The 72,089-nt window shown below is 40.5% G+C and overlaps 1 pseudogene; it reads right to left on the reverse strand.

Moving 5' to 3' along the window:
- Positions 1-27,054: 27,054 nt before the first annotated feature.
- LOC145824343 (secreted RxLR effector protein 161 pseudogene) lies at positions 27,055-27,753 on the reverse strand (annotated as a pseudogene).
- Positions 27,754-72,089: the final 44,336 nt, after the last annotated feature.

Here is a 72,089-nt window from a genome sequence, read left to right on the forward strand (position 1 = left end):
AGAAATAAATAAATAAATAAAACGGGCTGGTGATGGTGGTGGAATGATAGTAGTGGTTGTGACAACAGTAACAATAATTATGCATATGAAGAGTTGTAGTGGTTGTTGTAACAATGGTAGTAGTGGCGACTGTGGTAATGATATGGTGACGAAGATGATGGTAGTAATAATGGCAGTGGTGGCAATAATTGTAAGTTGTATGTCAATATATATATATATATATATTTGAATATGTCAATATTTTATGTTTAATATTTATAAATCGGGTAAATTATACTTTGCACACTTGTACTTTGTACCAAATTTTACTTTGCCCCTACACATGAAATTATAACAGTCAACTCCTTGCACTTCTGGTCAAATTTCACTTTGGTCCCTACATATGAAATCGTGACAGTCAATCCCTTGTACCTTTACTCAAATCCCACTTTGGTCCCTACACAAGTGTTAATGTCCCTCTTCTGTTACTTTATTTTTAAATCTTTAACAAAATCAAATCATGTGACAAAAATCTGACTACGAAATGAGAGTAAAAGAGAAAAATCATTCACATTTTCCACTAATATACTTTGTCTTACATGATAAGCATATGAGCGTTATATAATACAATATATGTTCGTATGGTAAAATTTGGATGAAAATGCAAGTAGAGTTTTTGAAATTAAAAAAAAAAAAATGCGACAAAGAAATCAAAGAGAAAGAAAGATGAATAGACAGAAGACTATATTATGGTGAAAAACAGAGTTTCGTGATTTCAATTTATGTAAAACCTTAGTTCATCTTCTTAATTGTTCACAATATGTATTTTGTTTTAGCCTAATACAATCAGATTTTAATGTAAATTTTGAGATAAAGTTTGTATTGGCTGAAAATGTAAATGATTTTCCTTTCTTACTCTCATGTCGTAGTCATGTTTTTATCACATGACTAGATTCTGTTGAAAATTTAAACAATTAAGTAATAGAAATAGGACATTGACACTTGTATAGGAACCAAAGTGAGATTTGACCAAAAATATAAGTGGTTGGCTATCACAATTTCATGTGCGGAGATTAAAGTGGGATTTGACCAGACGTGTAGGGGATTAATTGTCATGATTTCATGTGTAGGGGTCAAAGTGATATTTGGTGTAAAGTACAGAGGTGCAATGTGCAATTTATCATTTATAAATTCAGTTATAATTAAATGAGTTTCATATCACTTAAAATTTAATTAGCTTTTAGGTTGCAATTTAAGAGGCACTTAAGTTTTTAAGGGATATCAATTGTAATTATCAAACAAACTTAATTGATTTTCACTTAATATATTCAGTTTAAGTGTTGAATTAGATAATCAAACACCACTTTATTGTCATTTTTAAGTGTAAAATCTAAAAGAGCAATATTAGAGATTTCAAAAAAAAGTATCAAATTTTCTATACAATCTTAACATGGATATAATTTTCTAACAATTTTTTAATTTAAAATAACATTCAGTCAATCCTAAGAAAAATTTGTTCTTAATAAATATATGTTTTATACCGTGCATAACACGGATATACTGTTATTATTAAAATATCTCAATATTGCCTAAAGTGCTTGATAATATGATTTAGCACTTAAAATTGAATATATTAAGTGATATTTAATTAAGTCTGTTTGATAACTACAATTAATATCACTTAAAAATTTAAGCACCTCTTAGAATGTAAGTTAAAACTTAAGAAAAATTTAAGTCATGTAAAATTTACTTAATTTTGAATGAATTTATAAATATAAAATATAAGTATCAGTATATACTATTATAAGCTCATTGCCACCGCCACCGCCACCGCCACCGCGCCACTCCACTATAGCCACCACCACCAATACTACTATCACCACCACTGCTATTGCTACCACCATCATCATCACAATATAAGAATTAAAATATATAATTTGAAAATAATAAATTTTAAATTTAATTTTATATATATTAAATAATTTATTTTTAGTTTAGCACTTAAATTTTTATCAAATAACTTTTTAACTTATTAAATTTAGTATTCAATTTTCAGTCTTCAGATTTCAGTCTTCAGCTTTATCAAACAGCACCTAAGTCTTAAAAAGGGTTTGGATTCTTTCAAGTTAGTCATCTCAACTTCATTGAGTGTTTGGGCGTAGTGGACCCATTTTGGGGCAGAACTTAGTGATGCGAATCGTTCACTTTTTTATATTCGTTGAGTAAAATATTTATACAAAAAATTAAAATAATCAAATATCGATAGGTATATGTTTGAATCACATTTGTATTACAAAAAATGAAAGACTATTTTTGAAATTATAATTGTCATCTGTTTAAAAAAAAAACGCATTTCAAACATATAGCTATCAATATTAGATTATTTTAAATTTTTTTTATAAATATTCAACTCAATAAATTTTAGAAAGTAAATATTTTAGATCACTATAATCGACCCCAATATAAATCCACCAAATTTAAACACTCTCTCAAATTAAATGATCAATTTACAAAAAAGTCCAATCTCTCTTAAAAAAAAATAGTTGGGTTGCCCTGTTCGAATTGAGTGTGTGAAGTGAAAGAATTGACAAGTTGTTGGATTCCACGAGAACTTTGAATGGAGTTTTGAGGAAATTTTGTTGAATGGTTGAAAGTTTTTGCCAAAAATAACTTATTCAATGCAAAAGTCAAAGGCACTATTTAGTAATTCTATCTCTCCGAAATGGTTGATGTTATAGCCATGTTTGTTTCGCCGTTTCGTCGAGGGAATTTGACTAACAATTCGTGAGATTATTAAAACCATGTTTAGTTATGTTAAAATGTTATAGGACTATAATGGAACTACCATTTTCATTGGAAAATTGAGATTGTTAATTCAATTCCTTTATCCTCTTTTCACATAAAATAAGAAGTCACCTTTATTTAATAATTTGTTTTTACATAATTTTATAAATTTAATCTTAACTAACTAATATTATCATACTATTGTACAAATAAACACACTTCATTATATATCTCCAATCTATTACCACCACACTATTAACACCCATCACTCAATTGGACCGTACTTATAATCTCACTCAATCTAATATAACAAACATAACCATAGTAACTGTACGGGGAGCAAATATTCTGCCGTGCTCGTACTCCTTTCGTCCAAACTCCTCGTCTATCCGATCGACCTGGGAACACAACGGCGGTGAGTTAATCGGCAGTATGTGGCCGGAAAACCCTTTCGACGGTCAAGTTAGCACACACTCAGGGATAGAGAGAAAGAGGAGAGACTTGAGTGTTTAGGTTTTTCTCACCAAATTATATTTTTTTTCACTTAGCATGGGGGGCGCAGTCTTACTTATATACTTTCTGCGCTCAAATCTATTCCCATTGGTCTCTTGACACGTAGAGCTGCTTTCCCATCTGTCAGCACAAATTCAACAATCACCACCTAACCATACCACCACACTACATTAGCGGGAGCTCGGCATCCCGGTGGCATCACCTCGGCTTCCCATGACTGTGCTGCGTAACGTGCCTGAGTGCTCCGCTCGCCGAGCTCCATAACAGCCAAGCTCGGAAGCATTTCGGCAGAGCTGAGTTCAAGATAGGTCGGCCGGTGAACAGAAGACATTTCCCGCCGAGCTACGCGTGCGACCCATGGAACCTGGGTTAGCAGGAGGTTATCTCGGCCAAGTAAGCTCGGTTCAAACATTGGACCTGGACCTCGGGCCTAAGCCTCGACTGAACAAGATCAACTCCAGGGAGGCCTCAGTCAGCTCGGCCTAAACATGGGACCCGAGCCTCAACTGGGCAAAATCCACTCTGGACTGGCCCAAATTAGCTCGGCCCAACATGCTCGGTCCTATTTGTCCAGCTTCTACCACGGCCCAAAGCCAGATTATAAATCTCCCTCACAATTGCCCCTTAATTCCGTTCGCGCAAGCGTGACCGGGATTAAATGATCTGACTGGGGTAGATCCTGCCTCAATTCTTAGTTCGCAAGACGTAAACCGCACAAATCCCAATGCTCGATTTCTAAGCTTGCTTGATTGACGCCTCATCTCGCTACCTGTCTCTTCAATACTGACGCCGCCGTCAATGGGGACGCGCGTCGACCATTTATTGGCCTCGAGAAGCCAACCCAGCCGTCTCTTCAGAATCAAATTTAGGCGGTTCTTTTCTCCTATAAACACGGCACATCTCTCTTCAGTTTCTTCCTACTGTCTCTCTTTCATTCCTGTCGTCCCAAAGCTGCAGTGCCAACCTCCCAACTCAAACACCATTCCTGCTCTCGCCTGGGTTCGTGCTCGAAGATTGGACTCTCGCCCTCATTTTGGTTAGTTTTTCGAGCCCCTTCATTGCTTTTTCTTTTGGTATTTCACATCTTAAGGCAGAAAAGTAATAGGTTTTAGGATATAGCTCCCAAAAACCTCCCATGCCCCCTGTTCTCCTTGCTGTTCTTCAGCTCCAGTGATGAACGCATGAAGATCTGGGGCGGACCGGGCTCCAGGTCTTCTTTTGATCCCAAAAAACATCTAAACCGAGCAAATTGCGAGTTTGTAAAAAAACCTCCTGTAGGAACCGAGGTAGGTAGAGGGTTTGACCGCGTGACCGGGCTAACATCTAGTCCACTTGAGCGGCCGAGCTTCTGGATTTACCTTCATGACCGGGGTGGTTTGGCACTCCACCTGACCGAGCTAAAGTCAAGCTCGTTTTGCGCGACCGCGCTCCTACTTACACTTACCCTCCTTTTCCTGCAGAGTCCAAGGGGACCATGCACCAACACTGAGTCTCTCAAAGACCGAGCAGCCGCCAAATAAGAGTTTGTGCCAAACCAACACAGCCGTGCTAAAACCAACCGGCTACACATGGGGCGCTACCGCTTCCTGGTCGACACGCCGGTCGCTCTAGCTGCGTTCCGAGAAGAATACGGTATCCCAGCCGATGTACATCTCGATCTCGGTGCCGAGGAAACAACCCCCTGGGGCAGACTAGACCAGTGCCCTTTCACTGTGTTCGCCATAATAGAAGGTGGCCTCCGCTTCTCGGTCAACCCCTTATTGTGCGAGTTCTTGCGACGCACCGGGCTAGCACCAACCCAAGTCTCAACCAACACTTACAGGATAATTAACAGGATCCACGAACTGAACAACCGGCTAGGAACCAACCTAGGATTAGCCGAAATACTTCGCCAGTATACCCTCGGGCATACGGGCGACGGCCTTGCCTATTATTTAAAGATCAGACCGGGCAAGGAGAAGATAGTGACCGGCACCCCGGACAAAGACATGCACGACGACGGCTTTTTCTGGGTGTCTGGTAATTATGAATCGGCTGACGTGCCGGGCTGGTATATAAGCAAAAACTTCGGTGAAACATGTAAGCCGTGCTAACTACTCGGTCAAATTTCTTCCTTTCTAAATTCTGTACTTAATATCTTTTCTTCTTTTGTAACAATTGAGGCTTTGCAAGCCAACTACCATTATCCCAATGAAGCAGCCATCAGAACCATGCTGCGGTATCGAAACTGAGATTGTCACGAACTTCTCGGCTACGTACCGACCTACCAATACTCCGCTCCACGCCGGAGTAGAGTAATAGACTTCCTTCGAGCTTCGTCGCCACTTCCTGACCCCACATTACTCGACATGCCCCTCATCCGGCAGACCGAGGCAGAGGAGATGGCCAAACAAAGCCGCATCAAAAATCTCATCACCGCCACATCCACCGAGATACCGAGCATCCCCTCCCGTATAGTTGCTGCCGGTCAATCGAGCGGGACCGTGGTCGCACTGGCGTCACCAGCCGCCGTGCAGACAAGCAAAGATAACCGCCGGGCTGGAAAAAGGCCTCGCACTGCCAATCCCTCTGCCGAGCTAGTTGTGGAGTTGAACACCGAGCAACCGGCGGTCACAATTGACCCAACACCACCATGGAAGCCCCAACTGAAGCATCGGGGAAAAGAGATCCCGGCCAGTGCATCGATCAAAGGGGACAAGGAGCATCTACTCGCCTTTGACCTAACCAAAGCCTTGCTGCTGCCGAGCGATGTGGTCGGTAGTGACCACGTGCCTGACACCCGGCTGGTGAAGTCCTCGGTCAAGTCTATGACCCGGGTAAGAATCTTGAACTTTTTATTCAATTTTTTCCAAGTGTTTGCTCGGTTTCCTTTCTTTAATCAAAACTCTTCTTTGCAGGCCATCCAGAAACAACATCTGGTTATGGAGCGGATTCATAGACTTTGGCAAAAGGCAACCGATGCTGCCAGCCAAGTTGAGCACCTTCAAACCTAGCTGGGGCGATCAAAAGCTTCTTTGGAGATCGCGAACTCCGACAACTCCAGATTGCTCGGCCAGTTTGGAGCCTCCGAGCAAGAGAGGGACGCTCTCTGGGCCGAGCTGGAGGTGTTGAAACAATCAAGGAAGGATGAGCTGGATGAGGCGAACAACGAAGGTTTCAAGGAGGCCGAGGAAAACTACACGAAGCAAGTCCATGCCACCCAAGACATTTTCTTCAAGTTAGGCTGGAAGGCTGCTTGCGAACAACTCGGCCAAGGATCTGGAACTAACGTGTTCGCCTCTCTCCCAATTGCCTTTCTGCTGGCGTACATGGTGCCTTATGCCAATGATGTCTTCAGCACGTTGCAGGCTGAGGTTGAGAAAGAAGCAGTGGACAATACCGAGGAAAATTGTCACGACCCAAACCCGCCCCTATGGGTTTAACATCGTAACCGGCCAGTAATCCGAGATTACTGAAGGCCTACTTAACAGTAATAATAGTAATACAGAGTACAGGGGTTGGCAGAAGCCAAAACAGTAATTAAAAGATGTCCAATAAGCTGTGACAGTCTGTATGCAAAAAGACTTTTCATATATATTCACATTCAGAAACAAAACAGTATATACATATATACATACATCATTTACAGGCATTCAGGTTAGGGACCAAATCCCTACCATAACAGTACAGTACGGGTACACATGCTAGTTTATACAGTGTTACAAAACCAAATATAAAAAGGGGAAAAACTAAAACACCCCAAAAAGCCCTAGCTTGAAGGACTTGGAACCTCGCGGTGAGGCACGGTGGTTGGCTTTGACAAAACGGGAGCTTAGCCCGACGCTCCTAGCAACGGTCTGGTGCCCGTATACCTACATATATATATATATATATATAAGCAGTGAGCTAAAACCCAATGAATAACATATGCGTAAAGAGGTTAAGAATGAATGTGCCTTCAGTATTGAAAACAGTCATTTATCAGTATATCAGTCGTTCAGTTTGTGACTCATAATTTGTGCCATAACAATCATTCAAAAAATATAATAGTCATATGTGGTACATCCAATAGCAAAACAATACAGTAGGTCTTAACAGACTGAGCAGTCAATGATGGCTATCAGTAATGGTTCCAAACATGGGAACCGACGGAGATCTCTGTAACAGTAGCAGTAACAGTTCAGTAACAGTAAATTGTTATGGATGCCACGAATACAGTTCACAAATAGGACAAACTTTCATTCAGTAAACAGTGTCATTTCATAAAGTAGTGCAGTCATTGTTCAGAAAATAATCTCAATTGAACATATCTGTACAACATTGTTACTCACAGAGTTCTGGGCTATAGATAAGCTAGTACGCGTCCTCGGATGCCAACCCTACACAGTTACAGAGTGAACACACTAAGCTACACAGTTGGGAAATAATAACTTAATCCCTATCTTGACTCGGTGTGGTTCTACATCAATATCCTCATTAAGATGCCTTAAACTAGGCCTAGGAATGCCTAGGATGAAATGAGGATGCAAAGATGCACTTAAAACACTTTTAAGAATTTTCAAAAAATAGGGGTCTCGCTCGAGCATGGCTTTCTACGCTCGAGTGGACATGCAGACAAATGAGCTTCGCTCGAGCATAACTTCTGTCGCTCGAGCGTAACTTCCGTCGCTCGAGCGGACTACAAGCTACAGTAAAAGTACTGGATATACAAAAATCACGCTCGACGGGCGCTCGATACATACTCGAGCGTGAGACACATGTCCTCGCTCGAGCGTGAACTCTCTCACTCGAGCGGACTGTAAACACATGTAAAGTACTGGATACACGCATTTCACGCTCAAGCGCCACCTTCCTCGCTCGAGCAGACTGCATGAACACAAGGCTTACGCTCGAGCGTAGAACTCCTCGCTCGAGCGTGAGTCCAAAATTTGGAATTTCCAAATTTGAACCTCAAGCTCAAAACTCAATTCCAATGCATCAAATTCCATCCTTTTGGGCTAATTTTCTAGAAAACACTTGTAAACTCATAGTATAACATGTTTTGAAGATCAATTTGAGGAATCAAATCCCAAAGGTAGTTCAATTAAAACACAATTCCAACCCAAAATCCAATAACATGAAGATTGATGCAAAACTCATACATGCATGAGTTCTAATGAATTCAAAGCTTCTAAAACATGCTCCAAAGAGCCAATTCTTGCAAAAATATGGTGAATCCATGGATCAAGACCAAAAATATGAACATGCATGTAGCAATTTCCATGAAAACAACTCAAAACTCAACAATAGGACCATGCATGCATGAAATCTTACTCAATTCAACAATTTAAGCCATATTTTGGCTCTAGACTTCAAAATTAACATGGACCATGCAAGAAGTAATTCAAACTATGAACAAGAAGGTAAATTCTCTACCTTAGGTCTTGGATTACAAGTGTAGAGGCTCAATTACGCAAATAAACCTTCAATTTCTTCTAATTTCAAGCAAGAATTTTAGATGAACTCAATTTCTCCAACACTCGAGCTCTCTTACGTTTTGGTCTTAGAGGAAATGAGGGATGATGCAAGACTAAGCTTCAAATGGCCCACTAGATGACAAAAGGGTGAATAAAGCCAACTTATGTAGTTTAACATTATTAAATCTAGTTTAATCATACCAAATCACATTTCAATTAAATATACCATAAAATTACATAAATTCTAACGAGCATAAAACATTAAGCAATTTCGGATTCGGCTGCCGATAAGGCCTTCAATTAGCAGTTTAAACAAAAAACACGAATAGATAGTTCACTGACAAACAGATAGAAATGCATTCAAACTAATACGTTCAATCAATCAGTTCAGGATTTCAGTCAATCAGGCAGTTAACATGCATAATCATGGATTAGCACTAATCAGTGGTGAGGGTTGTCACAGTCTTCCCTCCTTATAAAGAGTTTGGCTCTCCAAACTCGAATTACCTATAATTTGGAAGAAAACAGGATTCAGTAGGAACAGTTTAGGATATCTCTTGATCATATCATCTTCCCTCTCCCAAGTGGCATACACGCCACCATGGTTTTGCTAGTCAACTTTCACTAATGGAATCTCTTTATTCCTCAACTTCTTGATCCGTCTGTTTACAATCTGTATAGGCCATTCTTCATAGGTGTAGTCATCACTTAGCATTACACAGGTAGGCTCAATCACATAGAAGGGATCCCAAAGGTATTCCCTCAACATTGAAATATGGAACACGTTATGCATGTGCTCCATTTCAGGAGGAAGCGCTACTTGATACGCCACCGGATTAATTTTCTCAATAATTTCATACGGTCCGACATATCTCGGTGCTAACTTGCCTTTAACCCCAAAACGGGTCTGGCCCTTCATCGGTGTCACTTTTACAAAAACATGATCACCCACTTCATATTCTCTATCTCGCCTTCGGACATCCACATAACTTTTCTATCGGCTCTGTGAGGTTTTCAATCTCTGTTGGATCAGTTTCACTTTTTTCGGTAGTTTCTTGTACAATCTCGGGCCCAAGCAAAGGCCCATCTCCAACTTCTGCCCAGCAGATTGGAGATCGACATTTCCTGCCATATAAAGTCTCGAAAGGCGCCACACCAATGCTCGAGTGAAAACTGTTGTTGTATGCGAATTCAGCCAAAGGTAGATGACTTTTCCAATTTCCCTGTAAATCAAGAACACACATCCGCAGTAAATCCTCCAGAGTCTGGATGGTTCTTTCTGACTGACCATCTGTCTGAGGATGGTATGCACTACTCAGTCTCAGTTCAGTACCCAAAGCTGTCTGTAGGCTTTGCCAGAATCTCGATGTAAACTTCGAGTCCCTATCAGAAACAATGGACATAGGCACTCCATGCAATCTTACAATTTCATCAATATAGAGATAGCCAATTTGTCTGCATTATAAATTGTTTTGACAGGTAAGAAGTGAGTAGATTTAGTCAATCTATCAACAATAACCCAAATTGAATCCATACCTTTACTGGAGCGGGGTAAACCAACGATAAAATCCATAGTGATATGTTCTCATTTCCACTCCGGTATCGGTAAGGGTTGCAGTAAACCTGCGGGTCGTTGATGTTCGGCTTTAACTTGTTGGCAATGAAGACACTTCGACACAAAATCAACAATCTCTTTCTTCATTCCCGGCCACTAGAAATTCAATTTCAAGTCTTGATACATTTTCGTATTTCCTGGGTGGATAGACAGTTTCGAATTGTGGCCCTCTTGCAGAATTCTTCTTTTCAGTTCAGGATCATTCGGTACACACAATTTTCCCTGAAATTTCAACACATTACCTTCAAATTTGAAATCCGGCTACGGTTTGAATTCCCGTTCTTCGATGATCTTCTTCAAGAATTCATCCTATTGCTGTTTCTCTTTAATCTCTTCAATCAGTGCCGGTTGAGTAGAAATAGTAGCTAAGGTTCCACGTTGTTCACGCAAAACGACCTCAACTTCAAATCTTTCAAGGTCACATAGCAACTCTTTTTGTCCGGTGAGTAAACAGGCTAAATTTCCAATCGATTTCCGACTCAATGCATCGGCAACGGTGTTGGCTTTTCTTGGGTGGTACAAAATTTGTAGGTCATAATCTTTTATCAGTTCTAACCATCTCCGCTGCCTCATGTTCAGTTCTTTCTGTGTGAAGAAGTACTCCAGACTCTTATGGTCTGTATACACCTCACATATTGCCCCATAAAGGTAGTGACGCCAGATTTTCAGTGTAAACACTACTGCAGCAAGTTCCAAATCATGGGTCGGGTAAGTTCTTTTTATGCGGTCTCAGTTGTCGGGAAGCATACGCAATCACTTTCCAATTCTGCATTAAAACACATCCCAAACCCTTATGAGAAGCATCACTATATACAGTATAACCATCTGTACCTGAGGGTAAGGTGATAATTGGTACAGTCACTAGGCGAGTTTTCATTTCTTGAAAAGCTGATTCCCTCTGATCGGTCCAGTCAAACGATATCCACTTCTGAGTCAGCTGTGTCAATGGTAGGGCAATTTTGGAGAAGTCTTTGACAAACCTTCTGTAATACCCGGCTAAGCCTAGAAAATTTCGGACTTCGGTAACATTTGTCGGTCTAGGCCAGTTCACTACTGCTTCAATTTTCTGTGGATCAACTGAAATTCCATCCTTACTGATCACATGCCCTAAAAACATCACACTGTCTAGCCAAAATTCACATTTAGTTAGTTTTGCATAAAGTTTCTGGTCCCTTAGGGTCTGTAGGGCAATTCTCAAATGATGTTCATCTTCCTCCGTGCTTTTGGAATAAATCAATATGTCATCTATGAGTACAACAATAAAGTCATCAAGGTATGGTTTGAAAATTTTGTTCATAAGGTCCATAAATGCAGCAGGTGCATTGGTAACTCCGAAAGGCATAACAAGAAATTCGTAATGTCCGTACCTTGTTCGAAAGGCAGTCTTTTCAATGTCTCATGTCTTGACTTTCAACTGGTGGTATCCAGATCTCAGATCAATTTTGGAGAACACTTGGGCACCCTATAACTGGTCAAATAAATCATCAATGCGAGGCAATGGATATTTATTTTTCACTGTTACCTTGTTCAGTTCTTGGTAGTCAATGCAGAGTCTCAGTGAGCCGTCTTTCTTCTTTACAAACAAAACTGGAGCACCCCACGGTGAAGTACTGGGCCTGATGAACTTCTTATCTAATAACTTTTGTAGCTGAACTTTCAGTTCTTTCAATTCAGTCGGTGCCATTCTGTAAGGAGCTTTAGATATCGGCTGCGTACCCGGAATCACATCATTGGTGAACTCAATCTCCCTATTAATCAAATCCCCTGGCAGATCATCTTGAAAAACCTCTGGGAATTTTCTGACTATAGGAATACTGTTCACATCAGTTTTATCATCAGTAGGTACAGTCAATACAGAACATAGATACCCTTCACACCCCTTTCTAATCAGTTTGAGAGCTTTCATGGATGAAATCAGATATGGGGGAGGTACTACTCCTACTTCGTTAAACACAAATTCAGGCAGTCCGGGTGGACAGAAAACAACTTGTTTTGTTACACAGTCTATGGTAGGATGATATTTTGTTAACCAATCTATTCCCAATATCACATCAAAATGGTCTATATTCAATGGCAGTAAATCAATATACAAATGTGCATCTCCAACAATAATTTCACATGCAGGGTACATATAAGCACAAGTCATGGATCCCCCAACAGGTGAAGATACAGCTAACAGATAGTTCATGGGTTCCAATGGTCTATTCAATTTTTACGAAAAAGCATACGATACATATGAATGCACAGACCCCGAATCAATCAAAACATACGCATTTTGAGCATAAATTGAGAGTATACCTGACACGATGGTCTCAGTATTTTGTACGTCTCCCGGTACGAGTGCGAACACTCGGCCTTGCCTCATAGGCTCTTTCCCAGTAGCTTTAGGGTTGGGTTTTGGTGCAGCAGTTGATGCTGCGGCGCTGGCTGCAGCTTTACTATTGCCCGGAGGAGTGGAAGGGCAATCTTTAACCATGTGGCCCACCTTGCCACACCTGTAACAAGCACCAGAGACTTTATAACAAACCTCCTTGTGTTTCTTACCATATTCAGAATAGGGTGGTATAAAACCACTTCCCTGACTGGAACTGGTTGCTGACCCTGTATTCTGCTTCTTATTCGATGAATTGTTTCTGCCTTTCTTGAATTTAAAATCCCGTCTCTTACCATGCCATTCAAACGCTGGTGTTTCAATCTATTTCAATACTTCAATGTTCGACTTAGCCATTATTGCTCGGTCAAGAACATCCACATACTTAAGCAGTTTCAAAACATTAATTCTGTCCAGTATTTCCATATTAAGGCCGCCTTCAAACTTTCTGGCCTTCTTGTAGTCAGTGTCAACCATGTGCGGTGCATATCTGGCGAGGTCAGTAAACTTTGACTTATACTCAGCCACGGACATGGTACCTTGTTTTAGTTGTTCAAATTCAGTCACCTTTCTGTCCCTGACACACTGTGGAAAGTATTTCTCAAAGAAGGCTTCTTTAAATTGAGCCCAAGTCATAACGGTGTCGGTGTCACGGACTAGCATCCACAACCTTCTGGCCTTTTCTTGTAAGGTAAAGGTAGCCAGTAGCACTTTGTGTGCTTCAGAACACGGAAAGACTTCAAATAACTTTTCTGTTTCAAGCACCCACGCTTCGGCCTTTAAGGGTTCAAGGCCTCCCTAAAAGGATGGCGGTTTCATCTTACTAAACTTTTGTGTCAGAGCTATTATATCATCATTAACAGGTGGCTCTGGTTGTGCTAGAGGAGGTGGGGGCTGTTGGTTCTGTTGTTGCAGCCTTAAGGCCTCAGTCACCATTTCCACTGTTCTCTCTAGCCTTGTCATTCTGGCCTCAGATGATTCAGATTCATCAGTAGTTCTTGCATTATCCATTTCACTATAGACAATTATGACAATTATAAACATAGGCAGTTGCATACTTAAACACATTAGCACATTAGCATAGATATTCATGTCTTGGCCACACACACTTATCAATGTTCATGCAATGCCCTATTTACTTTTCTAGGAAATCCTATAGCTCATTTAGACACGTGTGTGCGATATAACTCGTGGTTTAGTATCGCTCTGATACCACTCTGTCACGATCCAAACCCGTCCCTATGGGTTTAGCACTGTAACCAGCCAGTAATCCGAGATTACCGAAGGCCTGCTTAACAGTAATTACAGTAATACAGAGTACAGGGGCTGGCGGAAGCCAAAATAGTAATTAAAAGATGTCCAATAAGTTGTGACAGTTTGTATGCAAAAAGACTTTTCATATATATTCACATTCAGAAACAAAACAGTGTATACATATATACATACATCATTTACAGGTGTTCAGGTTAGGGACCAAATCCCTACCATAACAGTACAGTACGGGTACACATGTCAGTCTATACAGTGTTACAAAACCAGATACAAAAAGGGGGAAAACTAAAACACCCCAAAAAGCCCTAGCTTGAAGGACTTGGAACCTCACAGTGAGGCACGGTGGTTGGCTTTGACAAAACGGAAGCTTAGCCCGACGCTCCTAGCAACGGTCTGGTGCCTGTATACCTACATATATATATAAGCAGTGAGCTAAAACCCAGTGAATAACATATACGTAAAGAGGTTAAGAATGAATGTCCCTTCAGTATTGAAAACAGTCATTTATCAGTATATCAGTTGTTCAGTTTGTGGCTCATAATTTATGCCATAACAGTCATTTAGAAAATATAATAGTCATATATGGTACATTCGATAGCAAAATAGTACAGTAGATCTTAACAGACCGAGCAATTAATGATGGCCATCAGTAATGGTTCCAAACATGGGAACTGACAGAGATCTCTGTAACAGTAGCAGTAACAGTTCAGTAACAGTAAATTGCCATAGATGCCACGAATACAGTTCACAAATAGGACAAACATTCATTCAGTAAACAGTGTCATTTCATAAAGCCGTACAGTCATTGTTCAGAAAATAATCTCAATTGAACATATCTATACAACATTGTTACTCACAGAGTTCTGGGCTACAGATAAGCTAGTACGCGTTCTCGGATGCCAACCCTACACAGTTACAGAGTGAACACACTAAGCTACACAGTTGGAAAATAATAACTTAATCCCTATCTTGACTCGGTGTTGTTTTACATCAATATCCTCATTAAGATGCCTTAAACTAGGCCTAGGAATGCCTAGGATGAAATGAGGACGCAAAGATGCACTTTAAAACACTTTTAAGAATTTTCAGAAAGCAGGGGTCTCGCTCGAACGTGGTTTTCTACGCTCGAGCGAACATGCAGACAAATGAGCTTTGCTCGAGCGTAACTTCCGTCGCTCGAGCGGACTACAAGCTACAGTAAAAGTACTGGATATACAAAAATCACGCTCGACGGGCGCTCGATACATACTCGAGCGTGAGACACATGTCCTCGCTCGAGCGTGAACTCTCTCGCTCGAGCGAACTGTAAACACATGCAAAGTACTAGATACACACATTTCACGCTCGAGCGCCACTTTCCTTGCTCGAGCGGAGTGCATGAACACAAGGCTTACGCTCGAGCGTAGAACTCCCCGCTCGAGCGTGAGTCCAAAATCTGGAATTTCCAGATTTGAACCTCAAGCTCAAAACTCAATTCCAATGCATCAAATTCCATCCTTTTGGGCTAATTTTCTAGAAAACACTTGTAAACTCATAGTATAACATGTTTTGAAGATCAATTTGAGGAATCAAATCCCAAAGGTAGTTCAATTAAAACACAATTCCAATCCAAAATCCAATAACATGAAGATTGATGCAAAACTCATACATGCATGAGTTCTAATGAATTCAAAGCTTCTAAAACATGCTCCAAAGAGCCAATTCTTGCAAAAACATGGTGAATCCATGGATCAAGACCAAAAATATGGACATGCATGTAGTAATTTCCATGAAAACAACTCAAAACTTAACAATAGGACCATGCATGCATGAAATCTTACTCAATTCAACAATTTAAGCCATATTTTGGCTATAGCCTTCAAAATTAACATGGACCATGCAAGAAGTAATTCAAACTATGAACAAGAAGGTAAATTCTCTACCTGAGGTCTTGGATTACAAGTGTAGAGGCTCAATTATGCAAATAAACCTCAATTTCTTCTAATTTCAAGCAAGAATTTTAGATGAACTCAATTTCTGCAACACTCTAGCTCTCTTACGTTTTGGTCTTAGAGGAAATGAGAGATGATGCAAGACTAAGCTCCAAATGGCCCACTAGATGGCAAAAGGGTGATTAAAGCCAACTTATGTAGTTTAACATTATTAAATCTAGTTTAATCATACTAAATCACATTTCAATTAAATATACCATAAAATTACATAAATTCTAACGAGCATAAAACATTAAGCAATTTCGAATTCGGCTGCCGATAAGGCCTTCAATTAGCAGTTTAAACATAAAACACGAACATATAGTTCACTGACAAACAGATAAAAATGCATTCAAACTAATACGTTCAATCAATCAGTTTAGGATTTCAGTCAATCAGGCAGTTAACATGCTTAATCATTGATTAGCACTAATTAGTGGTGAGGGTTGTCACAAAAATGCTGAGGGAGAAAACCACCCGAAGTAGCCCGGCCAGGTGGAGACCGGCGTCCAAGACAAAACAACCACAGTCGATCTGGAGGCAACCACAACCGGGGATGACTTCACCGACCTGTCCCCCTTAGTGTAGTTTTCTGTATTTTCTTTTTTGTTTTAAAGAATGTAACCGGGTTGCCAGCCCCTCTGTATGTAATTTTGTTTTACATCAATGAAATGTTTTGATTTCGCTAAGTGTTGCATTGTGTTTGAACTAAACAACTTCAGCCGGGATAAAGTATCTTGGCTTGAGCAAATTATCTCGGTTGAAACCACTCATCCTTGAGCAAATTATCAACTTATACAGCCGAGATAAACCATCTTGGAAAAAGCCTTAAGGATATCATAAACTCATCGAATCGGAGTAAAACATCTCAGTTGAAATCACAGAGTTGAGCAAATCGTCAACTCATTGAACCAGAGTAAAACATCTTGGTTGAGATCATAGAGTTGAGCAAACCATCAACTCATTGAACCGGAGTAAAATATCTTGGTTGAAATCACAGAGTTGAGAAAATCACCAACTCATTGAATCAGAGTAAAACATCTCGGTTGAAATCACAAAGTTGAGCAAATCGTCAACTCATTGAACCGGAGTAAAACATCTCGGTTGAGATAACAGAGTTGAGCAAACCATCAGCTCATTCAACCGGAATAAAACATCTCGGTTGAAATCACTAAGTTGAGTAAATCATCAACTTGTTCAACCGGAGTAAAACATCTCGGTTGAAATCACAAAGTCGAGTAAAATCATTAACTCGTTCAATTGGAGTAAAACATCTCGGTTGAAATCACAAAGTCGAGTAAAATTATTAACTCGTTCAATCAGAGTAAAACATCTCGGTTGAAATCACAAAATAAGCATCGAAAACAACAGAATGCTTCAGCAAGAATAAGTCACTTCTATTATATTGACAAAAAAGGTATTACATTCTGAAGTGTAAGGCAAACAAGTACTTGCTCAAAAGAATAACATAAAAACTATGAAAAACTTAAAAATAGTACAGTTTGAGGTTGGCTGCATTCCATAGCCGGGGTATGCCTTTGCCATCCAAATCTTCCAAGTGGTATGCCCCCTTGCCCGCCAGACCGGTTATCCTATAGGGTCCTTCCCAGTTTGCCCCTAGCTTGCCTTCCCCCGGCACCAGTGTGTTGCCCATCACCTTTCTTAAAACCCAATCCCCAACTTTGAACGGTCTGGGGTGCACCATTTTGCTGTATTTTTTGGAAAGCTCTTGTTGGTATGCGGCTACATAGATTAGAGCCTTTTCTCGGCGCTCTTCCACTAGGTCCAATTCCAGGGCGATGGCTTCAGAGTTCAGCTGGGGCTTAAAACTTTCACTGCGGAGGGTGGGCATGCCAACTTCCAATGGGATGACCGCCTCCATGCCATATGCCAAGGAAAAAGGAGTTTCCCCGGTAGATCGCCTCGGGGTCGTCCGGTATGCCCAAAGGACACTTGGGAGTTCCTCGGCCTATTTTCCTTTGGCTTTCCCAAGTCTTTTCTTCAATCCATCAAGAATGGTCTTGTTTGATGCTTCAGCTTGGCCGTTGGATTACGGGTAAGTCGGGGTGGAGTTGTAGAATTCGATCTTCAATTCTTCACAAAATCCTCTGAATAGGCGCCCGTCAAATTAGGTGCCATTGTCAGAGATCAGAATTTTAGGGACGCCAAACCGCGTTACCACATTCTGCCAGACAAACCGTTTGACGTCTTTCTCCTTGATAGTTGCTAAGGGCTCAGCTTCAACCCATTTGGTGAAGTAGTCCGTAGCCACGATGAAGAACTTTCGGTTGCCTGGTGCCGTTGGGAGTGGTCCTACTATGTCCAGCCCCCACATCGCAAAAGGCCAAGGGCTTGTGAAGGGAAGAAGTTCTCTGGTCGACTGGTGAATTTGGTGGGCGAGCTTCTAGCACTTCTCACATTTGCGAACATATTTCTGAGCGTCCGCTTGCATGCACAGCCACCAATACCCTTGCGAGATAGCTCGGTAGGCCAAAGATCTGCCCCCGATGTGACTGTCGCACATGCCTTCATGAATTTCGTACAGGAAAGCTTCCACGCTGTTTGGGTGTACACACTTGAGATAAGGGTCGGTGAAAGACTTCTTGTATAAAGCGCCAGATGGAGAGAGCCAAAACCGCTCTGACTTCACCTGGACTTTATGCGCTTCCTTTTTATCGGCCGGAAGGGTTCGCTCATTGAGGAAGAGGATAATAGGGTCCATCCAAGAAGGACCTAGCTCGGTGCAAAGTACCTCTGTCTGCTCAGTTTCCTCGATGCTAGGCCTAGGAAGAAACTCAATCAATAGAGGGCTGGGAGATGTTTTATCGACCATGGAAGCTAAACCGACTAACTCATCCACATGGTCGTTGTCTTCCCAGCCAATTTGTTGGACCCTGATTGCCTGGAATCGCTTGATGTGTTCTCTCACTAGAGCTTGGTAATTTGCCATTCTATCATCTTTAGCTTCGTAAACCCCAGACACTTGGTTGATAACAAGTTGGGAATCGCTGTAAACCATTAGCTCGGATGCGTGCACCTGAAGGGCGCTCTTGAGCCCGGCCAATAGCGCCACGTACTCAGCCTCGTTGTTTGATGCAGGGAATCCGAGTGTGATAGAGTGTTCGATAGTCAAACCATCTGGGGAGATCAAAACTATGCCCAGCCTGGCACCGTGACGATTTGAGGCTCCATCTACAAAAATTTTTCACATTTCTCCGACAAAGAGCATCCAACACTCTGAGGGGTCCTGGGAGGCTTGAAGGTTGATGGGATCACGATTTCTCGACTGTTCGGCTTCTGGTTCACTGCCGTTTGGTTCCATTTTATCCCCCATTGGCGATGCAGCACCGGACCCAACAGTTGAACTGCCATGCTCAAGTCCGGAGTTGCATCGCCGGGCTGAAGTACTATGCCGGTTGGAGGTTCTATGGCGGGGCACGCAAGTTCCGCGTCGCCAACATCGCCCTGTTGTGCAATTTTTGGCGAGCCAGCATTCACCTTCTCAGCTGCCATGGCAAGGTCCACCGGGCATACTGGATGAATTCCAAGTGAGAACTCAGTAACAAAGTCGGCCAATGTCTGTGCTTTTTATGGCAGTTCAGGGTTGGAACTTGACGTCGAATTGTCCCAATTCGACTGCCACTTAAGGATTCGACCGGAGAAATCCGCCCGCTCAAACAAGGCTTTGAGTGGGAACTCGGTCAAAACGATGATTATGTGAGCATGAAAATAGTGCGCCAATTTCCTGGAGGCCATCACCAGTGCCAAGGCAAATTTTTCCAGCGGCAAGTATCTCGACTCTGCCGGTAGCAAGGTTTTGTTCACGTAGAAGATGGGGAAATACTGGATGCCTTCTGACCGGACAAGCACTGCGCTAACTGCATGCTGAGAAACGGCCAAGTAAAGGCAGAGTTCTTCGCCGGGCTTTGGTGTCACCAATAATGGAGCAGAAGACAAACACGCCTTTAGCTCGGTCAAAGCCCTGTCACATTCCTCATCCCACAAAAACTTGGATTTCAAGGCTCGAAAGAAAGGGCGGCAGCGATCTGATGATCGGCTTATGAATCGATTAAGCGCGGCGGCCATTCTGGCCAGATGCTGCATGTCATTCGTCGAGTTAGGTTGATTTAATTCTTGTACGGCTTTGATTTTTGTGGGGTCTGCTTCGATGCCTCGGTTTGTGACTAGGAAGCCTAGCAATTTCCCGGATCCCACGCCGAAGGCACACTTAGATGCATTCAAGCGTAACTTGCACTATTTGAGAATGGCGAATATCTCGGCTAGGTCGGACAAGTGGTCTGCCTGATGCCTACTTTTGACCACCATGTCGTCAATGTAAGCCTCCATCGTCCGACCTAACAGAGGAGCGGACATTTTGGTCACCATCCTTTGGAAAGTTGTCCCGGCGTTCTTCAAACCAAAAGGCATGACTCGATAGCAGAAGAGTCCCCTTGGAGTTGTGAAAGAGGTTATCTCACGGTCGGGGCCATGTATGGCAATCTGATGATAACCGCGGTAGGCATCCAAGAAACTGAGCCTTTCATGTCCGGCCGTTAAATCCACCAGCTAGTCTATTCTGGGCAGAGGAAAGCTGTCTTTAGGGTAAGCTCGGTTGACGGTCTTGTAGTCGACGCAAACTCGCCACTTCCCATTCTTCTTGGGTACTACGATCGTGTTTGAAATCCACCGAGGGTAGTGCATTTCCTGAATAGCCCATGCTTCAAGCAAGTTCTTTACCTCCTCCGTGACAACCTCGGCGTGATGAAGAGATGATCTCCTTGTTCTCTAAATGACTGGCTGCGCATCAGGGAAAACATTGAGTTGGTGGAAAATAAAACTTGGGTCGATGCCAGGATGTCGTAGGGTGACCATGCGAAGACTTCGATATTTGCCATCAAGAAATCTACCATCTCGGCCCTTTCTTGAGCGGTTAGGCTTGATCCGAGCAAAAAGAACTTGTTTGGATTTTTCGTGTCGAGCCGTACTTCTACCAATTCTTCAACAGCTTTGTCCTCGGCCCTGGTGCCTACGTCATCAAGGACACTCTGGTCTTCTAGGCCTTCAATCATTTGCACAAAGCCTTTGGCAGCTTGACTCCCGTTCACTGTCACGAAGCACTGCTTCGACATGACTTGATCATCCCAAATTTCCTCAATTTTCCCCATAACCGAGGGGAATCTTATAACCTGGTGGTAGGTCGACGCTACAGCCTGCATAGCATGAAGCCAACCCCTACCGAGGATCAGATTGTATGTAGACGGCACCTGCAATACCCAGAACTCCACCTACTTGACCATAGATCCGGCCTTGACCGGTAAAATTATTTTCCCCAAAGGTCACTCCGGTTGCGAGTTGAAACCTACCAATGGCGAAGTAGCCGGAGCCAAGTCTGTATCTCGGAGTTTGAGTTGTTTGAACGCGTCGTAGTACATAATTTCAACTGAGCTTCCCTGGTCAATCAAGATGCGCTTGACATCGAACTCTTTGATGTAGAGGGTGACCATTAGGGCGTCATTGTGTGGCGTTTGAATGTGCTCTAGGTACCTTATGGAGAAACTAATCACATCTTTTTCCTCGGTCTTTCCCTTTTTAATCACGGGCTGGACTGACAAAACTTCCCTTATGTGTTCTGCTTTTTTGATCATTCCGCGGAGCTCGCATACACGCGCCGATCACATTAACCACTCCTTAAGGGGGCACCTCCAAGTCAGCCGGTCCATGCGGATCAGCCGGGGCAGGATGCGCGGCCTTAACACCCCCATCGATATAAAGATCTACATGTCCGGCTGCGACTAACTCCTTCAAGTGTTGCTTTAGAGGAAAACACTCCTCCGTCCGGTGTCCTCGCTCCCGGTGATATGTGCAGCGGTACCGCGGGTTGAAGCCCCTTTGTGCGTCGCCTAACTTAGCAGGAAACCGGACGTAATCCTCGTCACGGATTTCACTAAGTATGCGATAGATTGGAATCTTAAAGACCGTGGTGATGCCTGTCTGAGCTTTCAACCTTCTGTTGGCATCAGCTACGTCATCGCGGGGGTATTCATCTCGGTCATTCCGACGTCCCCTTCCCCGATTTCGACGATTCTACCCTCGGTCAGATTCCTCGGCGAGGTCATTTGGACGGTTAGTCTCCTGTCCAACCGCGTGCACCTTGCCAACCGACCTCTTGTCTGTTACCACTGGAGTTGTCTTTGCGGTGGATGTCACTGCATCATCCTCTACTTGGATGTACTCATTGATGCGCTGCATTAGTTGGCCCATGGATGTCGGTTGGTTCATGGTAAGCGAGTGTGTCGCTCGACTCCATTTTGACACTGAGAAGGTGGTCCACCTCCTTCGGTGTTTTAGTGTTGGTCTTGAAACGAGTTACAAAGGCTTCCACCAACTGCTGCCACATTTCGATACTTTCCTCCGGCAGCGTCTCAAACCATTTCAAGCCCAGCTTGCCCAAACTCGACGGGAAGATAAGGCATATAAGAGTGTCATTGCGCCTATGTTCGGCCATGACCTGCCGGAAGTGGCTTACATGCATGTATGGATCGGTCTTTCCGTCGTAGAGCATAAACTTGGGCTGGTGAAAGCCCGCGGGTAGCGGAGTGGTTTCTATCTCAAGGGAGAAGGGGGTGGTGTTCAGCCTCACCAAATCTGTGTCTAGAAGGAGAGGCATGGCTGGGCGGGGTGGTGGCATTATGACCACTTCGCTGGCGCGGCCCCTGTAAGATAGCCGTTGGAGCGCTGGCACTAGGGGTGTTCGCGGATCGGTTTTGTGCAGTTTGCGGTTTGGTTTTGACCCGCCCGCATCTATGCGGTTTGGGAAAAAGTCAACCCGCAACCGCCCGCAGTGCGGTTTGCGGTTTGTACGGATAGGGTTTGCAAATGTGCTGGCGGTTGCGGGCGGTTTGCGGTTTACACTTTTTTCTTTACAAATTAATTTTCGAGTTTTTTTTTCCCAGCGAATTTAGACATCAGATTCATTTTATATATTTGTGATAACAATTTTTTGATGAGTTTACAAATAAAAATTGAATATCAATGCATTAAATGAAAGTACCCAAAACAAAGAGACCCTACACTAACATTTTTGCCATGAAAAAAATGTATATCAATGCATTAAAGGTTGTACTCAATTAGAATTGCCAGTTCAGTAATCGATAATCAAACTATAAGTTCTATCGACCATTAGAAGGAAAATTTTATTAGGAAAAAGTGGATGAATCACCAATGAAAATCATATAAGAAACCAAGTTTAGGACTTGATAATTCTACGGCATTAAGAAAGTTGAGAAATACTTAAAAATAAGGATCCTAGTGTCATAGAGAATATAATGGTGCTCCTGTAAAAGTTATAAAGTTGGTATATAAAAAAAAATAATAATAATAATTAAAGTGCGGGCGGTTTTTGCGGGTTGCGGGTTTAAATCGCGACCCGCCCGCAACCCGCAAATTTGTCATATTTCAAACAGCATCCGCCCGCATTATGTTTGCGAAACCGCCCATTTATATGCAGGTTGGGCGGATTGGGCGGTTTGAACGGTTCGGATAAACCGTTGCCCACCCCTAGCTGGCACCTTTTGAGTCTCTCGTCGACGAGCCCGCTCCTTCAAGACTGCCCGCAAGTCCACTGAGCAAGCGGAATAGGAATGCCTCGACGTTGTCGCCAGACGTGAGGGTTGATAGGTATTATTTTGCGCGCTAGACTTCTCTACAGGCGCGTCGGATTCTCCAACCCTATAGCTTCTGGTGATAGAAAGGGAGGGAGTATGCCACTGGCTTTGACTGCCTGAATGGCGTGGTTGGGTGTGTTCACTGTGGTCTCCCACTCCAGCAACACCCTTCCCTTTGACATGCCGTTTGAGATCTTCCATCTCCGACGCCATTCTCCGGATGATGGCATCTTGGTCCCTTAATTTGTGCTCCACACGCCTGCGTGCGATTCTCTTCGCCGCCGGTGCCCGTCTAGGCTCCGAGAGTTAAAAAACTTCTACTGTGCTTATCTCGCGCGTCTCTTAAATGTCCTCCTGGGGAAGTCTCCAGGCCCGCCATGTTTGGAACGGTGGGGAGTCCGTCTCTCCGTCTGGCTGACTCCGGGGTAACACCGTCGATGGCGGACAACGGTATCTCATCGTTGTCGCCATTGAAGGCGATTAGATGAGCTTGGAAGACAAGGTTTTGTCTATCAAACTTTCCACAGATGGCGCCAATTGTACGGGGAGCAAATATTTCGCAGTGCCCGTACTCCTTTCGTCCAAGCTCCTCGTCTGTCCGATCGACCTGCAAACATAACGACGGTGAGCTACCCGGCAGTGTGTGGCCGGAAAACCCCTCCGACGGTCAAGTTAGCACACACTCAGGGATAGAGAGAGAGAGAGAGAGAGAGAGAGAGAGAGAGAGAGAGAGAGAGAGAGGAGAGACTTGAGTGTTTAGGTTTTTCTCACCAAATTATGTTTTTTTTCACTTAGCATGGGGGGCGCAGTCTTGCTTATATACTTTTTGCGCTAAAATCTACTCCCATTGGTCTCTTGACATGTGGAGCTGTTTTCCCATCTATCAACACAAATCCAGCAATCACCACCTAACTATACCACCAGACTACATTAGCAGGAGCTCGGCATCCCGGCGGCATCACCTCGACTTCCCATGACCGTGCTGCGCAATGTGCCTGAGTGCTCCGCTCGCCGAGCTCCATAACAGCTGAGCTCGGAAGCATTCCGGCAGAGCCGAGTTCAAGACAGGTCGGCCGGTGAGTAGAACACATTTCCCGCCGAGCTACGCGTGCGACCCATGGAACCCGGGTTAGCAGGCGGTCATCTCGGCCAAGTAAGCTCGGTTCAAACATTGGACTTGGACCTCGAGCCTAAGCCTCGACCGAGCAAGATCAACTCCAGGGAGGCCTCAGTCAGCTCGGCCTAAATAGGGGGCCCGAGCCTCAACCGGGCAAAATCCACTCTGGACTGGCCCAAATTAGCTCGGCCCAACATGCTCGGTCCTATCCGTCCAGCTTCTATCACGGCCCAAAGCCAGATTATAAATCTCCCTCACAGTAACAATTAATGAAAATATATACACCTCAATTAATTTTAAAAAATCTTGTAATGCGGCCCAAGATTTGATTTCATCTTGTTGGATTTCTTTGATTACTCATAAAAATATATAGATATACATGAATGGACAAAAATAATTTTACTACTTTTTTTGTTTTTTGTCTTTCTCTTTTTCTTTACTTCACAAATGTTAAATGTTAAATTCAAATGTACAAAAAAAACATATGTCAAACCTTGTACTTTTAAAGAAATTATTCAATACTCTTACTACAAATTTTGTTGATTCTCCAAATTAAAAGTCATTAATCTAAATGGTACGATCTATTATTTTTGTGTTAAGAATTTAAAAGAAAATGTATAAATTATCAATAAGCAAATAAAATAGAATGGGAATGTTTGTTAAAACTATTAAATGACTTGTTTACAATTTATTTTAATTTGAGAGTTTGTATTAGACTGTTTGGTGCATCTCTTGTTTTTATTAGACATAAGTAACTTAAAAAACTCTAAAAGAAATAATTATTTGAAAATTAAAAAAGATATACTTTTAACTTGTACTTTTTGATTATCACTTTCTTTTTTTTTTCTTTTTTTTTAATTGTATTCACAATACACGGTGAAAAAGTGGGTTGGGCTTAGGGGTGGTCATTGGTCTATTGGCCCGCCCTACCCGATATTTTTAAAGCTTGAGAAAATTATTTTTCCTATAGGGCTAGATTGGACTGAAAGTTCTACCATAGTCCAGCCTGACCCGTCCATTTATAAAATATTAATTATAATTTTATATTATTTTAGGTATACAATAAAGTAAAAATATAAAACACAAAAAAAAGTATATATATATATATATATGTATTCTAGGGCATAAATCAAAACATTTTTTAAAAATCATATTTATTTTAACATTGAGTTTTGTTAATAATCCAAATTCAAATAATAAATAAAAAGATTTAAATAATTTAATATCCATTCAAGATGAAAAAAATAACAGTTCATATTTATTGGGTTAAATGGGTAGATTTGGAATTTGAATATTTTTTAGAATCGAGCTTGGAATGACTAACTTAGATCCGATATCAAATCTGACCGAATTTAAAATGACACATATCTTTTTATTATATAGTATAATTTTGATCTGAATCCAATCAAGCCTGAGGTTTATATGCACTCCTTGAGTTCAATTAAAAGTCATTTTATCTTTTTAACTTTGGTTGACGAAGAAGTGATGAGTGACATGTGAGAATTAAAATAATTTTAATTCAGAAAGAAGAATACCTCTTGTTATGATGTTCAAGCCTTTGAATCTTTATCCTTGAATGATCAAATCTTGAATATATAAACAAAACTCACTCATAGAACACTTTTATAGAACCATATGAAAAAAGTGGAAGGAACAAAGTTTCATGCCTATTCTATTCACAAAACAATGTTTGTGTTTGATGGCTATCACAGGCATATATATAGATAGGCTTGGACCCATATCCAATTGTAACTCCTTATAACTTCCCACCATCAGGGAAGTTGTAACTTCACATGATACCACCATATGGGATAGTGGACATATGTTAGTTACCCATTAAACTAATTAAATAATATATATATATATATATATATATAAATATAACAAGCATGTGGCATATGGGCCACTTTATGAATATTCTTACATTCTCCCACTTGGCACATATAACACACATTGTTGACTATTGGGTAACTAACAAACAGATTATGGCCATTAAATAAAAATACCCAAACCTTAGAGTTATAATATATGAATCATGGCAGTTATACTCTATCAATTGAGTATTTCCTTCCATATATTACATTGTATGATACTCTCAACTTTATGTGGTGTCATTCTTTATGAATAACTTCAAATAAGTTATTCTCTGTCTAATGATCTCTATGGATCAATAGTCCCAATGGACTGCATAGCATCACAAATACTTTAGGTGCACAAAATGATGCTTTTTTTTAATAATAATCAAATTGTCATGACAAAATAAAACAAAAAAAAAAAAAAACAAAAACAAAAACAAAAACAACAACTAGAAAAATTATTGAGCTAACCAATCAATCATATGCCCTCGACGTGTTTTGAAAACACCTTTACATAAAGACCTTTGGTCATGGGATCTGCAATCATCATATCGGTACTAATATGCTCAATGCTAACTTCTTGCTTCTTAACACGGCCTCGAATTTTAAGATACTTTATATCAATATGCTTGTTTCGGCTGCCACTTTTGTTGTTGTTAAAGAAGAAAACCGCAGCCGAATTATCATAGTAAACCTTTAATAGCCTAGAAATTGAATTCACAATTCGAAATCCTGTGATAAAATTCCTTAACCAAATAGCCTGTGATGTTGCTTCAAAGCATGCTATAAACTCTGCTTCCATTGTTGACGATGCAAATATCGTCTCTTTGGCGCTCTTCCATGAAACAACACCGCCTACTAGCAGATAGACATATCCTAAAGTGGATTTTCTAGAATTTGCACAACTTGCAAAATCTGAGTCTGAATATCCAACCACCTCAAGACAGTCAACATGCTTGTAAGTAAGCGTATAGTCCTTGGTTCCCTTTAAGTGTCTCATGATTTTCTTTGCAGCTTTCCAATTTTCCATTCCTGGATTGCTTTGGTATCTTCCAAGCATCCCAATTGCAAATCCAATGTCAGGTCGTGTACAAACCGGAGCATACATTAAACTGCCTACGGCAGACGCATAGGAAATGCTAACCATTTGTTCCTTTTCCAAATCATTTCTCGGCATTGACTGAATTTGTCACCCTTTAAAATGGGCGCTGTATTAGAAGTGCAATCACTCATCTTGAATTTCTCCAAAACTCTTTCAATGTAGGCTTTATGAGACAATCCTAATGTCCTTTGGACTTATCTCTATGAATCTCTATGCCAATGACATAAGAAGCTTCACCCATATCTTTCATTTCAAAATTTTAGGAAAGAAATTGTTTAGTATCATGCAACAATCCCAAATCATTAGATGCAAGGAAAACGTTATCCACATATAGAACTAGGAAAAAATATTTGCTCCCACTAACCTTAAGGTATATACAGTTGTCCAAAACATTTTCTGTAAAACCATATGAAGTAATAACATTGTGGAACTTTGAATACCATTATCAGGAAGCTTGTTTTAGTCCATAGATGGATTTCTTGAGCTTGCAAACTAAGTGACTATCTTTTTCAGAACAAAAACCTTCAGGTTGCTTCATGTATACTTCTTCCTTAAGATCCCCATTCAGAAATGCCATTTTCACATCCATTTGATGTAGCTCTAAATCAAAATAAGCCACTAATGCCATGATAATTCTAAATGAATCCTTTTTTGAAACTGGAGAAAAGGTATTATGATAATCGATGCCTTTTCTTTGAGTGAAACCTTTAGCTATGAGTCTGGCCTTATATCGTTCGAGATTGCCATTTAAGTCTTTCTTGGTCTTATAGACCCATTTACAACTAATAGCTTTAACTCCTTTAAGCAACTCGGCAATCTCCCAAACTTGATTCTTAGCCATAGATTCCAACTCTTCTTTCAAGGCATCATACCATAATTTAGAATCATCCCTATTCATGGCATTGGAAAATGAAATAGGATCATCTTTAGGTCCGATGTCAAAATCAAACTCCATTAAGTATACAAAATAATCACCAGAAATTGTTGACTTTCTAGCTCGTGAGGATCTCCTTAATTCTGTAGTCTCAATTAGGACTTGAGGTATAGGCTCTATGTTGATTTGTTTCTCTTATGGTGAAAGTTCTTGAATTTGTTGATTTTCAAGAATATTGGGTTGATTATCTTGAAAGACAACCAATTCACCTATATTCCTGGGTGTTGTATCCAGATCCCATGATTCCTTCCACTCTATCTTTCGAGGGTAACTCCTATTAGGGTTAATTTCCTCAATAAACTTAGCATTTCTGGTTTCAACAATTCTAAGTAAATTTGAAGGACAATAAAATCTGCAGCCCTTGGAGTTTTCTGTATAGCCTATGAAAAAACCACTAACTGTTTTGAGGTCCAATTTCTTTAAATGTGGGTTATACACCCTCACTTCAACTGGACAACCCCAAACGTGTAAGTGTTTTAAACTTGGCTTCCATCCTCTCCATAACTCAAATGGTGTTTTGGGAACAATCTCGGATGGAACCCTGTTTAAGATATACACAACGGTTTCAAAGCTTCACTCCATAAATTCATAGGCAGATTATAGTAACTAAGCATACTCCTTACCATGTCCATAAGTGTTCGATTTCTTCTTTCAGCGACACCATTTTTTTATGGTGTGCCAGGCACTGAATATTGTACAATAATACCTTCTTCCTTAAGGAACTTAGCAAATGGACCTGGTAATTGTCCCAATTCTATGTACCTCTCATAATATTCTCCACCTCTGTCTGACCTCACAATTTTAACTTTCTTTTCTGTTTGTTTCTCTACCTCTGCTTTATAAACTTTAAAGGCATCAAGTGCCTCGGCCTTATCAAACAAGAGGTAGAGATACAGGTATCGTGTAAAGTCATCAATAAATGAGATAAAATATCTCTGACCATTCAGACAAGGTGGAGTAAATGGTCCACAAATATCAGTATGTATGATTCCAAAAATTTCCACACTCCTTTTGGCACATTTACTAGTCTTGTTGGTCTGTTTTCCCTTTATGCAGTCCACACAAATACCAAAGTGGGTAAAATCAAGAGTCAGAAGGACTTCATCATTAACCAATCTCTTTATTCTCTCAATGGAGATATATCCCAATCTTTTATGCCAAAGAATAGAGGAGGACTCATTAACAATATTACGCTTAATGCCAATATCACCATGCAAGGTTAAAAGATTTTGTTCAAAAACAGGATCCAAATTTAATTTGTTCAAACCATTAATTAAAGTACCAAATCTTACAAAAACAGAGTCTTTAAACAAACTAAAATTTGCACCAACAAACTGAAATTCAAATCCAAACGGTACTAGTCTAGAAACATAAATTAATTTTTTAGAAAAAGATAGAATGTAAAAAGTGTTTTCAAGATCCAGAACAAAGCCATTCTTTAAAACAAGTTTGAAAGTTCCAACAGCTTCGACGTGCGAACGCATCCCATTGCTCGAATAAATGCCTTGTTCACTTCCCATCGGTTTCCTTAGGCTGAGGAAGTCCTGCATGGTATTAGCAACGTGAATTGTAGAACCCGAATCAATCCACCAATCATATTGATGAGTATTAACAAAATTAGATTCATAACACACAAGAGATATGAGATTGCCTTTCTTTTCAAGCCATTTCTTATACTTGGGGTAGTCTTTCTTCATGTGACCCTTTTTCTTGCAAAAGAAGCATGCATCCTTATTGCCATGATTTTTAAATGGCACTTTACCAAGCTTCTTGCATATCTGATCACCTTTGCTCTTTTTCCATTGCCTTCATTTATGTGTTGCTAAATGAGCACTTTCCACTTTTCTATGCTTCAATCTCTCCTCCTCTTGAACACACATGGTCAAAAGTTCATTGACAGGCCATTTTTCCTTCTCTGTATTATAAGAAATTTGGAATGCTCCATATTCTACAAGAAGAGAATTGAGTATGAAATTGACAAGGAATGACTCAGAAATCTCAATCTCTAAGGACTTAAGATGAGCTGCAATGTCCCTCATTTTCATAATATGGTTGCGCACACTCCTAGAATTGTTATGCTTCATTCCTGGTAGTTTGTTCATTAGGGTGCTTGCCAATGCTTTGTTAGAACTAACAAATTGCTCTTCAATAGCCCTCATGTAGTTCTTGACCTTATCAGATGGTGGGATTAAGCCCCTAATGCTCTGGCTGATATGTGACTTTATGAGCATTGGGCTTAAGCGATTAGATTGCTTCTACTTATCATAAGCACTCTTTTTCTGCAGCAGAACTCTCGTCTGTGGGTTCAGGAGGTTCATCCACACAGAGTGCCAGATCGAGGTCCATGTACCCTAATGTTAGAAGGATTTTGTTCTTCTAGTTCGAAAAATTATCACCATTCAAGAATGGAATATGAAAAGACTCATTAGACAGTACAGAGGTAGAAATTACTGCAATTACCAAGAACATTATTAATGCTTTAAAATAATAACTATAGTCTGAATCAACCAATGTCAAATTCAGTAACAAATCTAAACCTTCATGTGGGTAGAGGTTACTAAACTGTATTAGATTTGCTATTATTTTATAATAAGACTAATGGGTTCCGAAATATTTAAGGAAAAGAAAACTCATACCTATGGGTTTAGAGTGTTCAATCCCTTTAATACTCAATCCATTATCTTATTCCAATTAAATTTCATAAATAATTACTTTCCTGTGAGACCAAGAAATTATTCATAAAACATAATTACAATATGAAAAATGCCAAATTAAATTTTAACTTTATGTGATCATAATACTGAGAATCACTACATCTTTATGTTTTTAAGATGTTGTGGCTAATCTTAAAACAAAATATAATCTTTTTAATTATGGCATAATTTATTAATGTGAGCAAATCCATATGATCACAACAAGTACATAATCTTTTAATGCACATAATACATGCAATCAGAATAATATCACATGAAAATTCCAAGACCAAAACTCATGTAATTCAACCTTATATTAGATTTTTCTTAGACGTTGGATCAAAATAAATTCCATAAGTCTAATACATAATGTATATATGCTCTTATTTCACATAAATTTTCAATGCATAAATAATTACCTTAATGTATGTAATATAATATTACATTGTGGGTGTTTGGGAAGTTGTTTTTTTTTTTTGTAAGTTTTTTTAGTTGTAGGATATTATTGGAAAAAAAAAATTGTGCTTGGAAAGATAGTTGGGTTTTTAGTGGTTGGATGTGATGTTTGTAAGAGAAAAAGTGAAATGATTATGGGGTTTGATGTGATATTTTGTTTAGATTTATTTATTTTTTTTTATTTTGTAACCAATTTGTCTTTTAGTGAAAAAAATAAAAAAAACCACAAAAAAATCCTTCCCAAACACCGCTATTATTTTAGATAACATGCCAATGAATCTCAAAAATTATAAAAATTAAAAGAACATGTTATAATTCACTGTATGAAATTCAATTGAATTTGCTTACTATTTAAACATGCAACTATAATAAACAAAACATCCTTAACAGCATGTTAAAATTTCTTTATGAAAATTCTAGAAATAAATCCAAGTCTTTCATGCCTTTTAAAATAAACCAAATAAATCCAAATAAAACATGATAATTTCTAGAATTTATACAAAATAAGAGGATGCAATTTTTATTTTATTTTATTTAATATTTGTCAATAAATAGAAATCAATACTTAATGACATACAACAATTCTCCAAGATGAAATAGATTCAAAACATGAGTAATTTTAGATGTAAATAATACAATCACATAACATAATGAATTCTACTAATCCCTCTCAGTAATACATCTTGCAATAATTCATCTTTGATAGACATCAAATTAATATTTTAATCCATCAAGTTTCATATATATATATATATATATATATTAATATGAATCAAACAATGAATATTCATTCTAATAATTCAAACTTAAATAATGTTAAACTGTATGGCACAATCACAAGTCATGTATAATGATGGCACCATGTTGACTGAAACTTCACTATTAAGTATTAGACTATCAATTTTATATTCAAAAGTATGATACCTGCAAGTTCCAAAACCTCCTTGACAAAACAAAATAAACAAATGGCTAAAACAGAGACGTGTTGTGCTCAGACTAATCAAAATATTAGGAAGTGTAAACCAGAATAATATATTATAGCCAACAAAACAAATCGAACAAACGAAGAAAATTAACATGTCAAAATCATAACGGAACAGAGGCCCAGCAAGTATATAAAACAGAACGCAATAAGATTTGGTCTCCATAACATACAACAACGCTAAACAACAAGGACATAAGGTGACTCTGATACCAATTGTGAGAAGAATAAAGGTTGAGACCCTCTTTAGTTTTGATTGGTCAACTTTTTTTTTTTTTTTTTTTTTTCTTCTCACCCAATCCCCAACCTCCATGTGTGTGAGGGGGTTGTGGGGGTGGTTGTTTTAAGGGGGTCTAAATCAATGCCCTTGTGAGAATTAAAATAATTTTAACTCAAAAAGAAGAATATCTCTTGCCATAATATTCAAATATTCAAGCATTTGAATCTTTATTCTTAAATGATTAAATCTTGAATACATAAACAAAACCCACTCATAGAACATTTTTATGGAACCATATGGAAAAATGGAAGGAACAGAGTTTCATGCCTATTCTATTCACAAAACAACGTCTGTGTTTGATGAGTAATGCTAGAGACCCCAAATATTCTACCAAAAGTTTTACCAAATGTCTCACATGGGTGTGGGACCCACACAATGTGGGTCCCACACCCATGTGAGACATTTGGTAAAATTTTTGGTAGAATTTTTGGGACCTCTAGCATTTTTGGTGTTTGATGGCTATCACAGGCATATATATAGATAGGGTTGGACCCATATCTAAGTGTAACTCCTTATAACTTCCCACCATCAGGGAAGTTGTAACTTTCCATGAAACCACCATATGAGATAGTGGACATATGTTAGTTACCTATTAAACTGATTAAATAATATATATATATATATAACAAGCATGTGGCATATGAGTCTCTTTATGAATATTCTTACATGACAAAGATGGATTAAATTGGACACTTGATTGAGTAATTGAAGTAATATTCACTGTGTTTGGTTTGAGTTTTTTGGATTAAGTTTTTTGAAAACTGAGTTTTTTAATTTTCGTGTTTTTTTGTTTTTAGTGAATATTTTTAAAATTTTAAACATTTTTTTTTTACTTTTTTAGATGCACCTTACTTAGATGTGTTTAAAAAGTAAAAAAAATTGTGAAAAAATATTTTAAAAAATTAAGAAATACATAAAAATACAAAAAATGTACTAAATTCTTGTATTTTTTTTTGTATTTTTGGTATTTAATGAATTTTTAAAAGATTTTTTTTATAATTTTTTTATTTTTTAGGTGTATTTATGTTAGGTATGTCTAAAAAGTAAAAAATTTGCATAAAATATTTAAAAATCCAGTAAAAACAAAAAAATACGGAAAATAAGAGTATAAAATTTTTTGAAAACTGTTTTTAAAAAATAGGAACCAAGCAAAGTGATTGATGTTGAAAAATATATATAAAATTAGATAAAATATAAATACATATATTTTATTCATATTTTACCTACTCTTTTTTTTTTTTTTTTTTTTTCAAATCTCATCTTAAATTCTCCATTCAAACACACCATAAAGATTACAAGTGCCTCGAAGTCCATGATTATAATAAACAAATAAAAACACAGAATCGACATGTAATGAATTAATGCTGAGCCACTTCAGTGGGCAACATTCATTACAAACAGTTCCTAAATTTACTCGATTTATATTAATTCATAGAATAATGCTATATATATTAATACACTAACTAATATTTTTAGTTTATATAATAAGTAAAGTTAATAATAATATCATAACTACACTAATTAGTGCATGATTCTTGGTCTCCATGTAACTCCACCATTACATGGAATTCAATCTTAAATAATTAATTTTTAAACTAAACAATAATTAATATGAATTAGAGTGGTGCTACTTGCACCAATTGATGCATATATTATTAATTAGTACATTAATTAATACACTAATTTATGCATATAGCATTATTCATTGGTTAGTAATATCATATATTAATGATAATATGATATTATAATTATATAAAATTTTTACTCAAATTTTATAAAAATTTAATTTATCTTATCATTATATAATTTATTTTAACACTTAAATATATGATTTTTTTGCATTATTTATGACACACTAGTTACACGTAATACTTTCTTTTCAATTTTACTTGAAGTTAATTGTAAAATTTTATAGGAAATATTTTTGTAATAATTTTATTTAAGTTTTTGTACTTAATATTAATTCAAAAATTATTAGTATTTTCTTATTGTTGGTTATGGAAAAAAAAATTAAAGTTGTAATTAATAAATGTTCTTTTTGATTTAGTTTTCTGACTCCACTATTAATTCTGTGTTACATTATTAAAAATAAATTTTAAGAGATGTTTTAAATTTTTTTAACATTTCTCGCACTAACGTCAAATGTATCACTCATCACGCTCATAAGATAAGGAATTTTCGGTATGCTATAATCTTTAAGAGTTTTTTCACTCATTTGATTGATGAATTGGTCTGGTTTTTGCTTTAATTTTTTTTTTTTTTGGGAGCTTCGTAATATGTGTTCGATACAATTGTAATACATTTACAATCATACAATTGTATATCAAAATTCTTAAATTTTTAAAAAATTATATTACATTGTGATTGAGAGTGCATTAAAAATATTATTTTATGATATTTCTTGAATATATTTGATTTGTGGATAACATTTGAGATTGAATTAAATAATTTTGTAATTGATTCAAACTTTTTAATTTGGAATAACGAATCTTGAGGTTTATCTAATATATGTGAAAGAAAAATACTTTAGAGCTCTTGAACTCCAATGAGCTAGCAGTGGATCCCATCCACTGCTAATTTGATGCATGTTCCTTTTTTTCTTTTTACTCCATGTCAGCTCATTAGAGCTGCTATTAGAACAACTCCTTTAAAGCTCCCAATCACAAACTGTATGTGAAATTATTTTTCAAAGGGAAAGTGGAATATCTTATACCAAAATAACACTTTTGTTGCCAAATTAAAAAACTACCTTCATCGAGGTAAGTTGTTCTTGATCAACAAATTTTCTTCCAAATACTTCAACACCGTTTTTGATTCACGAACAAAAGTATATAATCTTGAGATACTTAGTCATGTCCACTTATCAAACATGATTTATGTGTTTAACCACTCTATCGCAGGTAAATACTATGAACGCAACATTATCGTGAAAAAAATAAAATATGGAGCATTTCTACATGGGGCTAACCTAAAATTTTAGAGATTCTAAGCTAAATCTCAGCATGGAATCCTTCATATATTCAGAAAAATAAAAATGACAAATTTTTTTTATATATAAATATCAAAAGTATGTAATGAATTTTGTTACTTACACAAATAACACACCTTGTTTATAAGAAAGGAAATAGCACTAAAATAATATAATCTATGGTAACAAAAAATAAATAAATAAATTATAGCAAAGTAAACAACAATTTTTTTAAAATGTTTTGTTTGAGGTCCTAAAGACCACTAGGCAAAGACTCTAAATCGCTATGCCTTGGATCGGTTCTGATTCTATATATCACTTATATGTATAATACTGTTGTGAAATATTTTGGTAACTATTAAAAGAGATATAATTAGAATTATAATGAATTTTGGGTCAAAGTAAAAATATGAAAAAAGTTTTACCTTGTGAGAAGTGTGGTATGTCATGTGGTAAACCACATGGTGTGATGAATAGTGGTTTATAGTGAATGTTTTATCACCTATTAGTAGGTGAGTTTGCATGGTAATGAAGATATAGAAAAACTGTGTATTACATGTGCAATTCTTTATTTCCTCTTTTATTGTGGCTTTTTCTTCTTCATTTTCGTTAGTTTTATAATACGTAATCAGCATGAGATTCTAGCCAGTTGAGAAGACAAAACTACTGGCACTACAAGAAAACCTGGCAAATAACACGGAGGTTTTTGTGACGGGGTGACTACTGTCGCAAAAAATGGTTTTTTGCGACGCATTATAGTTGCCGTCGCCAAATTTTTTTTTTGTGACGGGGTGTGTCTGTTGTCGATAAAAAATGGCCTTTTGCGACGGGGATGATTCCGTCGCTAAAGATTGTAAAAAGAAAATTCCAAGAACATTGGCGACGCACGTTATATCGTCGCAAAACGTAATATTTAGCGACGGTAAGAAGTTATCGTCGCAAATGGTGGACCATCTGTGACGGCAGAAGCCCATTGCAAAAATTGATGGATAAAACGACGTCGTTTCATTCGTTAATTATGATCATTTGCGACAGTTGAAATATGCCGCCGCAAATAAATGAATATTTGATTTATCCCGCTATTTCTATCCCATTTGCGGTCAAAGTCCCTAAAATCCCCAAATTCCTCAAATCAAAATCCCTGAAACCGAAATCCCTAAAATCCCCAAAATCCCAATCCATTGATCCCCAAAATCCTAAAATCAAAATCATTCAAAATCAAAATAGTGGTGGACGACGGCCTTCGCAGAGCGACGAGGGTGAATGACAGCCTTCGCCGGAGTGACGAGCAGCCGTGACTGTGAATAACGAGTGATGAGCGACTGTGAACGACCATTCATGAAGTTTTAGTGGGTAAAAGCATTCCAAATGAGAAGGGTCTAATTGTTTCGTTTAGGTTCGTCTTCTTCCTTTCAATGTCTTAATTTGCTACTATTCGAAAATGATTCCTTTACATATATGTCTGTTTTAGATGGTTATGTGCTCGTTGTGTTGTGCTGGGTTGGTTTTTTCAATTGCATTGGAAATACTTTTTTGGGTTTTACAAACAAGTGAAAGCCATTTTACTATATCACCATTTTGAGAGAGAGAGAGAGAGAGAGAGAGCTCAAAATTTTCAAGATGCACTGAATGTAACAGAGACATCAAATTTTCCACATGGGTAGGCTCAAGTGTATTTCTGTAAAAGAAACCCTAGAACCTGTAATGGCTTTGCAGAACATCCATGGAGTCAAATGGATAGTCATTGAAACATACTGAGGAGGTCTATATTTCTACTCTCACACTCTATCTAAGACTACATTGTTTTGTCTTTTTAATTCAATTTCTGTCCTTTTCTTTGTGGTTTTGGTGTTTAAATTACTCTTATCCAGAGGTGGGATATGGAAAATGGACCTCAAAATTTTCATCTGAATGACTGAACTAGAGAGAGAGAGAGAGAGAGAGAGAGAGAGAGAAAGCCCTCTAATTTGCTCAATTTTTTCATGTATTCTTGAATTTCAACAGCTTATATCTTTTGGGATTAAAATTATTTGATCTATTTTTTACTAGTTTTTCAAATATTTGGTTTCAAGTATGATGAATATGAAATTTGTTGATGATGTAAAAACTTTATCAAATTTTATTGTCAAATGTTTTCATTCTTGATTTATCTATTTAATTTTGTTTTTCTGCTAACTTTATGCATAATCAATATGTTGTATGAATCTGTAAAATTGGACACCGTTATTGTCCTAATTGGGCTGTTACTAGTTGCGACCCATACAATGCTCTGCTAATTTTTAGCCTCCACATGTTTCAAATCAGATTTTATTTGCTTGAACATTAAAATTTTAAAAATTATAGGGCAAATAAAATAATTCTGCATACAGTAATTCTGCAGCCTACTTGACATTTTAATAGAGCAGATGAATATTAATTAATATAATGAATTATAACTTCATTATTATTCCAGCTCATTGAGTCAACTGACTGATTATGAAGTGAAAATTTTAATAATGCATGCAAGATTAATTTTAATAATGTGAAAGATTTACATTGAAGATTCTTTTTGTTTGGGTTTAATCAATTTTCATGTGGTTTATGTAGTTACATGGTTCAACATGACTCAAGTTTCTATTATTACAGCAGCCTTCAATTTTGTTAAATAGTGACTGGTATCTTAACAGGAAAATGGTACACTGGAGGAATATAAATTAGCTCCTGAAGGTGTTAGTCAAGCACTTTTGGCAGGAGAATTATTCCAAAAGGTAGGTGTTCCTACAAATACTTGCTGTGGTTCTCCAGGGCCAACACGGCTTTCTCAATTTAACATTGTTGAAAAGTAATCTAGAATGTATAGCTGATGTAAGAGCATCTCCAATCCTTCACCAAATCTTGTATGAAATTTAAAAGTGGCATGAAATTATCATTCATATTCGCACACTACCACTTGAATTTCCTAATGATACCGAAGAAACTTCTCTCATTCTTTTTCTTATTAGTTTTTTATAACTGTCATTGACAAAAGTTTTTTATCAAAAAAAATATGCTACTTAGTTAAATTCACTTTGGAAAAAAAAAAAAAAACTAGAAGTAGAACAATGAATTTGTGAAATCTAGTAAATATCAACAATAGGAATCTGGCTAGTACTTGTTCTTTGTTTTTTTGTTTTTTTGTTCCATACTTGTTATACCTATATATTTTATTAACTTGTGACTATTTTTGAGTTATATCGCATTGTTTGGTTACTTGTAGTTGCTAAATATGTTCCGAGTTTGTAAATCAAAGGTAAAACGCAGCGGATGAAAAATTATGGTCATACCTTTTTTTGCAGAGTTTGAATTGAAAGGATCTCGTGGGTAAATCACGTGCTTCCTGAATCTGATCAATCAACCCAGCAGTTGAGTGATATTACAGAATGAATATCACCCACACAAGTCACAGTGCAAAATGGCTCTTGATCGTTGTATTTTGGGAGAGAGTCAGTACATGGGTAAAACATACGACATACGTTATTATTCTCTTAATCATCCATATCCCATAATATATCAGATATATGGGATAATAATAAAACTATCCATATCAGTTATATCAGATATATAAGATATCTATCTCATCTATCCATATCAGTTGATATGATAGATATAGATATCCTGAGTGGTTATCCAAATAGGTTTTGAATTCAAATTCAAACTTATTTGGATAAGGTTCAAAAGGTTCAGAAAAAGGTCATGCCACATGGGTGCCCAATTTCTAATATCTCCCACTCGCATATGAGTTAGCATGACACTGCCACATCTCTATCTCAATCTCCTCAAAAAATGAACAATCTCATACTAGCCAATGCACCGTGCGACTGCTGAGAACACCTGCATGTGGGAGCTCTATACTAGAAACTCAAAATGAGCCAGCAAAGAGACATCAACCCAAAAAGAACATAAATAGTGTCTCATATACCCCAGACCCATCTAATTACACCGGTCCAAAAAACATCTCTAATCCCTCAAAAAGAGCATGTTTGGCCCTCTCAATTCTTGCAATATATTCACACTCAATCCGCCTCTCATACAGAGCGATGTGAGCTGCTGGCAGTGAATATACAATAGTGGTGTAACACTAGATGATCTTTCCTTTGCCCTCATGACATTTAGTTTAGGATTGACTGCTTTCCCAGTGATGTCCCTTAAGGCTGAATCATATGTGACCGCAGACAACATACCAAAGTAGCAGAATATCAACCCCTTACCTTATGACATAGGCAAAAGTCACAAAAGGGTACATAAATGAAAGTCATATCAATAATGACACGTAAGACTCACACGATGAGGAAACAAGGATCCATTCTCTCACCTCATTACTCGGTCGCCAAGCACATATAGTATGAATACATGCTACGGTGGAGTAACTCTTCTAAAAGAGTGACGTCATACTCGATACACCGTACAGATATTAGTCTAGTCGCTTTCTAGCGCCTAACCCGAATTCTTTATTTGCTCGCCTTCCAAGCGCCAAATGAGATTTTGCATCTGGCTAATCATAACAGGCACAACATGGAAAGTGGGTACTAACATCCATGTTTGGTCCTTAACACGACTTCATCTTGGTTGTAACCAAGGTGACATGCATAGTGGATAATTGAAGCCTCTCTTGGCTCCAAATAAAAAATAAACCACTAGTCTCATCCTTGCTCGCTCCCAAGCGCCAAGGGCGATTGCTCGTTTGAGTGAGCCAATCTTGCCTGCTGACATCATCATCTGCTAATCATTATGACATAAACCATAATAGTGTCAACATCCCATCATCTCAAAATAAGTGATCGATTTTAAAAAAAAAAATTGACCACAGCTTGCGCAATTCTAGATTCCAAACATAAGGCTTATCAGCACCTCTTGCGATAAGTATATACAACGGAATCCACCATGTGCGCCTCACATGAAGTGATTCAAGATCACAATTCTAGATTCCAAACATAAGCCTTATCAGCACCTCTTGCGATAAGTATATACAACGAAATCCACCATGTGCACCTCACATGAAGTGATTTAAGATCACTACCTCTTGCGCAATAACCTCTCTGAAGATATTTTGGTGACCAATTTGCGTTCATTCTTGATGCGCCCAACTAGCGCATTGAATCTTACAAGGAGCAAATTAATATGCTACTAGTAAAGCATTCTATCCACAGTCTAATGAGCAAGGTCAATGTCTAAACAACTCAGTTGACCATTTACCAAAGATAACACTTATCATGGCGAATGCGCCCACAAAGCGTACTTTAGGTCCCACAACAAAGAAAAGATCAAGGAATATAGGTCATCTGTTTCTCCCAAAGACAATACGAGGATACACTCAATAGCTAAGGCTATGGCTTTTACCGATAGGTAAGTCAATGGGTTTGTAATTTTGCATCTAGAATCATTCTAGGATATTCCTTATGTAAGTCATCGAAGACAAACCGAGAATTTTCCCGAAATAATCCCTAAGGATCGTACATCCGAGCATATAAATTACATCACCCATATGTCCATCATATCAAAAATAAAGGACTGCCCACCCTAGGTGGTGACAGCCTTATAAATGCCTGGCTCATAATGACTAAGTAAGGAAAAACTTCTTTTGGACCATTGATCACGCCTCAGTGGTCTTCATCGATCATCGTTGGCCTATCATGGCTTGATGAAATCTAAGAACCACTATTTGGATAACTGTTTTAGGTTGTAAAAGATTTATTGGAACTAACAACCTTTTTGCGCTCCTAACTTTTCACCATAAAAACAGATGGTAAATCCCTACGGATCTACTTATCCAATTCTCTAACGAGAAAGTTGGGTCACAATGTCCACAAATCAATGTTCCGAACTTATGTCAATCATAGCCTAAGTCAAAATAACCTCACTCCCCAGGAGGAAGTCTTCTCATGGTCTACACTTTTCTCAATAGTGTGACTTTTCGGTATCTAGCGTGCCTTATGCCTCAACAATGACTATCCAAATTACGCATAACTTTAGAACAGTTTCGCTTCATAATGGAAAGTCAACCAAAATATAGAAATGGTTAATCCTCAAAGACTTTGTCTTAAACTGCGCAACATTAATCCACTTTCTAAAAACAGGGGACTAGAGCCTTTGATATTATCCTAGACTCTTTATCATCTTGCGGAGCAATCATGAATGTTTCCCTCTCAATCACCCAGTGATGACGTGAAAAATTTTCACATTCGCTACCACGCAACTAAGAATGTAGAGTGTTCTTCTCTAATGGAGTAATCCATTAGTAGGTATATCGCTCCCACTGTCCCTAGGATATTAGAAATTTTTTTTCATTCTCAACTAGGCTACATAGAGTGCTATGCTTAGAATTCTCTATCTTATAGAGTTCCAAAAACTCTATTCACGTCACATTTACTAAGAAAAACATTATGTGACTTAGTTACACTACCACAAAGCTGCTTACCTATATGCACATGACCCGGAGGGTTTACATGACAGCATACAATAATGCGCCACATAACCCTATGTATATACAAGACAACATACAATAATGCGCTATAGAACCCTAGGTCTTAACTTCGCAACCTTATGAGAAGTAAAATAAGGATAAGTAGCTTTGATGGTTACAGTTCGCCTACAAATGGCTCTCTGCTAACCCATTACTTAAATGGAGTGTAAAATCTGATACGAAGGGCACTTAGTTAGGGATATAGGCAACAAACTAAAATGCAATTCCCAATTTAGGAAACATTTTTGCGCCATTATCCACCTAACATTAACAATACTTAATTCATTATCTCTACTACACCATTGTGTCATTGAGTATTAGGAATAATCAATTTTCTAAGCATCCATTTCTGTTCACAGAGTTTTTTTCTAAAATAACTCAAATAGATACTCGCCACCTTGGTTAAAACTAAAAACACAAAAGCTGTTATCTAATTGATCTCAACCTCATATGTGCAATGTCAAAAATCATCTCAAAACTTTTGACTTATGGGAGATCAAATAGTCTTGACTCAGATACGTATCGTAATCTATAAATGTGTCGAGATTGAGGCTTAGCTATCATACCCTTACACAGATCTAGTCATAAATATCATAGTGGACTAAATGCGCCAAAACAAATGACCTTCTACGGCTTTCCTACTTACTTGTGCGCACCCATTGCGAACAAAATTACACATTCACATGAGAGCAGAATGTCATAAGCGAGTGGGCCCGAGAAGGCCTACTCAAACCATCGTGTCATCATCTCATTAATGTGATTAAGTATAATAAGCCACTGGTTCATGACCAATGTCATAAACTAATTCCAATCATCTTAATGTGTGAGTTCTCGAAGACAAGTTTTAAAGGTTTAGGCCCAACTAGGTAATGACTCACGACTAATTCATATTCACTAGATCATAAAAGGATGTTATGGAGATATCAAGTGCGCCTAAGTTGCAAATTTAACTAGTAAGTGCTAATCCCCTGCACCTTCAAGTTAATTTTATTCTCCATACACTTTACTGCATCTAGTTGAAAGATGACGACACTCCTCTTGCCATATCTATTTCTCGTTTCATAGTTACTTGCAATTAATTCTACTATCCACAAGAAGGAGAAAATAAGCTATCAACTATGACAACTCTTGAAGTAACTTAAGCGCGAATTAGGCTAAAGAGTCTAATTCAACACAATGCTCTCACGAGCCATGCGTCAAATTCTTAGAGTCATAACAACCTTGTCGGCCTTGACCTTTTCATTATTATGCTGCAACGTTTGCGCTTAGTGGTAAACGTTATTCAAAAACGTTAGCCTAGGTAAGGAATCGTACAAAGAAGCCCCTCCTCATGTCTCACACTCAAGTGTGGAAACAGTAAGTGTCCAGACTTAGACAAGTTTGCAATGCTAATAGATTTTGCAGCCACTAAGCGCTAATCTTTTCACTTAGTGTTAATAGATTTTGCAGCTTCTAAACGCTAATCTTTTCACATAGTGTTAATAGATTTTGCAGCTTCTAAGCGCTAATCTTTTAACTTCACTTGATATTTCAATGCACACTATTATAGTGCATGAAATTTTGCTCCATCCACTCCCAGTAATTGGGTAGAGAGCAAAACACTACTCATACTGGCTACTCGTCTTACACTTAATGACTAATTTATTTAAGCTCGCATTTCTTGGATGACGTGACTCTTGAATGTTACTTCATCCAATAATGCAACATTATTTACAAGTCAATTACAATGTCAATTCGCGCAGCTCAATAGTCAGGATCATATACAGATCTATTGAAGGCTTAATAATTTCATAACTCCAAAACTCGCCAACCAAAACTACGTATCATGCCGCTAACCATAGTGCACACATTAGTTTTTATTGTGCCAAACAAGGCAACAAAACCACGGCGACTTTGAGTCATGTTTCCTTTGGCTCAATTAAGGTCTGACCTAAAGTCTCCAAGACTTTTGCTCATCTAAAGAATATGATTACATTGTTCACATTTGAACATCTCTACTAAGTCTAGGTCAACCAATTAACTTCCATAAGCTAAGTCAATTTAGAGAGAAATTTGTATTGGGATTAATTTTGATTAGCATAATATAATTTTGCCGCAAAAATCTAAATTAAATAATGACAATATTACACAAGTCGCAAGATCGAAAATCTGCTATGCTCGTAATCATCTTTTGCGCCACAGGTGACAATTATCCAAAATTTAATTTAATTTATGTGCAAAATATTGATTTTCAGGAGTTAATCTACAAAGATTTCTCTCAACTGAATAATCTCCCACTGACTATGGCATGTCTAAAAGCATGATAAAAAATTCTAATTCCATACAATAGCATCATAATGTAGATTCACAATCCATACATGCTATGTTACATTTAATAACGGAATTCAAATAAAAAACAATTAATCATGTTATTCTAATCACAACATATTACAAACCCTAAAAAAAATAATATGCTGTATTTAATATTCAAATTATGCCATAACAGAAACTATATCACTTCTGAAATTTTCTAGAATTTTCTGGTATTTTCTGAAATTTTAAATAACTAATAAACACACATAAAATTAGAAATAAAAAATCTAGAAACTGATAAACTGAAACAATATTCAGATTATGCCATAATTAAAATGTACATTATTCTGAAATTTTTTGAAATTTTTTTGAATTTTTCTAGAATTTTAAATAACTAATAAACACACATTAAAATTAGAAATAAAAAATCTAGAAACTGATAAATTGAAACAATAATACCAGTAAATAGTAAAACTTTTCAGAAGTCTACAATAAAAATTTCAACCCCAGAAAATTATTTATGCCAGACCATAAGCATTTTAAAGCATAAAACATGAATTATTAACACAGAAAAAATATTTTTTATTTTCGTAAAATTTTCAAAATTTTACAGAATATAGAAAAATTAATTCTGAGTCTAACAGTACTAACCACGCATAAAACAAATCTATAATGAATTAATTATGACCATTTAATGCGATTCAGAATTAAAAAACAAAACAAACAGTGCCTTATGCATCAACAGCCAAGCCGGCGGAGGAAAACGGCGCGGCTCAGCGGGCGGCTTAGAACGTGGCTCGGCGCGCGGCTCAGCACGCAGCGCGCGTGTGTGGCGCGGAGGGCGCGCGCGTGGACAGCGCGGCTGACGTGCGCGTGACGACACGTGGAAGCGCGTCTGAATCGCGTCTGGCGCGTGGAGGCACGTGCAAGGGCGTGGCAGCGTGTGGAGGCGCGTGGAAGCCACCCACGGCGTCAGGTGGTGCGTGAGGCCCACGCTCCGCCTTCCAGGGTGTTTTCTGGTTTGATTTTTGTATTGCCGGACTCCATTTTTCACAATAAAAACATTTATGGCATTAAAAATAACATTTAATGAACATAAAAATGAAGACATCTTCCTCCTTTATTAATATTCATGTATATAATGTGTACATATATATATATATATAAAAAATATACATATGATTAGAGAAAACACGAAAATACTCATTCATGCTCTGATACTAATGTAAATCAAAGGTAAAACGCAGCGGATGAAAAATTATGGTCATACCTTTGATTGCAGAGTCTGAATTGAAAGGATCTCGTGGGTAAATCACGTGCTCCCTGAATCTGATCAATCAACCCAGTAGTGGAGTGATATTACAGAATGAATATCACCCACACAAGTCACAGTGTAAAATGGCTCTTGATCGTTGTATTTTGGGAGAGAGTCAGTATATGGGTAAAACATACGACATACGTTATTATTCTCTTAATCACCCATATCCCATAATATATCAGATATATGGGATAATAATAAAACTATCCATATCAGATATATAAGATATCTATCTCATCTATCCATATCTGTTGATATGATAGATATAGATATCCTGAGTGGTAAATAAGGTTCAAAAGGTTCAGAAAAGGGTCATGCCACATGGGCGCCCAATTTCTAACAGAGTTAATTGTAGTTGCTAAATTTTCGTATTTGGAAAGTGATCCTTCACCAAAAAAGAAACAATTAGGAAAAGAGAAAAGTTATCAATTTAATGTTGTGACTAGTTTATTCTGAAATTCCAAACAATCCTCCTCTATATGGTTTGTGCTCTATAAGATGGTGAGTGAATCTTAGATTTGGGTACAGATGTAGTTTCCTTCCTCAATATAACAACCAAGCAAAGAGGGTTAGAGGTCAGATAACAAAAGGACAGGGTACACATTTTGGGGGATAAAAGAAACAGACACACAAAAACCTAGCAATTTGAAGTCAATACAAGATTTAACACTTGCCCCTAAATTTTTGTAAAAGTTGTAGTTTATACCTTTAATTTTTTAAAAACAGTTGCAATGCTCCCCAGTAAGCTATGACATTGAAATATCCTGTGTATTTCTCCACACCACACTTTAACTTGAAGGGGAAAAAAAAAAACAAAAAATTGCTTCTCTCATCCCGAGGCGGAGGCTGTGGCCACCTTCCTCCTTTTCTTGCATTCTTTCTATTAATTAGAAATTCTGTAATAATTAATGTATTTGTTATTCGGACTGTAATATTTATTTGTACCCTCCAAGTGAGGGCAATTGTGTAATAAGTATGCGTGAGTTGGTGTATGTCTTCCAACCCCACGTCTTTCTTCCCTTTTATTTACCCGCTTTTGATGGTAGACTAGGGCATCTTTAAATTTAGCATACCTTATGCAATGCATGCATGCATTCATACATTTGCCTTGCATGCACCGGGCTCGGCGCATCACGCTAACTGCATTTGTACTTCAATTTCAAATTGAAAACGTGATAGTTGTAGCATTTCACATACCATGTTTAGGTTAGCCGAGCCTATCTAATTGCATCCTGTATGTGCTGCATTAGTCAATTTAACATGAACTAGGATCACGCATGTTTGCTAATCAGTTTATTGTTTTGGCTTGGAGTACGATGTAAGTATTTACGCTTTAGCATCATCGCATGTGTGTGAATTCTATCATGACAGTATGCTTACCATGTGGCTAGATGCTTATGTGATAAACTGTTTGAATGCCTGTGGGTGAAGGTTGGATTGTTTGAGTTGGAAAAACTCATTGAAATCCGCATTTTAGCCTACTTGCGAGTAGCAAATTCCAAAACATTTTCCAAAACAAACGGATATGCAATGTTTCTTTCCAAATTAGGCAATCTAGTCTATACTTGTTTGCTGTGCGCATAACATAGTAATTCTAGGCTAACAATTGGAATAAGAACACATAATGTTTTCAAAAACGGATATCACGGTTAGTAGAGGCCGATCTTCGGATCGGGCGAGAGGGGGTGCTCATAGCTGACCTTCCCCAATCGTACCCTGGCTCCCGAGCCGAGAAACTCCGGTGATGACGGACATGTAGCCTTCGGCACCGAGTCAGGGTTTCCTAAATTCCCCCATAAAAAAATATTTAGGTGGCGACTCTGTATCTGGCAAAGCAGTCCATGTTTGGCACTTCTTTCCAAAAATCTGTTTCTCAAAACGATTTTCCAGATTTGGACTCTTTGGTTCAAGATTAAGAACCATGACACAAATCGAGTCCGAGATATAGTGACCCCAAATGAACAGAACGGGACTCATCCTCCCGGGGCGTTCGGGGACGTCTACAGTTTCTGGCGACTCTGCTGGGGATTTTAGAGAGCTTGACTCGAACTCGTGATATCTTATTTTGATCTCATTTATGTGTCTCTTTGCATTGCATGTGCATTGGTGCGCCTAGGACACCGTGTTTGCCATCTGCCATTCCTGAACGGTTTGCCGGAGGCTTGTCTTGTCAAGGCATGACCATAAGGCTGACCGGTTATGGGCTCTGACAGTATGGAAACACAAACCCCGGTTTTTCCGGGGCACCCTTTTGACCATTCGACTTAGTGCATATTCGGATCCGTAGTAACCATTCCAAGTTAGGACAGGTTGCTTACCCGATTATAGGTTGTTTGAAGACTGTTGCGCGTATAATGGAACCCTAGCTCCTGACAAAATAGGACAGAGAAACCTTACCCCAACATAGGGGTGTTCTGGCTCTCTTTACTTGCTATGTGCTTTTAGAGTGTATCTCTACAGGGGAAGTACATATCAGTTTGCAAGTTTGAGTATCAGACCTGAGGACATCAGTGTCAGTTATAAGAATCAGTTATCTGCGGGTATCAGGTTCAGTTTTGGGGACAGTGATTTCTGGGAACAGTGATCAGCAGTAGAGTACAGTTGTTCAGCTACACCCGTGTTTGATCTGTTTGGGCTGAAATGCTGTTTGTTGTCTCTTTCAGTTTGGACAACTGGTACAGAATAGCTAGTGCTCCCCCCTTGCTGAGACAGGACTTATGATGACGCAGAATTCAGAAGAGATCGTGGTTATGACAGCTGCATTAGATCAAGGGATCACTCTGCAAAGTGAGGCCAACATTGATGTGTCACATCCACCCAGGTCGCCTATTGCGCACCCGGTTTGGACCCCCCAACTATACCAGGCTCGCGAGCCTACTACGTTTGAACTAATGGGGATGATAGGTGATCTCCAGAGGTCTGTGGCAGATCTCGCCTACGGAATGTCAGCTTCACCTCCAGCCACACCATATGCCGGGAGTTTTGTACCCCAGGAGCCCCCGCTGTTGGGGCGAATTGTGATCGAACTTAGCCAACCGGAGATGGCCTCCAGCTACGGCAATGACATATCAATATCAACCCAAACCCTCGATTAGGCTGAGGCCAGAGAAAAAGACAAAATGAAGGCAGATGCCGATCCCATTGAACAACTGCTGCGGGCAGTCGAGGCTTTGAAAGCCGGGGGAATGAATAAGCAACAGGTATCCGCAGTTGTGGCAAAAACTATGGAGGATGCTTTCCCCACTCCACCTGAGGGTAGTTCAAGTCAGTTGAAAAATCGGGATGGGCCCCGTCATGCCAGAACAGTTCCTCCTATTCCCGCCCCTGCACCTGGGAAAGATCAGAAAGCTAAGGTGGCGCCTGCCGACCCTTTCGCTTGTACGGCTAGTAAGAGCGCTCAGACTCCAAAGTACCTGCTCTGGGGGCACAGGACCTTTCATGCTCTCTACATGCCTTTGTCTAAGGCACTTCAGATCCTTGCCGAGAGGGGACACCTTAAACCCTTGGAGCCTCGGCCTCTCCGGAAGAATCTCCCCGCTACGCATGATGCAGCTCAGTACTGCGCGTACCACCAGCAGATAGGCCATGCTACCGACAATTGCTTCCGCCTCCGTCATGAGGTGCAAGATTTGATTAACAACGAGGTTATCCTCCCGCCCACCTCAGCCAAGTCCGTTACCACCCAGTTATTGGATTTTAAGGACACAGATACTGCAAGTATGTAATCAGGAAGTGAACCACCTGTGGGCGGCATCCTGTATATTTTGAATGTGGCGTCTGGCACGCATTTTTGAGCATCTGTGAACGCTATCTTTGTAAATTCTATTTCAGGTATCGAGTCAGTCTTTTGTTTTGAGTCTGTCTCTTTGTCTTGAGTTAGTCTTTTTGCTTAAGGGTCTGTCTTGTTGTAACAAGTCAGTCCCCTTTGTACAGAATACCAGGTGATTCCGAGGTTGTTGCCTCGAACACCGTTTTGTCTTGTAATTACCCGTTTTGTTTTTGAGTCTGTTTCTGCCGAAGGGCCAGTTTTACCAACAAATCTGAATGAAACAGCTGTTGCTATCTCACTTTCATGCTTGCTTTCAGTATAAGTGCCAGAGAATTTGATTGGGCTGACAGTACATCTCGCCTGCTCTCCTGCGCGCAAAACTCATTGCATTAACCTAAGTTTTTCAAAAAACCCCTTTTGAACACTGCGGTGATAAAAACGAAGAGGAAGGAATTCCTCGGGTTTTGCAAAACTTTGATCAAATTGAGAGAAAGAGAGGCATGCTAAGCCTTTTAATGAACGAAATCATGCTTGTCGGCGTGAGTACTAAGAAGGATCCTAGTTTGATCCAGATTGGTTCCACACTATCTTCGGCACGAGCGATTTGTCGCTTTCTTAAAAACTTTCAAAAACAAATGTTTTACACGGCCTTGTGAAGACTTGTGTGGAATTGCTCTTGAGATCGCGCAACCTAGGATCGCTCTCAGCCTCAAGATTCGACCTGTTTGTTTTGAACCACGGACTCATCCGGAACATTCAACGGTCAACTGTCGGAGAAGGCCCGCGTGGCCAGATCAAAATTAGCCCTCGAACAAGAGGCACCAAAACCGAATCAAAAAGATTAGATCTCACCAAAAGAAGCTCGTGGAGCAATCATGATGGATTCTTCCGCAAATCAGTGCAACAGCCGTTCTCCTAGACACAGAGAGGCTTCAACTTCAAAAACCATTTGGCATGGACTTGTTACACTTTTACCCTTTGAGAGGCTCGCTGGGCCGAAAACCCAGAAGGGCGACCCAGGCAAAAGTTAGAGCAAGAGAAAAATACGAAAAAAAAGAAGCAAAAAATACAAAAAAGAAAAGAAAAAAAAAGAAGCAAAAAATAAAAAAAAAGAAAAGAAAAAAAAGAAGCAAAAAATACAAAAAAGAAAAGAAAAAGAAATGAAAAGAAGCTCGCAAGGTCGAAAACACGCATTGGGCACCTTGGCAAAAGTTAGAGCCTGAGAAAATGAAGGTTAAAATACCCGAGTGTACCTTAACCGGAACTACGTAAGGCTTGATTCCCATGTTTGGGATACGTAGGCAACTTCATCATGAAGTCCAGCCCCCAACGCTTTCATAGCGTCTCAGTCCATGCATTGGTTACGATTTCATCCCAAAGTCCAGTCGCCGACGCCTCCAAGGCGACTGTGTCCATATATTTGTTGTGACCGTCTTCGTCATCTCTGTGTCCAAGAATTCGACCACCACCAATGAAGACTGCTTGCAGATCGCTGCGGCATCATCCAAACAAAGGGCAACTTTCCGTTGCCACCAGTCGTCGCAAGACGCCATTCAAACCAGGGGCAACTTTCCGTTGCCATCCCCCTTTTTTTTAAGCCAGGGGCAATTTTCCATTACCTCCGATCCGAGGTTTTGAATCTCAAAGAGTAAGTTCCATGCTCGTTGAGCATTGACTGTTTGAAAAATAGTTTTTGAAAATTTTTACTAAGGTTGACTATTTTCTCGAAAATTGTTTCATTTTCCAAAACTGGACCATTTTCTTAGACCCAAAAGGGAAAATTTTCAGTACTTATAGCCTGACTTGCATGATTTTCAAATAAAAAATCGAACAAGTACGTTAATCCGACTCTCATCTTGATCAAAACTGTTTTAGTAGAAAGCAAAAACAAAAAATGGTCAAAATGATGAACTAGGGACACTGTTGAGTCAGGCGTTCTGTCTTTCCCCCGTCGTCAACATACTTGCCAGGAGGGCACTCTACCCACCAGAAGAAATAGCTGTGAGCTAACGGCATCGAACATGAACCCGTAACTTCCTATTCATTCATTAATCACCTTGGGGAGGGACGAAAAATGAGAGAGCAAAGAATAGAGAGATGTACGAGGAGAGAAAAGTGAGAAAAGGGTTTTAAGAGAAAAAACGAGCCTGAGGGCCGAGTGATGGGAGAATCACAAATCAGAAAAGGTGGGAAACGAGACCCAGAGAAACTGGCTCCTCGTGATCCGAGGTCCCCCGCCTTCGTTAACGTGTCTGTATGCCGTATCTTTTGTTTTGTTTACCTCAACCTTTGCTTTAGGTTTCTTCCGAGCGTGCCTCATTGTGTTTAGGTCGTGTACCTTCGTTGAGTCCTCCCCGCTGTGCCCAGTTGTAGGCTCGATACCCCGGTTGAAAACCCTTATTTAAGTTCAAAAATCGTTTATGCTCAGAATGCTGTGCCATTCTCTACATCTGGGCGAACCAAAAGAAGGAAGGGAAAATTTGGGGCATCTGAACATGTTTAAACCCTAGCCGGTTTCACATTTGAAGGCCGTCTTGTCAGATTGGGCTGTTGTGTTTAAAGTTTGCTGTGCGCAAAATGAACCAAATGCTGTGTTACGGGCTGTATGCAGATTAATCCCTAGTAGAGTAAGGGCTGTGTGTCCAGAATCAGGCAGTGGGTTGCTTGGGTTATTTTGCTGTTGGCTGTTTAGTTATCTGATTATTACCGTGCAAGTGCTCAATTTTTCAGACAACAGGTCAATTCCATTCACATCGAGGTGTAATATGGTGTGATGCGATGCAATACATGAGATATGTAAATGTAACACTTTTTAAGCAAAAAAGTTTGTTCATTTCATTATCTATCTTTTTCAAATACACAAGTTTTGGAAAACAAAAATCTGCCTGCGGCAGTACAGAGTATCCTAACTACCAACAAAAAGGAAAAGTACAAGAAAGAGGAAAAAAAAACAACAAAAATCTGTATCCATGTCAAGCGACTCCGAGGGCTATCGGTCTGTCCTAGTCCTCTTCCTGGACGAAGGTCCAGGAGCATCATCAGCATCGTCGTCAGAGCCCGAGCTAGTGCCGCCTCCGGTCTCCTCCTTCGATGACTCCGCCTCCGGCTCTGCCTCCACCTCCAACTCGTCATCCTCATCGTCGTCATCATCAGGGACGGGAGCCCGCGAACTACTCCCGACATGAGTGTGCCCCGCTTTGGTGCGGGGGAATACTTTGCCCTCTTCATCTCTCCCTCGGGCGGGGACGGAAGGTCCAGCTGGAGCACCTCCTACCACGGGAATTTGGAAGGGAGGCTGAAAAAGTACATAAAAGGCAAATGCATCAGTATACTGTAGACAGTTTATCAGTGCAGAATGCAGTGTATGAGTACAGTGTGTGAATGCCGTAGACAATCTATCAATGCAGAATGCGGTGTATGAGTACAATGTATGAATGCCGTGAGCAGTTTATTAGTGTAGAGTACAGTGCAGAATGCAGTGTATGCAGTGTATCAGACGCTGTGAGATCAGTGTATCAGGTGTTGTGCCGTGCATCAAATTACGTGAATCAGCTTGTGAGTGATTTGAGGCTGTGATCAGAAGAACATACCGGAATGCTGTAGAGGGCCAGGAGATCAAAGGTCTGTTGTAGCATCCCCATCATGGAGGCATTCATCTCCAATGACTGCCGGGTGTACTCAGAAGAAGCCTGCAAAAGTATCAGATGCATCAATATTCTGTGGAATATCAAATAAACTGAAATGAAATGACTATACAAAAATACAGTAATACATACCGGAGGCAAGTCGGGGACACTGACAAACTCGTGATCAGCCGGCGGAGGGGCGAAGGGGATCTGATAGGTCGCCCCACCCTGCCCTCGAAAAGTCAATGAAGTGGGCAGAACAGGCCAACCGGTCCCCCGTCCTCCCTGAACTTCGCCCCTGCCACGGACCCGAGCCCTCCTCGATGCTCCTGCTCCAGCTCCCGCTCCTGCCCTAACTGCTGGCGCCACAGGCCTGGCTCCCTCAGCTCGACGGCCGCCACTCAGAGACCGCATAATGTACGTCTACACGTACTCTCTGTAGTCGCCGATGCCTCTAAAGTGGGTCGCCTCCTAGCCGATAGTATAATCGGCCATCTGCTCGGTAGTGGGCCTCTCGGTCTCCCTCATATCCTCAGGAGGGTGAACTGGGACTATCTGCTCCGGTAACCCTAGGGTCTGGCGTAGGAAACGCTCACCCAGGTACCAAGCCCGACAGACCGGGCCCTCCAGTAAGATCCGGAAACGCGAGGTCTCCACAGCACCGGCAAATCGGTCCCGAATCGTCGCCGGCAACGAAGCCCAAGGCTGCCAAGTGATCTGAAAGTGACATACAGTTTGTTATCTATCGTTATTGAAGTGTGCAACGAAAAGCAAAGCTTAGATAAATTCTGAAATAAAAACATACCTCGGCAGGGGTGATGGTGTCGAAGAAGCGGCGGAAGAAGCTAAATGTCTCTCGCGGCCTCCGGGTGCATCTCCCGTCAAAGCGACGCGAAAAAGGGGCGACCAGAGGAGTCTCCGTCTCCGGTACGGGAGCGAGCCTAGGAAAGTAAGCATAGACCCACAACTGCAAGGTAAATACCAGTGCATTTATCAGATAAAGCAGAATATAGAGTAAAAGCAGAAATAGCAGAGCCATGTGTTGTGCAGTGTATTGTGCAGAGTGTGCAGTGTACAGTCAGTGTAAAGCAGAGTATGTGTGTGCCGTGTGTACAGTATACAGCAAGTATAAAGCAGACTACAGTGTGTGCAGTGTACAGAGTACAGAAAATATAGGACAGAAATGAAAGGCAGAAAAAGAAATGTACCTCCTAAACACGCCAATAGCCCCCGAGCAACTGTCCGCTGCCGCGGGAAGCTGAGCTCATATATCCGTAGAGAGTGGCCAGAGCGGCGTCACCCCAGTCGTAATGCAAGATGTCTCTGATGTCCACCAGTGCGCTGAGCAGGCAGAGAGGCACGGTGTTCGCCCGGTCGGCGAAAATGGTCGTCCCAAACGAGAACATGAGGAAGCCGCCTGCGTATCTCTCCACGGCCTCCGGAGTCATCGGGGCTGCATCAACAAGGGTGGGCTGGACCCTGAACTGCACCTCGAACCAGGAATATCGGACGTAGCCAGGACGCGCGAGAGGTGGCACCTCACCAAGCAGATAGATCTGAGCGGCAGTCCACTCGTCCATGTCAGTATCAAAGGGGATCGGATCACCCCCTACCCCGATGCCTGTGATCATTGAGAAATCATAGGGAGTCATCGTCATGTCTCCCGTCGCAGACAAATGGAACGAGTCGGTGGTGTCCTACCACCTCTCCACTAGAGCGGTGAGCAAGGGCCTGCAAGTCGTGAGCCTGGATAGTCCCCTGCAGAAAGCGCCGAAGCCCGCCAGGTCCACGATGTGGCGAACCGCGTCGGGAAGCTCGGCATACCAATCCCGAGCGCCAGTATTCCCATACCCACGGATGGTATGGGAATCCCCCTGTAAACAAAAAAAAAAAAAAAAAACAATTGCAAGGCAACATTCAAAATGCAGTTCTAAGAAACATATAGGTATGTAGCATGTGTGCATATTTTCAGACTCAAGCAAATACCGGGTGCCGGTATGCTTACAGTGAACTACAGCGTGTGATGCGTCAGCGTGTTTGGGTGATTTAGAGCAGATGTAGCATGTGTGCAAGTTTGACAAATTTAAACAAATACCGGGTGCCGGTATGCTTACAGTGAACTACAGCGTGTGATGCGTCAGCGTGTTCGGGTGATTCAGGGCTAGTGCGGTGTGTGTGCATGTGTCAGTCTCAAGCAGGTATCAGTTGTACGAATGTTTACAATCAACTACAGTATACAGGGTATCTGAGCTAAAGCAATTAAAGAGTACAACCAGCTACGACAGTTTTGTATCCTACATTGCAGAAAGTAAAGCAAAGAAAGAAAGTTACCTCAGAAGCGCCGAAGGACAGGTGGGAGGTAGGCTCACGCAGTAATAGCTCGGGGGGCATGTGCCTCTCAAAGCTCCGAAACTGGCGAAGTCCGTCAGGAGGTAGCACATGAATCGCCGGCCGGTAGGTCGGCGGGTCGAACGGGCGGATGCTCAGCAGGAGAAGCTTAACCCCGGGATCCATCTCGTGATCCGGGGGAGTCCCGCCCTGTGGAATATCGTCGGCCATGTCAAGAATGGTGAGAAAATAGCCGGAGGGAGGAAAACCGGGTTAGAATATGGAAAGTCAACTGAAAAGTCAACCCCCGAGAAGGTCGAAAATGACCGAAAAGGCCGGGATATGAAAAGGGTACGGAAATCAAGAGGAAAGCGAGGGGAACAAACCCCAAAAAGGTGGGAACGGCAAAAGAGGCACCGAAACAAAGATTTGTTCGGTTGAAAATGTCCGAAACGCAAAGAAAATCGCGAATCCGACGACGAAACGGGCGTAGAACGCGAAGAAACGGAGAAAAGAAGAGAGTAAAACACTCTAGAGAGAGAGGGTGTGGAATTTCGGAGAAGGAGGAAGTGAGAAATAGGGTTTAGAAACCCTATTTTAAAACACCCATGGTGAAATGTCGAATCTGCCCAGACTCAGGAACTTTTTGCCGGTCGGCAACATTTTATGCCGGCCAACAGAATATTGTGCCGATGGAATTGAATGATGGCCAGTGGACGGCCGGTGCTACATTTTGATGGCCGGTGGTCATCCGGTGACCTCCTACGGTGATTTTGGAGCCTCCTACACCCTTGTTTGAGTTATTTGTGGGGTCCAGGGCCTTTAGTACTCAAAACAGTGCAAAACAGTGCATTTCCGACGCTCAACCGGACTCCGTTGTGACCTCGGATCGTGTCTTCCATGCGTGGCACTCGAATTCGTGCAAGGTGTATCCTTTTTATATCCTTTTAGCTTTTATAAAAGCTCAAAAGTTGCCCCATGTGTATCGCATATCATCGCACTGTTTTGTGCATTTCAAATCAATCGCACTGTTTTGTGCATTTCAAATCAATCGCACTGTTTCGTGCATTTCAAATCAATCGCACTGTTTTGTGCATTTCAAGTCAATCGCACTGTTTTGTGCATTTCAAGTCAATCGCACTGTTTTGTGCATTTCAAGTCGATCGCACTGTCTTGTGCATTTCAAACCATGGCACTGTTTTGTGCATTCGCATTGTCTAAACGCATCGCGCTATTTTGCGCATCTCATTGCATTTTGCATATCTATTCAGTTCATTGCTTGCGTAGACCGCATGTTAATTACATTACTGGCGTAGACCGCATGTTTGTAATCAATTTCATTGCTTGCGTAGACCGCATGTTAATTACATTACTTGCGTAGACCGCATGTTTGTAATCAATTTCATTACTTGCATAGACCGCATGATAATTTCATTACTTGCGTAGACCGCATGTTAATTACATTACTTGCGTAGACCGCATGTTTGTAATCAATTTCATTACTTGCGTAGACCGCATGACAATTTCATTACTTGCGTAGACCGCATGTTAGTTACTTTACTTGCGTAGATCGCATAATTGTTCAAGTTCATTACTTGCGTAGACCGCATGTTTTGCTTGCGTAGACCGCATAATTGATCAATTTCATTACTTGCGTAGACCGCATAATTGTTCAAGTTCATTACTTGCGTAGACCGCATGTTTTGCTTGCGTAGACCGCATAATTGTTCAATTTCATTACCTGCGTAGACCGCATGTATTGCTTGCGAAGACCGCATATTTGTTCAATTTCATTACTTGCGTAGACCACATGTTTTGCTTGTGTAGACCGCATAATTGTTCAATTTCATTACTTGCGTAGACCGCATGTATTGCTTGCGTAGACCGCATAATTAATCAATTTCATTACCTGCGTAGACCGCATGTTTTGCTTGCGTAGACCGCATGTTTTGCTTGCGTAGACCGTATGTTTTGCTTGCGTAGGCCGCATAATTGTTCAATTTCATTACCTGCGTAAACCGCATGTATTGCTTGCGAAGACCGCATATTTGTTCAATTTCATTACCTGCGTAGACCGCATGTTTTGCTTGCGTAGACCGCATAATTGTTCAATTTCATTACTTGCGTAGACCGCATGTATTGTTTGCGTAGACCGCATAATTGTTCAATTCCATTACCTGCGTAGACCGCATTCTCTTGTTCAATTTCATTACCTGCGTAGACCGCATGTTTTGCTTGCGTAGATCGCATAATTGTTCAATTCCATTACCTGCGTAGACCACATGTATTGCTTGCGTAGACCGCATGCTTGAAACCAACTTCATTACCTGCGTAGACCGCATGTTCTGCTTGCGTAGACCGCCTGCTCATGATCAATTTCACTAATTGCGTAGACCGCATGCTCATGATCAAATTCATTGCCTGCGTAGACCGCATGCTCTACTTACACATCTGTACCTTCACAGCATTGTTATGCTCCCCACTTGCTTTGCGTTGTCATGCATTTCGAGTACACTATTATGCATGTATTAACGATATTGTACCTGTTAAGTTTGTTTTCTTTGCAGGCACGATATTGTATGTACGGTTCATTTGAGGCTGGCGCAACCAGACGAGCCGCACAGGTATTGTATCCTCCGCGTGAGACGTATTGAGAATTGCATAATTCTCTTACATCCCTTCTGCGTTGTAGTGTAGTTCGGTGTATGCTAGCTTAAAACTGTTGCATGTGTGCTTCATTATAGCTTTTCTTTGCATGATCATAAGTTATGTTTGGCTTCGTGCATTGTCTTGCATTTTGCCCCTGCCTTCGGGCGCATACCTTGTTTGTCTTGCATGTTTGTCTAAGTCTTCGGCCTTGTCAAAAATGGGTCGTCTCTGGGCTTTGACATTCACTCCCGTCATTGTTATGACTTTCGAGTTCTGTCAAAGAGGGGCAACTGTAGACACCCCATTTTTGACCGTCCTCAAGACTTGGGCGTCACCGTTTGAACACCCGGTGATCATCCATGTTTGTGTTCGTTTGGAGTTCCTGGAGGTCTCGGCTACGCGCCTTGCCTCAGGATCTCCGAACTCGACCGTTTAGTGTCTGGTTTTGCACCAAACACTTGTATTTTGCCTTGGAGGGGCAGGGAATGCCTTATGAGGCATCCCCACACACCACCGGCCATCGCCAGAAGCCACCGGCTGGTTTTTGTCGCCGTCGGCAATATATATTGCCGGCCGGCACTATTTATTGCCGGTCGGCACTCATTTTTGTCAAAATGGCAATTTTGAGTAGCCGACCACTGTTCATCTACTTTATGTAGATATTTTGTGCCAGCTGTGATAGCTGGCACCAACTCTGCTTCCCTCCATACACGTGTATGGAGGGATTTCCCCCTAAGCAAGCTTGTTGTGTAAGCTTTGCAAGAGGGACTTCTATAAGAGGAGAGGTCTTCTCCTTGTTCTAGGTTAGAAAGTTTGAAGGCAAAACCAGAGCTTATACATATAGATACACCCTCTCTCTATATTTCCCTCTCTCTCCTCCCTTGTGTGTGTTTCTTGGCCTAAAAGTGTGTTTTTACCTTACTTTTGGACTAATACACACACTATTACACCTTGCTCTGAGATTGAGGGACTTTGAGGGTTGATTCTTGAGTTTTTGGGCTGTTTTTGATCAAAAGAAGAGGGCTGCATTGGCTGTTCTTGAGGTGTGCTTCAAGGGTGAGCACTTTGCTTTAGTTTCCCCAAACTTGTACTAGTCTTTTACCTATCTTGCTTGCTGATTTAGTTTTTGTGCATAACATAAAAAAGGCTTATATTTTCATACTTAAGAACTTTCATTAAGGGTCTTTTGTGGTTTGAGTTCAAACTCACCCTCTTAGGCCTTATTTGGCCTCTTTTGTTGCCTCCTTGGTAAGGCCTTGTTTGCTTGAGTGTTTTGGTCTTTTCACCACTGAAAACCAGTGGATTTTCAGTGGTGAGAAAGGTGGTTTAAAGTCTTGCATAGAGGAGGGACACCCCTCTCCCTTCATTGTCTTATTTCCTTGCATTTTGGCTTAAAGGGTAACATGCATGCTTGATTGGTTTTGGCCCTTTTTCAGAAGTTTTTGGGTGTTTTTAGGTCATATGTAATCTCTGTTTTTGGTCGGATTTGTGCCCCTTTGCATGCTTAACATACTTGCTTTACATCCCCATATTTGGCTTAGAAATGCATCTCATGTTTAGGCCATGATTCTTGCATGTGTTGGCTTAGTCCCATGAAGGTGTTGGCATTATTTTACCATGTTTAAGGTCTGTTGGCCATCTATTTCAGTCATGCTTGCCTTATTTGGTGTCCTGTCTTTATGTTTTGGCTTGTAAGCTTTGAGCATTTTGACTTCTAGCATGCGTAGCTATGACCATCCTCATGATTTGGCATCATTTAGGATCATATTTCAGCCCATAAATCATGTTTGTATGTGTACATAAGTGACCTCTTTCATGCTTTGAGGGTGTGCCTTTTATGCCTAGAAATGAGCTTTGGTGCATGCATCTCATTGGAGCCACTTTAGCTGCCATGTTAGTAGGTTTTGGGGTCTATTTTTGCATGTTAAGTTTCTGTTTTTGCTTGCCTAATTCATGCCATGAGTGGTCATGTTGGTGGAAGTAAATTGTCCCTTTCTGTGCCTTAATCTTAGGACCGTTGGCTTGCTTGTTGGCATGAGTATTTGTCCATCTTTTCGGGCACTTTTGGCCACTATTTTGGGGTGGATCAAGGTCTGCACTTCTATGGTTTAAGGCCCCTTTGCATGCTTGTCTCATGTCCATTGCATAATTCCTTCATTAAGTGTTGTAATATGTTGATCCTATTGCTTAAATTATCCATGTTTGCATTGCATTTGCATCTTGCATGCCTAGCATTGCATACTTGCCATATTAGTTGCATGGCATTTGGCATGCCTTGCATTTCCAATCTCATGTTGTACCTTTGAGTCATTGTTCCCATAACATGCATTGCATTACTTGGTTTGGGGTGTCAAACCAAGTGTGAGGGTCAAGGAGCATTCATACTATAAGTGATGTAATGTGCCTTGACTCTCGGTCACCGGGGCCCTTGACTTCGGTATGATAGGGTCTTGGTCCTCATTTGTGTGATTGAATGCATTTTTACATCAAGTGGCAAGCTTGATCTCTTGGGCTATCATGCACCATTGATGGCTCGAGGATCGAGGGCCATGCTTCCCTGAGTTCAAAGCGTGATGAGAAACATGACCGTGCTCACATGTGCCTGAAATCCCATGCCATATACTGTCTATCTTCTGTTGCTATCAAAACTGTCCTCTGCAGGAATCTTCTGCCGACCGGCAGCATCCGATGCCGACCGGCCATGTGTGAATGGCCGATAACTCCAACAGCAGCCGATGGAAATTACATTTGGCCGGTGGGAATTTCCTCCAGCCGGTGGTATTCTGCAGCATGCAAGGAACCTGTCCTAGGGCTTTGGCAATTTTTAGAGAGCCAGGGCAGTATAAACAGAGGCGGCAGTGGTATGGTACGGGCTTTCCAGGCAAGCCGGGTTTCGAGCATGCATCATTCGCGCATCCCGAGGCGGAGGCTGTGGCCACCTTCCTCCTTTTCTTGCATTCTTTCTATTAATTAGAAATTCTGTAATAATTAATGTATTTGTTATTCGGACTGTAATATTTATTTGTACCCTCCGAGTGAGGGCAATTGTGTAATAAGTGTGCGTGAGTCGGTGTATGTCTTCCAACCCCACGTCTTTCTTCCCTTTTATTTACCCACTTTTGATGGTAGACTAGGGCATCTTTAAATTTAGCATACCTTATGCAATGCATGCATGCATTCATACATTTGCCTTGCATGCACCGGGCTCGGCGCATCACGCTAACTGCATTTGTACTTCAATTTCAAATTGAAAACGTGATAGTTGTAGCATTTCACATACCATGTTTAGGTTAGCCGAGCCTATCTAATTGCATCCTGTATGTGCTGTATTAGTCAATTTAACATGAACTAGGATCACGCATGTTTGCTAACCAGTTTATTGTTTTGGCTTGGAGTACAATGTAAGTATTTACGCTTTAGCATCATCGCATGTGTGTGAATGCTATCATGACAGTATGCTTACCATGTGGCTAGATGCTTATGTGATAAACTGTTTGAATGCCTGTGGGTGAAGGTTGGATTGTTTGAGTTAGAAAAACTCGTTGAAATCCGCATTTTAGCCTACTTGCGAGTAGCAAATTCCAAAACAAACGGATATACAATGTTTCTTTCCAAATTAGGCAATCTAGTCTATACTTGTTTGCTGTGCGCATAACATAGTAATTCTAGGCTAACAATTGGAATAAGAACACATAATGTTTTCAAAAACGGATATCACGGTTAGTAGAGGCCGATCTTCGGATCGGGCGAGAGGGGGTGCTCATAGCTGACCTTCCCCAATCGTACCCTAGCTCCCGAGCCGAGAAACTCCGGTGATGACGGACATGTGGCCTTCGGCACCGAGTCAGGGTTTCCTAAATTCCCCCATAAAAAAATATTTAGGTGGCGACTCTGTATCTGGCAAAGCAGTCCATGTTTGGCACTTCTTTCCAAAAATCTGTTTCTCAAAATGATTTGCTAGATTTGGACTCTTTGGTTCAAGATTAAGAACCGTGACACAAATTGAGTCCGAGATGTAGTGACCCCAAATGAACAGAACGGGACTCACCCTCCCGGGTCGTTCAGGGACGTCTACACATGCTTTCCATGAGGCTAAGTGCTTAAGTGTTAAATTGCTTGAATGCCTGTGGATGAAGGCTAATTTCTTGAATTGGAATAATTTGAGTAAATGTTTATATGCGATCACTTTTCAAGTGATACATATTTCAAAACAATATTCAAAACAAACATGAATCAAGTGTTCCAATTCTTGCAAAAGCTAGTCTATACTTGTGTGTGTGCGCATCACATAGTAATGCTACCCTAATAAATTGGAACAAGAGCATATGATGTAAATAAGATTCACATCATGATTAGTTTGGACCGATCTTTGGTCGGGCGAGTAGGGATGCTTAATTCATGACCTTCCCCTCTGTTACCTAAGTTCCTGAGCCGAGACAATCTTGGTGATGACGGACACGTGGCCTTTGGCACTAGTCATGGGTTTCCTAAATTTTTCCAAAAAAAAGAAATATTTAGGTGACGACTTCGTATCTAGCAAAGCAATCTATTTTTGGTAATTTGATTCAAAATCGATTTTTCAAAAGATTTGTCGAATTGGACTCTTTAGTGTTTATCTATTTCAGATTGCACTTGTGAGATCAAATTCAAAACCGCAGGAGTTCGATAGTGTAGAGCTTATTCGTCTTTCGAAAGGGGGCTACAGTTCTTGGCGACTCCACTGGGACTTTTGAGAATTTGACTTGAATTTCATGATATGAAATTTTATCTACACTTATATGTTTCTTTGCATTGGATTTACATTGGTACGTTTAAGTTACTATGTTTGCCATCTGCTATTCCTGGACGGTTTACCGGAGGCTTGCCTGAAAAGCTTGCCAAAAGGTTGACCGGTCACGGGCTCTGCTATGATAGGAACACAATACTTGGATATAGACTACCGCTATACTGTTTAATCCTCCTTTCACTTCTCGGTGTTAGGCGTGGGAGGTATATTAGGTAGTCTTGTTGAGGTACCCTTCTGACCATTTGGCCTAGTTGCATATTGAAAAGCCATAGAGACTGTTCCAAACTAGGACATGATGCTTACCCAAATACAGAATTGCGTGAAAATGCTTTATTTGAATAGTGAACCCTAGTTCCTGACGAAACTAGGACAGGGTAACCTTACCCCCTCATAGAGGTGTTTTGGCTCTCACTTAACTAGTATGTGCTTTACAGTGAAACTATACAGGAATGTGCGTATCAGTTACAAGTTTGGTATCCGTTTTGCGGGCAAAAATCAGTGTTGAGTGCAGTCTTACAGCTTCGATTGCATCTATGTTGGTAACATCATTAGCTGAGGTGTTGTGCGGTTTCTGATTACTGTTTTCTTTTTGCTTTATTCTTTTGCTAGGTAGTATAACACCATAGCTTCGGAAAGTTTGGATATCCCCCAAGTGCTCTGGACCCATGTCAGAAGGCTTTGCAAAGCTGGAGATCTTGTTACGGGACAGCCCGTGTTTACTTCGCTCCCACCAGTTACTAGACAGAGGAGAGTTAGGCAGAGTTCATCGGTCCAGTTTCTACAATAGTCACTCCTCAATTCACCTGCATCTAGTCAAGCTTAGGGACAATCTTCTACATCTAGTCCAGTACGAGATCACTCACCTATCCCGCTGGCACAGTATCCCCCAGTCAATATAGAGGAATTGATCTATCACCTTCAGCAAACAGTTGAAACTCTACGACAAGACGCTACTCATCAGGCCAAGGTCACAGCACGTCAGGCTGAGGTAATAAACAGGCTGCAACAACAACAACCATAGTCAGCAGCAGCTTCTGTATCTCATGTACCTTCTACGAGTATCCCAACACCCGGGACCACTGCCTATGCTGAAAATTAGGGTAATTCAGCAGAACCGATCCCACCACAAGCCTCCAAAACACCTGTGTATCAAACTGAGGCTCCATTTAAATTTAAGGTTGACCCAACTGTGCTTAAAGTCAACAAGCAAGCGAAGTTATTCAAAAGAGCACAAGGTGTTAATTCTATTCCTGACATAGAAGATGGGTATACCGACTCTGCAGTGACATTACCAGATCGGTTCAAAATGCCATACATCGATAGATTCAACGGCTCCAGAAATCCCATGGTTCATCTATGGCTGTTTTCAGATATCCTGTGGCCGATAGGCCTCTCCAGATTGCAAAAACTCTCTCTCTTTGGCCAAACGATGTCAGGAATGCAAAGTTAGAGGATTCTGTGAAGCAAAATTAGAAGGAAATGATTGAGGCCTTTATTGCTCAGTACTCATATAACACACAAATCGAGGTCACAACTCGTGATCTTGAAGCAATGCGCCAGGAGCCGAAGGAGGGCTTCTCAGAATTTGTGACAAGGTTGAGGGCTAAGGCTTCAATGATGACCACACAAACTTCTGAGAAAGACCAGATAAGGATGGTAGTCCGCAATCTGCACGGGAAGTTGTTGCAGAGAATGATCGTCCTACCTCTGTTCATATTCACCGAGCTCCATGAGATAGGGGTTCAAATTAAAGACGCCATGAAACAAGGGTTGATTACTGATGAGAAAGAGTAGGCCAAGAGGCCTTTTGTGCGCAGTTCCAATGCAACCACCAGTGGTAGCATAGTTGCGCGGCCAACGGATGTGATCATTGTCACCACCACAACCAAGACCGCCAATCCCTTTGCGAATACAACTCCACAAACTTCAGCCAACTCTGCCCGATCCCAGAGGACCTTTACTCAACTCTAGATGACCATGAAGGTGTTGGTCAAAAAGGGGCACCTCAAACCATTAGAGCCTCGCCTACTACCTGATCCTCTTCCACCAAAACACAACCCAGTAAAACACTGCGCATTTCACCAGCAGCATGGTTACGCCACCGACCAATGCTTCTGACTGTGTCATGAGATTCAAGATCTCATTGACAATAAGGTGATCGCACCGCCTCAAAAACCAAAACCCTCTCCCGGCCCACAATCAAGTTCCGCCACCTCAAAATCTAAACCTAATCCATACATTGGTCATCCCCTACGACCCCAGCATATATATTACCCCTTTCTACCTACCCAGACTGACGATGTTCATTCTTGAAAGCGCAGATTTCTACATGATGGACATGTCCCCACTTCAACCTAAACCTGTGGTGGTGACAATTACAGAAGGAGGGAGGCTGACCTTAGAGGAGAGTACGAGTTCGTTGCCTGAGTGCTTTGAGGACTTGCCTAAGGGTGTGTATAATCCAAGCTGCTACATTGTGCCGATTGATCAAGTCAAGCCAGAAGTGGTATTGCCAACTGTAGTGGAGGTCAATGTAGTTAGGGAGGATGGCCCGAGCCAAGGTTTGAATGATTTCGCGGAACTTGAGGAGAACTTAGACAACCTGCAGTTCTTTGACGAACAGGATCAAGGGGATGTGCAGATTGACTGGTTCAATTTAAATGAATCAATGGACAACTTTGGGTGGTTGAGTGATAAACCAGATAGGGGGGAAGGAATTGAAACGGAATCAGAGGAAAAGAAAGCAGGAATTGCTGTAGTGGCCGGAATGGCCGATGAAAAGGGGACACTGCCGGAGAATACCGGCGTGAAAAAATCAGCTTAGGAACTGGGCACTGTGAGTACTGTGGACACAAAATAGGAAGTTGCGTTGAAGCAGTTTTCACAAGAGAGGGTTGAAGATGACCAGGAAGCTGTAATGGCCCAACACCCTGCGGGGGATGCCTGTGAGGTGAAAGTGATTCGAACGGAGCCGGACAACTGTTTGTCGGCTGCCGAAGGTATATGGTGAGATGATGACGATCTACATTTGGCTCACACCGACGAGGACTGGGGTGAGTGCCTCATAGACAACACGTGGTATGCGGAAGGGATAAATCACATGACAGGAAGTGGGCAATATTTCAAGCCACCGCACTTAGATCAAGCTGAGGCATCTAGGAAAGATAGAGAGGTTAAGAAACAGAAAGAATAGCAGCTGGAAGAAGAAGTAGTGTTGAAGCAACTGAAGAAAATCCAAGCTGACATCTCAATCTGGGGTCTTCTTATGGCCTATTGGGTGTATTGATAGGCAGTACTATCAGCAATGGAGAAATCTAAATTGTCCATTGACACTACTCCTGAACAGCTTGTGGGATTAGTCTTCCCAGGTGGTGCCAGGCCAACCCTAACATTTTCTGACAAAGAACTGTAGCCGGAAGGCTCAGCTCACAACAAGTCCCTGTACATATCCGTTGAGTGCAAAGAAAAATGAGTACCAGTGGTATTGATAGACACCGGTTCAACTATCAATGTCTGTCCTTCCCGCATAGCTTATGCCATCAGCCTTAGACCGGCAGACTTCATGCCCACAGCCCAAGTAATTCAGGCATATGATAATACAAGCAAGGAGGTTATGGACACGGTATAAATCAGAGTCCAGGTAGGCCCAGATCAGCAGGATGTCGAGTTCCATATCCTAGATGTCCCGGCCACCTTCAGCTTACTGCTAGGGAGGCCCTGACAGCATCATGTGAAAGTTGTCTCATCCACCCTTCACCAAATGTTAAAGTACCCCCACGGGAAGGGAGTGGCGATTATTTTTGGGAATTCATCCATCCATCCTCCGCCAAAAGTAACTACACCAGTGTTGGAAATCGTTCATGGCAAGGAAGATGTATTCCTCTCAGGGTTTACTCTGGCTCAGGCCAGGGTAATGCAAACTATTTCGGTTGCTGATGAGGGCATGTATGTCAGCATCCAATCTATCTATGTCATGAACAAATTGCAGCATGTGCCAAGAATGGGACTTGGAAGAAGTGGCCGGAAAGGTGTCACAGCATTGGCCGATGTGCCGCACAATCCACATGCCTTTGGTCTGGGTTATGTACCCACCAAAGAGGACTGGATTAGGAAAATGAAAGACATGACAAGCAGAGCCAGAGCCAAGCAGGCCAAGAAACAAAATGAGCTCATTCACAGGCTAATTCGGGGAACGTTGAATGGCCGCTTTGTTCGGGAGGGAGAAGACTTCCCCTTTTACAGCTTTTCTCGAGCCCTAGATGAATTCCACAAAGCTACGTGTCCCCGAATTCGAAATCTTTTTTGACCTGCAGTTGCAAGATAGTGACGCTGAGGAAAATGCTGAACCAAGTGCTGAAGGTGAAAAGAGAATGAAAAGTGACTCGAACAATAGCGAACTTGGAATAGGGGCAGCACTGGCATGTCTCCTTACAGATCTTCCGACTGACTTAGAGAAATTGGGGGATAACCTTACCATCTCCATGATCGGGAACAATCGAGTATGAACCCATCCAATAGCATTTTGGATGTATTGGAGGCACCATCTCTTATCTGGCAACTGAAGGAGAGCTACCTATCTAGTTTCGAGTCGAGTGATGAGCTAGAATCCACTGAGTCTATGGAGTCGAAATCAGATTCCGGTTCTTTTGAGTCTGAGTCTAGTATTTTCGGGGGTGATAACCTAGATGCCAAGGTCTTGTCCATGTCCTCTTTTTCTTTTGCTTTTGAGTCGGTTGTAACCGAAGAGCTGGATCCTATGAATGAGAACGCTGCCGATTCTGAGTATTTCTCTATGCTGCTTATTTATTGTATTGACCAAGATTTTCAGAATTTTAATGAAAATGAAGAAGAAGGAATTCCTCTGGTTTTGAAAAACTTGATTAATCGAGAGGAGGAGAGGTTTGCAAAACCCTGTTCTGATGAAATCATTGCTATTAATGTGGGTACTAAGAAGGATCCGTGTTTGGTCCAGATCGGGTCCACATTGTCTTCGGAGGAGCACGAGTGCTTAGTCACTTTATTAAAAGATTTCAAAGATGTTTTCACGTGGTCCTACGAAGACATACCTGGAATCGATCCTGAAATTGTATAGTATCGGATCCCTCTTGACCCTGAGGCCCGACCCGTCATGCAGAAGCTGCGAAGAATCTGTCCAGATTGGACGCTAAAAATCAAAGAAGTGGTCACCAAGCAAATCAAGGCAGGTTTCTTGTTAGTATCTGAATATCAGACTTGGTTGGCTAACATCATCCTAGTGCCAAAAAAGGATGGTAGAATCTGGGTATGTGTGGACTTCAGAAATTTGAACAGAACCAGTTCGAAGGACGACTTTCCTCTGTCACACATCGATGAGTTAATGGATTTCACTGCGGGTCATGCATTGTTATCCTTCATGGATGGGTTTTCCGGGTATAACTAGATTCTGATTGCGCCCGAGGACAGAGAAAAAACTACATTTACTATGCCATGGGGTACCTACTGCTATCGGGTTATCCTGTTTCGGCTGAAGAATGCCAGAGTTACCTATTAGAGGGCTGCGACCATTATTCTACATGATATGATCCACAAAGAGGACGAGGTGTACGTCGACGACATGATTGTCAAGTCCAAAGAAAGAGAAGACTAAGACACTACCTTGGAGAAATTCTTTCAACGAATCAGAAAATACAGGTTGAGATTGAACCCGCAAAAATGCACTTTCGGTGTAACAACAGGGAAAATACTAGGCTTTTTGATCACACAGAGGGGTATCTACTAGATCCTTCCAAAATCAAGGCTATCCTATAAATGCCACCACCAAGGACTGAAAATGAGGTGCAAGGATTTCTGGGTAAAGTGGAATTCATAAGATAGTTTATTTCCAAATTAACTTTGACTTGTGAACCACTATTTGGTCTCCTGAAGAAAGGGAAGAAATTTCGATGGGATGATCGATGTCAATTCGCCTTGGAGCAGATTAAGCAGTACCTTCAAAATCTGCCTATGTTGTCATCGCCGGAGCTAAAGAAGACTTTGATTCTGTACCTGTTAGTGACAGACATGACTATGGGATGTATGCTCACCAGGAATCTGAAGATAGGGTGGAGAAAGCCATCTATTACTTGAGTAAGAAAATGGTGGATTATGAGACCCGCTATACTTCATTGGAGAAAGCATGCCTAGCCTTGGTATGGGCTACCAAGAAGTTGAGGCACTACTTGTTAACTCACTCTGTAATTCTGGTTTCGAGATTAGATCCCATTAAATATCTCTTTGAGAAACCAGCGCTACAGGTAAGCTAACTCATTGGTTACTTCTTCTCTCCAAATTTGATCTCAAATATGTCACCCGTAAGTCGGTCAAGAGAAGTGTTGCAGCAGAGTTCGTAGCAGATCACCCAATAGAAAGGGATGAGGCGGTGGAATACCTGTTCCCAGATGAAGCCATTCTGCAAGTAGAGGAGGAGACTTGGACGATGTACTTTGACAGAGCGTCCAATCAGTACGGTTATGGGATAGGTGTGTTGCTGATAGCACCCGATGACTCTCATATACCTTTAGCCTTCAAACTCTGGTTTAAGGTGTCTAATAATGAAACAGAATATGAAGTGTGTATCGCTAGTTTAGAAGCAGCCCTAGAACTAGGGGCAAAAAGGTTGGATGTTGTCGGGGACTCGAACTTAATTGTTTCTCAAGCAAATGGGAATTGGAAAGTCAAAGAAGAAAAGATGAAGGTTTATCACCAGACCCTGGACGTTCTGATTCCTAGGTTTGAAAAGCTGACTTTCATGCATCTATTGAAAGAGAACAACAGGTTCGCTGATACTTTAACAACTCTACCATCTATGGTAGACATCCCACTTGGAGTCCAGATGCATCCGATTATCATTGAGTATCCAATTATCATTGAGTACAAATACATGCCGGCCTATGAAACTATCACCGTAATAGATGAAGCGCAAGACAAAAACCCTTGGTACTACGATATTTGGAACTTCTTGGAAAAGGAGATTTATCCACCAAGGGAAAATGACAAGAACAAAAGGGAAATACGGCGAATGGCCATCCAATTTATCATCTGTGGATGTAAACTGTACAAAAGAGGTCATCTGGGAATGCACAAGTTGTGTGTCGAAGAAGAGGAATCAAAGCGCTTGATGGAGGCCATCTATGGAGGAGAGTGTGGAGCGCACATGAACGGAGTGATGCTAGCCCGGAAGATTCTCAGGCAATGTTACAATTGGTCCACTATGGAAGAGGATTGTATTGGTTTTGTTCAGCGATGCCACAAATGCCAAATTCATGCTAATCACATGAATATTCCGCTGTCAAAACTATACAACATGACTTTGCCATGGCCTTTCTTAGTCTGGGGAATTGACATTATTGGTGAAGTCACGCCAAAAGGGTCGAATGGGAATGAATACATTTTGGTGGCAATTGATTACTTTACAAAATATCTGGAAGCTTAGTCATATGTAGGGTTAAAAGCATCGCATGTGGCCACGTTCATCAGAAACAATATCATTTACCGATATGGAGTCCCAAACGAGATCATATTAGATAATGACTCCCACTTCAAGAAAGAGGTGATAGACTTGTTAGAGAAATACATTGTGGCTTTTCATAAGTCATCTACATACCGACCGTGAACCAATAGAGCTGTTGAGGCTGCCAACAAGAACATTAAGAATATCTTGCAGAAGATGGTTGAGACCTATAGGGACTGGCCAGATAAATTGCCATTTGCACTCTGGGGCCATAAAACTTCAATCCGGACGTCTACAGGGGTAACTCCTTATTCTCTGGTCTATGGGATGGAGGCTATTTTGCCAATTGAAACAAAAGTCCCGTCACTGTGAGTTATGGTTGAGTGTTAGATAGTAGAGGTGAACTGGCAACAGAACAGATTTGAGGAACTGATGCTTTTTGATGAGAGAAGGCTAAAAGCATTGTATCATGTTCAGGGTTACCAACGCAAGATTGCTAGGGCTTTTAACAAGAAAGTTAAGTCCCAGAATCTCAATGAGGGAGATATGGTGCTGAAAGACAACTGAGCTCTCATTCATGACCCTAGAGGCAAGTTTAGACCCAATTGGACTGGTCCTTACATCATCAAAGCTATCTGGTCAGGTGGAGCTGTTATTCTTATGGACTTAAATGGCCTAGAATTTTCACAACCGATCAACATGGACAAGTTCAAGAAATATTATCCCTAAGAGGCTCGCTAGGCCGAAAACCCAAAAGGCGACCTAGACAAAAGTTACAACATAAAAAATTAGAAATAAAGAAAAAACTGAGCTCGCAAGGTTGAAAACCCAAAAGGGCGACTTTGGCAAAAGTTAGAGCACAAAAGGAGAGAGTTAATACTCAAGTGAACCTGAATCGAACTACGTACGGCCTGATTTCCATCTTTGGGATATGTAGGCAACTTCATCGTGAAGTTCGGCCATAGTCACTTCCAACTCAACTGTCCTGCCCATGCGTCTGATCAGGTCATCTTTGTCCGTCATTTACCTAAGAGTTCGGGTGTGATCTTTACTCTGATAGAAGAGCTGGGTACAATGCAGAGCAATGCTATTCAGTCAGGGGCATTTGTGGTCTTTTGATTCGGGGTTGTACATCTTGAGGATTGATTCCGTGCGTGTCAAGTGGTGATCCTTTTCGAAAATAATTTTGGAAAGTTTTAATAAAATTTGATTTTTTTCAAAATTTTACCTTTTACAACTTAGACCATTTTTGGACCAAAAGGAAATTTTTCAGTGCTTACAACCTTAATTTCATTGATTTCAACATAAAGTTCTCCAACTCTCTGATGCAAATCAAAGTTGCTTTTATTACATCAAAAAAACTTGAAAAGAAAGGTCAAAGCAA

This window comes from Camellia sinensis, chromosome 4, assembly GCF_055761805.1.
Source record: "Camellia sinensis isolate YWXY chromosome 4, ASM5576180v1, whole genome shotgun sequence".
In the NCBI taxonomy this organism is placed as follows: Eukaryota; Viridiplantae; Streptophyta; class Magnoliopsida; order Ericales; family Theaceae; genus Camellia; species Camellia sinensis.